A 72,089-nucleotide genomic window follows, 5' to 3' on the forward strand; every position below is an offset into this window, starting at 1 on the left:
ATTCAAATTACCGCATTTTAATCTAGTATATATATATTCTACATCATTACATATACATATACATGTATATATTCTCGAATATATATGTATACTTACTTTGGTCCAACACCAACAAATCAAAAATTTAAATATTTATGACAAATTTTCGGCAATATCCCTTCTGCTTAATAAAGCAGCAAGTCAGATTGTATATAACAAAATAAGCAAAGGCAAACATTAAAATTATAATACAAAAAGCGACAAAAAAAAAGATAAAACAACAAAACTGACATACCTATGCATATTTACCGAGTGCAGGTATATTACATGTACTTATATATAATAGTGCATACGGAAAACTTCTGTTTTACCGAATCCATTTTCCCCGCTCTCTTTTCGTTGTGCAAATCTATTGCCAAACAAAAAAAGCAAAATTACACAAGCATTACAACATATTGTTTGCTCATACATTAGCACAAACAATTTGTGCATATTAATCAAAAAAAAAGCGAATTGATCTCTCTAAAGAGCTCTCAATTGCTTAAGAATACAAGAAAAAACATAATTGTAAACACATACAAACAAATACTAATGTAAAAAGCGCATTGATCTCTTCAACGAGCTCTCAATTGCACAAAACATAAGTATCTACAAAAGCAAAAATTCAAGCGCTTCATTCAGAAAATGAAAGCAAAATTCTTTTACCCACTGCGGTCATCACCATAGCACATAAGGGTGATTTATTTAAACTAAGAGCTCTAATAGATCAAGGATCTCAAAGATCCTTTATATCATCAAAAGCTCAAAATCGGCTCAAATTGCCAATAAAACATTCAAATTTCCAAATCTCGGGAATGGGCGGAAGAATTATCCAAAATTCGAACAAAATATGCCCAATTACGATAGTATCTCCAAATGCGGATATTAGAATAGATGCGCAAGCCATCGTTCTACCGCAACTTACAAATTTGCTTCCAAGCTATGAAGTAAATAAAATCCACTGGGAAAAATGCTCACATCTTAAATTAGCAGATCCCAATTGTCATACCCCATCACAAATCGACATATTATTAGGCAGTGACTTAATACCTCAAATAATTCTTGAAGGTATTGAGAAAATCTCTAATAAATTGTTAGCCCAAAATACAATCTTTGGGTGGATTATAAGTGGCCAAGTCCCTGAAAAAATCAATTCTTTCACCATACAAGTGGAAAACATTTCAAACGAATTTTTAAATAATCAACTTAAAAAATTTTGGGAAATAGAAGAATTACCCCAAATTACCCAGCTTTCAGAAGAAGACCAGGCATGGGAAGCCTATTACAAATCCACAACAACAAGAAACGAACATGGTCGTTATGTTGTGCGATTACCATTCAAACCAACTTTCCCTGATACCATAGCTCTAGGCCACTCCAGAATATCAGCAGTCCAGCAATTTCTAAGCCTGGAAAAAAGCCTGATAAAGAAAAGTGAGCTTAAATCGGCATACGATAATGTGATGGACGAATATCTTGGCCTCAATCATATGGAAGAAGCTGTACCATATGAAAAAGTATCTAAAGGTAGATATTTATCATTTTATCTGCCACATCATGGGGTAATAAGACCTGATAAAATTATAACAAAAGTACGAGTGGTTTTCAATGCCTCAAAGTGTACGAGCTCAGGCAAATCACTCAATGATGTACTATACACAGGGCCAACATTACAACCTGATCTCATGTTGCTAATTCTAAATTGGCGCATGTTTAAATACGTTTTCAATGGGGATGTAGAGAAAATGTACAGACAAATTCTAGTACATGAAGATGACCAAGATTTCCAGCGTATAGTCTTCCGCAAATCAAGTAATAGTCCAATCAGCGACTATAAACTTAAAACCGTCACCTTTGGCATCAATTGCCCACCCTATTTGGCGATCAGGACACTACATGAAGTGGCAAAAACAAATGCAACAAATTTGCCTTTAGCATCTTCTGTGTTGCAAACACAAACATACGTGGACGACATACTATCAGGTAGCCACAGTCTGTCCTTAGCGTGCGAATCACTATCTCAAGTGATCAAAGCACTAAATTCAGCAGGATTCCCCTTAAAGAAAATTACTTCAAATCACCCTGATATAATAAAAGACATTAAAAAGGAAGACTTATTAGATACAGATTTCCTTAAATTTGAAAAGGCTAGTACAACTAAAACTCTAGGGATTCAGTGGAATGCGATAACAGATCAATTCTCATATACAATTGAGTCAATATCTGCAATGTCCGCCATTACAAAACGCCAAATACTTTCCTCGGTGGCAAAACTTTTCGACCCCGCAGGATGGCTTTCGCCAATAATGATTCAAGCAAAAATCCTCATTCAAGAATTGTGGCAAGATGGCACTGAATGGGATGAACAGGTAAAACCTTTACGTTTAGCGAAATGGGTTCAATTTGCTAACAATTTACATACTATATCTGAAATTCGAATCCCTCGATGGGTAAATTTCACTCCTAACATTAACGCAGAATTACACGGTTTCTGTGATGCCTCTGAAAAGGCGTATTGCGCAACAGTGTACGTACGCACTCAGTACGATAATAAAATATCATCACACCTCTTGGTAGCCAAAGCCAAACTTGCACCTTTAAAGACTCTCAGTCTGCCACGGCTTGAATTGAATGGTGCTCTTCTGTTAGCAAAATTAATTTCCATAGTCCAAGCCCATCTCAAATTAAACGACCATAAAATGTATCTTTGGTCAGACTCAGAGATAGTTTTAGCATGGTTAGAAAAACCACCCTATTGCTGGAAGACTTATGTGTCTAACCGAATATCCCAAATTTTAGACCTGGTTGGCCCAGCAAAATGGCAACATGTTGCAAGTGCAGATAACCCAGCGGATCTTGGGACAAGAGGTTGCAAGCCACTGCACCTCACCAGCACTACACTCTGGTGGAATGGTCCAACATGGCTAACAGAATCACAAGAATTCTGGCCAAAGTCTCCCGCTCGTAATATAATACCGCCGGAAGGTCGGAAAATTGAAAATTTTCATATCACTCCCGAAGAGGATGATATTCTCCACCGATTTTCTTCATTTGCTAGAGCACTAAGAGTAGTCGCTTACATGCACAAATTCATTCAAAGACTTAAACTAAAAATGAAAGGAGCACCAAATGATCCTTGCAAACAACTAACGCATACCGATTTGCAACATGCCAAAGTTAGTCTCATTACCTACACCCAAACTCGCTATTTCAGTCGAGAGAAAGCAAAGTTGGTCGAAAGACGACCACTTGAAAAGAGAAGCTCTCTTCTCGTTTTAAATCCATTCTTGGACGCTAAGGGATTAATAAGGGCAAATGGAAGATTGGCAAACTCCAGCCTTAGTTATAACGAACGACATCCCATCATTATTCCAGAGAAATCCCGTTTTACTTACCTATTTCTAGCATATCTGCACCATCTTACACAGCATGGTGAGCATCGATTAATGCAACAAATGGTCCGTCAAGAATTTTATATTCCGCGACTAAAGCCACAAATCAAAAGGACGATTTTCATGTGTAAACCATGTACCATGTACAAACACAAAATGCGTACGCAGATCATGGCAGCTTTACCACCTGAACGCTGCAATTATGCTCTACCCTTTACCATCACTGGGGTTGATTTTGCTGGACCTTTCCAGATAAAGGCCTCCATGTTAAGGTCTTCTTCATTTAGGAAAGGGTATGTGGCTGTCTTTGTATGTTTTACGACAAAGGCAGTACACCTCGAGCTTTGTTCAGATCTGACTACTGCGGCTTTTCTCGCAGCATTTGCACGCTTTGTCGGACGACGCGGATTTCCTTCAAAAATAATGAGCGATAATGGGAAAAACTTTATCAGAGCCCAAAGAGCAACCGAGAAGGAGTTTATAAACTTCATGAAAGAAGTCTCCCCTGAAATAGTTAACAAATATGCACCCCAAGGGATCGAATGGCAGTTTATACCTCCATGTTCTCCACACATGGGCGGACTTTGGGAATCAGCAGTAAAAAGCTTTAAGTCCCATTTAAAGAAAACGGCTGGTAATCATAAATTCAATTATGAGGAGTTTACTACACTACTCACTCGTATCGAAGCCGTATTAAATTCAAGACCCATATCACCCCTCTCGCAAGATCCCTCCGATTTCACAGCTCTTACACTAGGTCATTTCCTCAGAGGAGCTCCTCTTCTCGCCATACCTGAGACAGAAGGAGACTCACTCACTTTAATAAATCGATGGGAAAGAATCAAGATTCTCCATCACGAATTCAGCCACAGATGGAAGGAAGACTATCTCAAAGATCTCCATAAGAGATATCGGTGGAAAACGGCCCAGAAGGAAGCCAAGGCAGGAGAATGCGTAATCATACAGGACGAATGCCTTCCTCCAACAGAATGGCGACTAGGCCGCATTGAAAAGGTTCATCGAGGATCAGATGGTCACATAAGAGTAGTCGATGTGCGAACACAAACCGGCATATTAACTCGACCAGTCACCAAACTGTGTTTTCTTCCAAACGGCGAAGAACAACTTCAACCAAAACCGCAAAATAACTCGCAAAATTAATCGAAAAATAATAAAACAATTCCGCTAAGTCGAAAATAACCCGCTTTATAATCCGTACATAAAAATAAATTCAAACAAGCGCGTTGAAGATCAACTTATTATACATATACATATGTATAGATATGTAGCTACAACAACTACATCATAACATTATAAATAAAATCAATTTAATGCAATCTTATATTCCCATAGAAATGGATGTAGAGGAGACCCAAACCACCTCCAACACCGTAAGGTCCGAAAGCAATGCACCCAAAGCGTCGGCTGCACCCGTTGCCGCTCCAAGGGCCAATGTTATGCGCCCCCCGCCATCCGCCGCAGCCGTCAGAGAAGTAGGAGAAGAGCAGCTAGTAGAGCCACAGGGGCCTCCCTGTTGCAGCCTGTGCCATCGCCCACACGCTCTAAAACGATGCACCATCTTCCAAAGTATGAAGCCCGCTCAACGACAACAGGTTGCAAGGGCTCACGGACATTGCATGACCTGCCTGGCAGATGACCACGCCACCATAGAGTGCTGGGCTGACGGTGCCTGTCAATATTGCCACAGGCCGCACCACACTCTGTTTCATCGATTTCCCACACGAGCCAATCACACCAACTCCCGTACTAGACCACGCAGCGATCCTCTCCGGCGACGACGACGCACCCAACCAACCACAAGACGTACGCGGCCATCTCCGCCACGCCACGCTCATCGCCAGCAACAACGACGCTCAACAGGGTTGAGCGCGGTACTCAGTACACTCCAACAGCTACAAAGGCTCCTAGCCGATTAATTCGCCTAGGGGGGCCGGGATGTTCACATGAGCAAGAGCATTCTGCAACATCACAACACCTCATCACACGTCACGTCACACACCTCATCACACAACAGTTCAGCACACACCACTACACACACACGCATCCAACACAGTACCTGACACCGCTCACTATTACAACACAACAACCACACGATCATTAGCGAGACGACTCGGATTAATTTAATATTCACCACCCAAACTATCAAAAGGGATAGATCCGAACGGGATCACGCTCTTTTTCGTTTGATCCGCGAAGTAAGACGGTCGCCCCGCAATTATTCATTCCGCAGTTCCGCAACCTCCGCATTTTGTCCTAGTTTGTCACTTCCCGCCAGAGTGACGTTGACGTGAGTTCCGGATTTCGCCGCAGTGTCAGTGTGTGACAACCAATACAAAATAATTAAATTGTTATACAATAGAAAGAAAAAAATACAGAATTGAAGTGAAAAATTAAATACAGTGTGCGCTAGTGTGTTTTTATTTGGCATAAGTATACTACAAGTGTATCAAGTAAGTATACTAGTGTTACACGTCAACAATATGGATTCCGTTGCATTGTGGATGGAGGACGAGGAAATTATTGAGGAAAGAATTACGAGAAGATATATAAGAAATGAATTTAATATTATGGAATTATCGAAAAAAAGTTAATTTAATTTTACATATGTATGTGTTATAATCGGTTATAAACTGTTTTTACATTTGGGATTATAGCTTCATACCAAACTTTAGACTTTCTAAGGAAGCCTTTGATTATGTCTTAAGAGGCATAAGTGAAGAACTAACGGTACATATAAGATCCACGGCAATAAATCCAGCTATAAAACTTGCTGCTACTCTAAAATTCCTTGGTCAAGGGGGCTATCAACATCAAATAGGGCAAGACCGGTTTGCAGGGTTAGCACAGCCCACTACATCTAAATGTGTTGCATAAGTTTTGAACGCTATTGAAAAAACAATGTGTCCGAAACACTTAAAATTTGAAATGAGCTCATAGCGTCAATGCTATGATGGTAAGTTTATATTACGACGTTTTATTCAGACTTATACTTATACTTTATAATTAGATTTGTGACCATAACATGTATATAAGAGCTGTAAATGGAGTTTATGGTGGAGCAGCGCATGATGCCCACGTATGGAGCCTTTCAAACGAATGACAATACATGCTTACCAAAATGGAGATAAATCTTCATGGTTAATTGGTCGGTGATTTTATTCAAACCGCTTGTACTTGCATTTATATACAGTCCAAGGCTTACTAATTATTTATTATCTATCCATTTTAAGGTGATTCTGGATATCCATTAGAGCCATGGCTCCTTATGCCTTACCGCAATGCAGAAGAAAATTCACGAGAAAGTTTGTACAATGAAAAATTTACAAAAGCAAGATCAATAATCGAGCGTGTATTTGGAATTTTAAAAAGTCGTTTTCGATGCCTGCTTGCTGGAAGAGAGCTTCACTATGCACCAAAAAAAGTTGTTAAAATTTTGAATGTTTGTTGTGCCCGTTTCTTTCAAATATCCATTATAAATATTATAAGTAAAATTAACGGGTATTAACATTTAACATTTGTTCCTTGATTTTAAGTTTTGCAAGTCTTATATTGTTCCTTTCCTTGTCGCTTTTAATTTTGTATTCATGCTTTAACTTTGCAAACTTTAGTTTTTGCGTTTCTAGTTCTATTTTTTCTTCATTTTGTTAAACAAGTTTTTTATTATATTTAACTAAAGATTTTAAATTGTAATTCACGTCTTTTAAAATCTTTGTACAATCATTGTGAAACTTTATTTGCCCGTCTACTTGCATTTTCAATAGATTTTTTTTACTTGCGGTACGTGAGCGCGCAGTGCTACATTTTGGTGACGTTTGGGGGCGATAAGGTGGTGTAAAAGGTGGCAGTTCCTCTAAATTTTGTAAATCACTTCTGTTATTATGAGTGCTTGGATCCGTCGTTTCACAATGGTAGCTTTGTGTGAGTTCACTTGTTCCCGCACCGAACTTGAGAATCTACCATCCCATCTACCGCTTGGTTTATCTCCAGTAAATCAAATGCTCTTAATTCAACTGCATTGAATGAATAAACTTTTGCAGGCCCACCACCTGTCCCCGTCATATGCAATTTATTTTTTCGAGCTTTGGCCTTAATGCCCAAACCTTAAATGCAAAAAAAAAATAAATAGAAATCAAAGCACAGGTAACGTATAATAGCAAAATAATTTTGTTCACACAGAAATTTACCTTTTTCCACGAAAGCATGTCCCGTATGGGTGGTCCATCTCCATTTAATTTTTCACTCAACCGCTCCCACAAATGTTTACTTGTTTGTTTAGCGTCGGCACATTTTACGTAGCCTTTGGCCAAGTTTGGATGACTTTCCATAAACTCCACCATTATTTCAAATTGGCTTTGTTTAGTATGCTGACTTTTGCTAACCGAGTTTCTATTAAAAATAATATTTTTTTAAACTTATCTATAGTATAATATGCAATAAAACTTATTAAAATACTTACATTTTTTAAAACGTCTTTATTCTACAACTTATAAGCTAACGAATATTTTATACGAAACTCGAATACCTTTGACAATCAAATTCGAATTATACAGTTGCAAATTTTCTTAATTCGGATTCACTTTTCGAAATACGGATTGAAAATCCGAAAATAGAGGTACCGAATACAAAAAATTCGAATTCGAGAAAATTAATTTTCGAATCGAGATACAGAATAGGCCCCCAGTATACCACAACAACCGGAAGCCAGCGTATTGGTGGAATGAAGAAATAGCTGGACTTAGAAAACTCTGCCATTCAGCTAGACGCCGCCTGCAACGTAATCAACGGGAAGAAAAAGAAAGCAGTTTCAGACAAATATTTAAAAGTCAGAAAAGCTTCTAATACATATCAGCCATTGGCCGGAGTAAAAAGAAGTGTTTTGAAAAACTCTGTGAGGAAGCAAACGAAGACCCCTTGGGAACAGCATACCAAATCTGTATGTCTAAATTCCAAAATAAGGCACAACAACCTAAAAGCGCATCCTTTATGAGAAATATCGTTAAAACTTTGTTCCCAAAACACCACACTATTTCTTATGCTAAGCCCCGAACCGAAGTCGTAGAGCCATCACTGCTAGTTAGTGAAGAAGAAATATTGGCCATAATACGGCTTTATGAAAAAGAGGTCCACCATTGACGCATTATACGATGTTGTTGACACCGCGAAATGCGCAGTAAGTGGCAAGCGATTGAAAGGCGGAACAAAAAAATATTGTGCTCTGGTCACCCTGGATGTGCAACTCAACAAAGTGTGCAAACATAATCAAGGCTCTGTATGACATGCGCGCTCCTCAATATCTTATTGAAATTGTCATAAGTTATTTTGAAAACAGGCCACTTTTATTCGATACAGATGAAGGTACCAAGAGCTACTCTATCTCGAGTGGAGTACTGCAAGGCTCGGTACTAGGCCCCCTTTTGTGGAACATAATGTATGATGGAGTACTAAAGAGACACTAACCGAAAGCTATTATATTAGTTGCACACGCACAACGACGTTATTGTGGTAGCAGTTGCTAAACACCTCGATGACCTCCGGAGCAAATGCAACGAGTGCATAAACGGTCTGCGCCAATGGTTCTCCTCAATGAGTTTAGAACTGGCTGACCAAAAGACAGAAGTCTTGCTCATAAGTACAAGAAAAGTAGAGGAAAGTATATCTCTCACCATAGGGGAGTGCGAGATTCATTCACAGCCACGCCTAAAATATCTGGGAGTAATAGTAGACTCAAGGCTCAAATTTAAGGATCACCTAGAGTACACTGCAGGTAAAGCGAATAAAATCCTGAATGCCTTATCAAGAATGATGGCAAATAAAGGCTGCGTGCGTTCCAACCGGCGTTTTTTACTCGCAAAGGTAATGAGATCGGTTATGTTATATGCGGCTCCAATATGGATCCAGGCGATACGCATCAAAGCATATGCCAGACAAATAAACACAGTGCACAAGCTGTCAGCACTAAGAGTTATCAGTGCTTTCCGAACAATTTCAAGCGATGCTACTGGATCTTGGCTGTCGGGTGATTGCCTATGCAGACGATGAAGCACTTATGGTGAAAGGAAAGTTTCTTAGCACTGTTTATGAGTTGACGCAGGGAATCTCAGCGTGGTAACAAAATGGGCGGTCGGAAGTGGACTCACCATCAATCCAAATAAAACAGAAATTTTTTTTATTTAGTAGAAGATATAAGATCCCTGTGGCACCTTTGCCGCAAATGGGAGGTGTTTGCCTGCAACCGGCGGATACAGTGAAGTATTTAGGGCTCATCCTGGATAAGAAGCTTTCATGGAAGCCGAATTAGATTTAGAATAGTTATTTGAGGTAATGCACTTCGACCTAGGGTCTATTGTGCCCTCTACTTTATCACATGACCTCCCGGAGCCCCAGCAGCCTGAACAGATTCAGGAGTTTGCCGGGCTCAAGCGAGGTGATGTGATCCCTGCTGATATAGACAGAATCCAGGGCCTTAAGCCTTCTCCCACAGATTGCTGTGCAATCCAGGATCAGGTGTACTGGTGTCTCCTGTTCCAGGTCGCAGAACCGGCAGTTGGCACAGGAGACCATGCCCATGTTGGACAGGTGCTTCCTGAGCTTGCAGTAGGTTAATTATTTCTTTAAACCTCGAGAGATTGTACCCTCCCAGAAGTAGCTTAGCGTGGCGCATGCTTGCCGCCTGCCGCCAGTGTCGCTCTCTTTCCTCTCTCTCCTCCATGCGGTGCAGCTCCTTAAGAGTGCTGGGTCCTACCGCTATGTATGGCTCTGGTCCCAACATCTTGGACGCTGCTGCTGAGCGGGCCAGCTCGTCGGCTTTCTCATTCCCTTCTACTCCCTTGTGCCCTGGTACCCAGATTAGGTGCACCCGATTGCACACGGATAGGCGGTTTAGCCTTTCTATGCATTCCTCGACTAAAAGCGATTTGGTCTCGTATGATAGGATCGCTTTTAGTGCCGCTTGACTATCACTAAGAATAGCTATGCGCTGGTTGCGATAGTTGCGGCCGAGGTTGACTTCCGCGCACTGACTGATGGCAAAAACTTCAGCCTGGAAGATGCTTGGGAAGCAGCCCATAGGTATGGACAGCTTAGTACGCGGTCCCGCAATACCTGCCCCAATACCTTCCGGTGTTTTTGAGCCATCAGTGTACCACTGAATGGTACTATCTTCCAGCAGCTTTCCCAGCGTGGAATCGTTCCACTCCGTCTTGCTGCCTAGAGTTACTTTAAAATTCTTTTTGAGATTAATTTTCTTTGTTGTGCCATCTCGTGGGAGGGCCAGCGGTGTGCTTTCCGCTAGGGCGTCCATCTGTTTAGAGGACATGATCTTCCCTCTTCCATAGCCTTCTGCTGACATTAGCAGCATGGTGTGCTTTGCTGCTAGCTTGATCGCCTGATGAAGCGGTGTGAGCTCTAGTAAGACTTCCAGTGCCACCGTGGGGCATGTGCGCACTGCCCCCGAAGCACAGACACATGCAAGTCTTTACAGCTTTGACAGTCTTCCTATCACCGAGGACTGCGCCGCTTTGGTGGCCCATGCAACCGCTCCATAGGTGACGATAGGTCTTATTATCATGGTATACAGCCATCTAATGATGCTTGGCTTGCATCCCCATGATCTGCCGGCCAGGCGTCTACAAATCATAAGTGCTCTGGTTGCCTTGGATAGCGTTAGGTCCAAATGCCTACTCCATCTTAGCTGTGAGTCTAAGGTGAGGCCAAGGAATTTGATCTCCTTAGACATTTCCACCTCTGTGCCTCCGATTGTAAGGGATCTCAGGCCCGGAAGAGATCTCCGCTTTGTGAATGGGATCACGGTGGTCTTTGCTGGGTTGATGTTTAGCCCTACCGTGTTGCACCATCCTTTCGCCAAGTTTAGGCCCCTTTGAACAATGTCACAGAGTGTGTTCACAAAAAGCCGAATATCGAGGAAAGAGCCAGGAAGGCATCGATTGCCCTATACTGCTGTAGAGGAGCTATTGGCAAGAGGTGGGACCTCTGGCTCTATGATACCATAGTCAAGCCCATAATGTTCTATGGAGTCTTTATGTGGTGGAGGGCTTTACAGAAGACCACACTTGCAAAGAAACTTGAGAGCGTTCAACGGGCTGCGCTCATCAGCATGTCCGGTGCATTAAGGTCCACCCCAACCATTGCACTGAATGCAATTCTGAACATAACGCCGGTGGACATTGCCGGAAGGTGTATGGCCGCAAAAGTGGCTATCAGGCTCAAGGAATCTGGGTTCCTAATGGAGCGTGTATCTGAACACTCGGATATCCTCACAAGCTTTGACTGCATACCGGATCATCTGGATCATGGAGTAGCCATATCGAACTCTGGGGGCTCCTTCTCTGCCCATAATATAATAATTTGTGGCCTCAACCAGAAACTACCCTATGAGAGAACGATCCTCGTAGCGTTGGACTTGTCAAAAGCTTTTGACACAGTCAACACCACAACGCTACTGCAGGATATTGAAAAAACTACCCTTGCTCCAGGGCTAAAGAGGTGGACCATCTGAACGGTCGTCAGTCATCCGTACTATTTCGAGGTGAAACATCTAAACTGAGAAGAATTAAACAAGGGGGTTCCGCAGGGTGGTGTCCTCTCCCTGCTACTGTTTAACTTCTACATCTCGAAACTCCCGCAACCACCAAAGGGGGGTTTCCATAACCTCGTATGCAGATGACTGCATGATATTGACTTCGGGCAATGGAATCGATGGCATGTGTTCGAAGGTAAACAACTACCTCTCCTACCTTTCTCTTTTCCTCACTGCACGAAACCTCGCACTTTCCCTCTCCAAATCCACAGCGACCATATTTACGAAGTGGACTAAGGAGTACAGACTTAAACTTAATATTGCAGTCGAAACTTCAGACCTGTAAAAATACTGCACTCCGGACCACGACAGGATGCCTTTTGATGTCTCCCATAGAACACCTCCGCAGTGAGACGCTTATTCTCCCTGTAAAGGAGCATAATGAACTCCTCACCAAGCAGTTCCTGCTAGGATGTTTCCGTAGGAATCACCCTTGCAGCCATCTGCTTGGAGCGGAACCGTCTCCTAGGAGAATCAAACGATCGTCGTACAGCACGCCGACCGGACTTCGGACGGAACTGACTTTCGACAGGTACTGACCGTCATTCACAGTGGAGCCATTAACACCTTCACCGACTGCCTTCCCGTGAATGGCATTCTTGGAGTCAAATCACCACCTATCGCAGACGAAGAGCACCAGTTGCCGCGAGAAACCCGAGTGACCCTAGCGCAACTTCGTTCTGGATATTGTAGCAGGTTAAACTCCTACTTATCCAGAATTGACCCTGACATACCCAACGTATGTCCTGCATGCAACGAGTCTCCGCATGATCCTGGCCTCCCGTTTATCTAACACCCTCCTCCCTATGGTCCGACCCCGTCGAAACAGCACGTTTCTTGGGCCTCCCGTTAGATGACCTCGACGACAACGCAAATGACTCTTACCATCCTAACGGGGATTAGATAACCCTTAAAACAACAATACGAGCGAGTGTACAAATTATCACAGCTAACTACAGGAGCCAAAAGAAGAGAGAAAGTGAAAAACTTAACTATATGGCAGCAGCGATGGCAAACCTCACTCAAGGGACGGTGGACCTACAGACTCATACCGGATATCCATTCCTGGATCGACGGACGACATGGGGACCTGGATTTCCACCTAACCACTAAGCCGACATGGATGCTTTAGGAGCTATCTGTACAGATTTGACGACACTCATGTGTTAGTCCACTGAGAACTGGAGAGCTGTCAGCGGAAGCGGCATGACAACCTGAGGGATACTCGTATAGAGTAAAGTAGGCGTCCGTCAGTCCGTGCCATAGAAGAGACTTACATGTCTTATCACTCCCACGAATACTTAATCAGGTGGTTCCGTGGAAGAGTCTGGAGTTGGAAAAAAAACATATGTAAATAAAATGTTGTTGTTTTTATCTTAAATAGTTCAACTCACTTATGGTCATTCATTTCCAACACGTCTTTGAAATATTCCTCAAATTTCTGTGCTCACGGCGAATGTTTATTTTCATCATCACTATCACTTAAATATAATGCAATTGAATCCATTTTAAATATTTGTAAAAACGAACCAAAAAGCTAAGACATATATTTAATTTTTCAAACTTGTTAAATTTGTTGATAACGCAGTTTACTTAAGGTATGGGTAAAGCAGGTATCAATGATCGCATGAACATTTTCGAACGAAAATTTTTTCCGCAACGAATTCGATACGTCAATAATTAAACCCAATAGTTTTAAACGCGTTTATTTCAATCAATTTAACGGAAGTGAGTGGTATTAGTTACAGATATTACATGACAGCTTAACTTAAGTTACAGTGCTATGGATTCTTCGCAGGTTCCAATTAAATTGCTTCGTTCTCTCCAACACCTCTGCTCGAAGAATTTTGATTGCATTACAAATTTTTGAACATTTTTTCGTCATGCCCATATTTTCGTTGCAATTGTAGTGTCTTTCCACAGACAATCCTTTGGTAAGGACATCAGCTGGCATATCTTCTGTTGGCATATAATTCAAGTTGATATCGCCGCTTTGATGCTTCTCGCGTATCAAGTGATGACGTTACCATCTCAATCAGAATCGACGAATGCATACAATTCTTTATCTGTCTGCTCATAAAGTAAGCCATAATTTAAAGGTCCTTTTAAATATCTCAGTACTCTTTTGACCGCTTTCCAATGCTCCAAACTATAATTAGAATTGAATTGGCTTAGAAAATTAACTGCGAATGCTAAATCAGGTCGTGTTGTTACAGCCAAATACAATAGAGCACCAATTAAACTTTGATATGGAATATTCTGTGTTCCTTTGTTGCCTGACTTAACTGGTTGTTCAACTTTGCAATTGTATTCGAGAGGTGTCTTGACTGGTTTACAGTCTTCCATTTTAAAACGTTTTAAAGTATTAATAGCGTAATCTCGTTGATTTAAAAATAATGTATGATTCTTCAAATCTTGTTTAAATTCAATACCCAGACATATTTTAACTAGTCTTAAATCTTTCATTTCAAAACTTTCCGAAAGAGATTTCTTGACTTCATTTAACCACTCATGATCATTCGTAGCAATGAATAAAGCATCTATGTACATACACTACATACACCTCCTAATCCAGGGTGTTATGCGACCCGTGCCCATTGGATGATTTGCAGCCAGGAGGTAAATTCGGCTGTATTCGCACGGAGCCTTCCCAACACCGGGCCGCCTTGGGAAGTAACGGTGGCCTTACTGCGTCAAGGGGCTCTGGCGCAGCGGACTTCTGGATTCCCCTTTCAAAGACTAGACCGGGAGGCCCACAACACGGGCCAAACGGTCGTAAGAACAAGATGGAGCAACAAAACAATAGAACAAAAAACAACAAACAGACAACGGCAACAACAATGGCAACAACAACAACGGCAACCGAAACAACGACAACAACAACAACCGGAGCAACGGGTAGAAGCAGTAGCAGCAGCAGTACCGCAAGCAAGAGTGGCCCAGGAGCTAGAAGAAAGGCTAGCTTCATGGATGCCCTGTCGCCTGAAGAGCGAGCACTCTTCGAGGAGCACGCTCGCGATGACGACGATGTACCCTCTGGCAGCGGTACACAGCGTAGTGAGTCAGGAAAGACCACGGTAAATCGCGCAAATGCTGCCCCCTCAACCCCCTTGAGCAGGATCGACTGCAGAGAGGAGGGTGGTTTCACGAAAGTGGAATCTAAGGGTGAACGAAAGCGGAGAAGGCAACGAGGGAACATCCCACGTACCCCGGAGCCAGGACAGCCAGGAGGTCATGGCGATCCTCGTAGAGCAGGAATGAGCGGAGCCACTCTTAAGTGGTACCTAAGATTCCTGGAGGACGGCATGACACCAGAGTCAGCTGAAAAGCGGGCTCTGAGTAGGAGCAGCGGGAATAACCCCTCTCCCAACAATGCGCAGCGCACTGGTGCCAACGGTGGATCGGCGGCAACAAGGCGGAGGAATCGAAGGCGTCGCCGGGCTCACGCTGCTTCGTTAGAAGGACGGAGCGAAGCAAGGACCGCGCCTCAAGAGGCACCCAAAATGGAAAAGAGAAAGAGTGGCCAGATAACACCTCAGGAGCCACCTAGAGCTAAGAGGGTAAGAGAGGACATACCACAGGAAACCAGGGGAAGGCGCTCCAACCCCAACCAGCAGCCAACCACAAGCCGCAAATACGCAGAGGCTGTGAGCAGCATTCGGATGGCTGTGTTGCCCCGCAACTACCCGGCGGAGGCCCTAGGATCCGAACAACTGACGGCGCTCCAGGACTGCATAGTGGACGCTCTGTCTGTCGGCATAGGCTTCACCGGCGCCTTCAATGGCATATTCTTCAAGGGAGGAATGCTGCTGGTTGACTGCCAAAATGAAAAGTCGGCCACTTGGATACAAGGGATCGTACCAAGACTGGAGGGTTGGAGTGGTCCGGCCCTGTGTGTAAGAAGGGGAGACGAGATCCCACAGCTACACAACATGGTGGCGTTCTTCCCAAGAAGCGCAGATAAAGGCTACGACATCGCGCTCAATCTGGTAAGGAACCAGAACGAAGGTTTAAGTACCTCGGCGTGGAAGGTCGTAGCGAGCAAAGTTGAAGGTTCCGGGTGGAACCTCAACATAACGATGGACGATGAGTCATACAAGTATATCCGCCAGAAGGGATTCAGACTAAATTTCCGCTTCGGCAAGATCGTCGTGAGGCCATGGAGGCCCAAGACCACGTCTACAAGCCAGGAACCTCCGAAGGAGACGACCGCGGCTCCAGCTCCACCCGTAGCCCGCCAAGCAGCGCATGAAGCGACTGCCGCTGTGGTTTCGTGTGAGAGAGAGGAGCCCACCAACGACACAATTTCGGCTGGGCAGGTTGCGACCTCCAATGAAGAAGTGAACAGCAGCAACGAGGTCCCTAAGGAGCAGGAAGGCAGGTTGCCATCCACCCAAGAGCTCCTGGAAGGGCTGGAGATGCAGGTCGATGGAGGGATTGAGGACGAGGACCCGTCTCTCGTCGAACCTGAACTATAATCTCCAGTACCGGCATAGAGGTGGCTCAGGTGAACCTCCATCACGCATCGGCAGCCTCGGCGGTCATCGTGAAGAGGTTCATCTCGGATAACCTGGGCATCATCTTAATCCAGGAACCTTGGGTGTTCAGAGGAGAGGTAAGAGGCCTCAACACAAGAAAGAGCAAGGTAATCTGGGATCTCTCTAGCGAGAGACCCCGTTCCTGTGTAGTCGTTAGAGCCGATATAGACTTTTTCTGTATTTCAGAGTTTCTAACGCAAGATCTGGTGGCAGTACAGATAAAGGACAAGGAAGGATCGGACTTCGTCCTCGCATCCGCATATTTTCCGGGAGAGACGGCCACGGCACCCCCCCCATTGATACTAAAACTAGTGGAGCACTGCAAGGCCAACAATCTGCCCCTAACCATAGGTTGCGATGCCAATGCGCACCACACGGAATGGGGCAGCACGGACTGTAACGTGAGGGGTGAGTCACTTCTAGAATTTATACTTAGTAATAATATTAACATAGAGAATGTAGGTTGTGAACCAACCTTCGTAACCAGCGTTCGGAAAGAGGTCCTAGACATTACCCTGAGCAACGACAGCATGATCGGGCTGATCTCGCAGTGGCGGGTTTCAAAAGAACCCTCACTGTCAGATCACATGATCATTCGCTTTGTTCTGAGGGTGACAATCGGTGACCGACCTCCGACCCGTACCCCGAGAAATACAAACTGGGGTCTCTTTAAAGAAAATCTAAACAGGAACTTAAGTGCAGTGGAGCAGGCGGATGGTAGGTCCACCACAGTTGGGCTGGAGAGTAGGCTAAACGCCATAAACCAATCCATGTCCACTGAAAACGACCACCAGTAAACAAAGCTGTCCCTGGTGGTCCAGTAAACTCTCCGCCCTTAGACTTAGGGTGCGCAAGCTGTTTAACAAAGCCAAGCGCACGGGCAGCTGGGAAGAATATAAGCGGCAGCTAACAATCTACAATAAGGAGATTAGGCTTGCCAAGACAAACAGTTTCAGGAAATTCTGTGAGAGCGTCTCCTCGACCCCGGAGGCAGCAAGACTGCACAAGGCGATGTCGAAGGGTAAGACGGACACAGTGTTATCCCTAAAAAGACAGGACGGGACCTATACGACAAGCGCGGAGGAGAGGGCGGAAACACTCCTACAAACGCACTTCCCGGAGACAGTTCAAGTTGACCCAACCCCAGCTTCGGTCACGCGTAGGCCAGATCGCTCAGACTGGCTGACTGCAAGGAATCTGTTCACTGCAGACTCAGTCAGATGGGCACTGGCCTCCTTTTCGAGCTACAAGTCACCGGGAGTGGACGGCGTCTTCCCGGCCCTTCTGCAGCAAGGTATGGACATTCTCCTAACGCACCTGCTAGGGCTGATGAGAGACAGTCTGGCGATGTCGTATATCCCCGAGCCATGGAGAATTGCTAGAGTAATTTTCATCCCCAAGATAGGAAGAAGAGACTATTCGGTAGCCAAATCATTCCGGCCCATAAGTCTGACCTCCTTCTTTCTGAAGGGGATGGAAAAGGTTATTGACAACCACATAAGATCGAAGGTGCTGAAGGTCGCACCCCTGCATGACAGACAACACGCGTACAGAGCGGGAAGATCCACAAATACTGCTCTGTACCAACTCACGTCTGAACTGCAGGATTCACTAGTCAATGGCGAGGTAGCGCTTTGCGCCTTCCTAGACATTGAGGGTGCCTTTGATAATGCATCTCACACAAGCGTGATCAAGGCACTCGAGAGAAGGAATGTAACCCTCCCGATACGCAGATGGATTGAAGCCCTTCTGCGCACTAGGGTAGCAGAAACAACAGTGGGAGAAAGTAAGATTCGTCTTGGCACCACGAGGGGATGCCCACAGGGCGGAGTACTATCCCCTCTGCTATGGAGCCTGATAGTAGACGAGCTACTCGAGCTACTCACAAGCAATGGAATCCGCTGCCAAGGGTATGCGGACGACATCGTCATAATGGCGAGAGGCAGATTTGTGAACACTCTCTGTGACATTGTTCAAAGGGGCCTAAACTTGGCGAAAGGATGGTGCACCACGGTAGGGCTAAACATCAACCCAGCAAAGACCACCGTGATCCCATTCACAAAGCGGAGATCTCTTCCGGGCCTGAGATCCCTTACAATCGGAGGCACAGAGGTGGAAATGTCTAAAGAGGTCAAATTCCTTGGCCTCACCTTAGACTCACAGCTAAGATGGAGCAGGCATTTGGACCTAACGCTATCCAAGGCAACAAGAGCACTTATGATTTGTAGACGCCTGGCCGGCAGATCATGGGGATGCAAGCCAAGCATCATTAGATGGCTGTATACCATGATAGTAAGACCTATCGTCACCTATGGAGCGGTTATATGGGCCACCAAAGCGGCGCAGTCCTCGGTGATAGGAAGACTGTCAAAGCTGCAAAGACTTGCATGTGTCTGTGCTTCGGGGGCAATGCGCACATGCCCCACGGTGGCACTGGAAGTCTTACTAGAGCTCACACCGCTTCATCAGGTGATCAAGCTAGCAGCAAAGCACACCATGCTGCTAATGTCAGCAGAAGGCTATGGAAGAGGGAAGATCATGTCCTCTAAACAGATGGACGCCCTAGCGGAAAGCACACCGCTGGCCCTCCTCCCACGAGATGGCACAACAAAGAAAATTAATCTCATAAAGAAATTTAAAGTAACTCTAGGCAGCAAGATGGAGTGGAATGATTCCACTCTGGAGAAGCTACTGGAAGACAGTACCATTCAGTGGTACACTGATGGCTCAAAAACACCGGAAGGTATTGGGGCAGGTATTGCGGGACCGCGTACTAAGCTGTCCATACCTATGGGCAGCTTCCCAAGTATCTTCCAGGCTGAAGTTTTTGCCATCAGTCAGTGCGCGGAAGTCAACCTCAGCCGCAACTATCGCAACCAGCGCATAGCTATTCTCAGTGATAGTCAAGCGGCACTAAAAGCGATTCTATCATACGAGACCAAATCGCTTTTAGTCGAGGAATGTATAGAAAGGCTAAACCGCCTGTCCCTGTGCAATCGGGTACATCTAATCTGGGTACCAGGGCACAAGGGAGTAGAAGGTAATGAGAAGGCCGACGAGCTGGCCCGCACGGCAGCAGCATCCAAGATGTTGGGACCAGAGCCATATATAGCGGTAGGACCCCACACTCTCAAGGAGCTGCTCCGCACGGAGGAAAGAGAGGATAGAGAGCGGCACTGGCGGCAGGCAGCAGGTATGCGCCACGCTAAGCTGCTCATGGGAGGGTATAACCTCTCCAGGTTTAAAGCATTAATTAACCTACCTCGTGAGAAATTCCGTCTCCTCGTCGCAATATACACCGGCCACTGTAAACTCAAGAAGCACCTGTCCAACATGGGCATGGTCTCCGGTGCCAACTGCCGGTTCTGCGACCTGGAACAGGAGACACCAGCACACCTTATCCAGGATTGCACAGCAATCTGTGGGAAAAGGCTTAAGGCCCTGGATTCAGTGTATATCAGCAGGGATCACATAACCTCGCTTGAGCCCAGCAAACTCCTGGAACTATTCAGGCTGCTTGGGCTCTGTGAGGTCATGTGATATAGGAGAGGGCACAATAGACCCTAGGTCGCGGTGCATTACCTCATTTAATAATTCTAATTCTAATTCTACATACACTATAATTAATATCTTTGATTTTTGTTTCAATATAAATAAACATGGATAGCATTTAGATGCATTAAATCCTATTTGTCTTAGTTTATTCGTTAATTTTTGAAACCATTGAAAACCAGACTGTCGTAATCCATATAAAGATTTGTTTAGTCTACATACCGGATCTTTGGTTTTCGATATTAACTTCTGCCAATTTTCTGCTGCACGTCGTATTTCTTCAGCTTTAGCCTTTTTTATGTGTCGGATATCCTGCTGCTACCTTTTTAACCCTTGTGTTGCTACCCAAAAAAAATCACACTGTCTGCCGCCCAGGGTACCCGGGTACCCGTACACAAATTTGTGCGTATAAGGGCGTTATACGTAAAAATAATTGAGTGCATTCTATCAGGATCTCTTTATTGACATCTGAGAAAGGTATTTCTACTTGAATGTACCGTATAAATTGTGTACAGACACCTTCATAGTCCTAAATCACGAATAAAACGCGCGCTGCTCTAACGTAAATTTCTCGTTTTTGCGAAGACCAGTTGCGTGGAATTCGAGTGATGGGGAAACAGGTCGCTCTCTTAATTGCTTTGGACCTCAGGAACGTTCCAGAATTCCGTGAAACGAATATAAGCGGTATAGTTAAGTTTCCGTCGTTGACTCACTGGAGTCACTCCAGTCAGTGTGGATAGTTCGTTAACGTGTGTGCATATGGAGGAGTTACCGAAAGCACAGTTTTTGAGGTAATGTAAATAAAATAAATACACGATTTATTTACCACGATGGGTTTTTAATTTTATCGAAGATTTAATGCGAAAAATATGAATAAAAAAATATAAAATATGAATAAAATAAAATAAAATAAAAAGAAAAGCAATCCTGTAATACTTATTAGTACGATGCACTATGATTATGAAATTTCTGATGGAGAAATTATTTTGTTTTATAATCAAACAAAAGCTGGCGTTGACACCATGGATCAAATGTGTACGAGGTACTCCACCCGACAGCGAACGTGTAGATGTCCGCTGGCTTTCTTTTTCAACATCCTCGACATTGCAGGCGCACCTGCTTATGTCATCTACTATGAGAATAACAGCATGCTTTGCAAGAAAACAAACAGACGAAGACTTTTCCTTCGACAATTGTGAGAAGAATGAGCAATGCCGATGATCGAAGAGCGTGTCCCGAATCAGCAAATAATGCAAAACCACTCTACCAAAATCCCAGTCGAAAGTTTCTTTGAAGGGCCAATAGTAGAGGTGGTACCCAGAAATGACAAATGTCGAGGCGCCACTGGGAGGGGAGCTGTTGATGGATTTTGTTACATTTATAACGAGCAGCCTATTCGCAAACGCCGAAAGACCCTGAAATCCTGCGTTGAGTGCGATAAGCCCGTATGCGATCAGCTTTCGATGAACATTTCTAAATGTTTACATTGCAATGAGTAATTTTTCATTTTTCTTACATTTTTAATTAATTCTTAAAATTTAGTTATTCAAATTTCCTTGTTTAAATTATTACTTATATTTCACTGTGCAGAAAGCAAAAAATTCATTAATTTTTTTGTAACTTCATGTCGCAAAATAAAATTATTATTATTATTATATACACCATTTTTTATCAATAAATAATTAAAAATGAACATAATTTGTTGTAGTTATCTTATAGATATAAAATAAAATTATAATCATAATGTATTATACGAACTGCGCCGAACTTCTGTCCGGGTACCCGGGTACCCGGGTGGCTGGGACGTGTTTTTATTTTCAAATGTAACATTTCTGAAGTTAGAAAAAAATTTAAACTATGTATAATGCACAATTCGTTAGATAATCGGTTAAACCATGGGGATCCAAGAGGATTTTTATTCAACAAAATACACTCCGGTGGGTACCCGGGTGGCAACACAAGGGTTAAGGATTACATCTAAGTATTCAGGTATTTCCATAAATACTGCTTCATCTAGGTCACCGTTCAAATAAGCAGTCATAACATCCATTTGATGTACATATTTAAAAATTCTTTTGGGTTGCAATTGCAGCCATTATTCTGATTGATGTCAATCTCGTAACTGGGGAATAAGTGATATTGAAATCCTCCCCTGGACGTTGCGAGCACCCTTTTGCTACCAGGCGTGTTTTTTTAACATTGCCTTCTTTTGTACGAAACACAAAACAATTCCCAATAACTTTTCGTCTTACAGGTCGATCTACTTATCACATGTTTTGTTTGAAATTTGGGCCATATATTCATTTTCAACGACACGCAGCCACATATTACAATCTTCACTGTTTATAGCTTCTTGAAAAGTAGTTGGATCATTTACTAGAGACATTCACATTCTTCTAAATCTACACTACATTCAGATTCATTATCAGTTCTCTTAGTTGTGACTTCTTGAAATAACTTCTTGGGCCGTCCACGGGCTCCACTTCGAATTAGCTTTGGTCTACCTTTAACCCTTTTCGGAACGATTGATTCAGTATTTAAGTTTTTTAAGATTTTTCTACACTTTCATCTTTTCGTGTATCGAAATCTATCTCCATCATCCATCCATCCATCTTCACATTCATCATTTCTATCAAATGTTTCATCTAAAAATTTCACATCTCGACTGACTATAACCCTCTTCTTTTGAAGAGACCACAATTGATAAGCTTTAGTGTCATTCGAATAGCCTACTAGTATACATTCTTCAGACCTGGAATCAAATTTTCCATTGGACTTATCTTTGATTAAAACGTAACATTTGAAACCAAATGGTCTGAAGTGAATGACTGTGGGAGTTTTACCTGACCACATCTTGATAGGCACTTCATCTTCTAGCACTTTTGTGGGACACCTATTTCGAATAAAGTTAGCTGTGTTCACAGCCTCTCCCCAAAATATTGTTTTAAACCTTGCTTGTTTTAACATGCATCTAGAAATTTCTAAAATAGTTCTATTTTTTCTTTCAGATATGCCATTCTGCTGTGGTGTATAAGGAGCGGTCAAACGCCGCTTAATTCCACATTTATTGAAATAGTTTTGAAATTCGTTACTCATATACTCCAACCCGTTGTCTGTCTGTAGTGTTTTAACTTTCTTCTCTGTATACCTTTCCGCCATATTCTTAAATATTTAAAATTTTTCTAAAACTTCTGACTTATTTTTCATGAAATAAACATCGGAATATCTCGAGAAGTCGTCAGTGAATGTCACGAAGTACTTTGCACCTTAATGTGAGTAAATCTTCATTGGACCGCAAACGTCGCTGTGTACAATCTCCAGTAACTCGGTTGTATGTTGGTCCTTCTGCTTTGAAAATCTTTTTCGTTTGGAATTGGGGGTTGGGTCCAATCTTTATGGCAACGACACTCGCTTCTACCAGCTGGCTACCGCAGAACATAGCACTGCGCAGCGATAAAGGCATTATCGACATGGAGGTTTGTAAACTCCAAGTATGAAGAACAACGAATTGCTCTGCAAGACGGAGTCTGCGTCAGTATTAGGCGCATTATTCCTGGCTAAAAATGTATTCAATTGCTGTAAATAAGAATATTACGTTATGAAGGAATTGATATTACGAGGTGTGACAATTAAGTAGTGAGACTGATTCCATAAATTCCGTATATTTGAAAATTATTCTACAACTCTGCCATCCTCTTCAAAGTAGTCCTCTTGGGCAGCTATACAGCGATTCCAGCGCGTTTTTCATGCTTCGTAACATTTCTGGAACGCTTCGACTGGGATGTCATCGAGTACCCTCGTCACGGCCGTCTGGATGTCCGTAATCGACTCAAAATGGGTTCCTTTGACCACCCATTTTGTTTTAGGAAACAAAAAAGTCACAGAGTGACATGTTGGGCGAATAAGGCGGCTCTTGCAACGCGGCGATACCTTTAGAGGCCAAATACTGGGACACGCTGAAGGCGGTGTGGCACGGCGCGTTGTCGTGGTGAAAGATCCAGTTACGAGCGATGTCTGGGCGCACCCTGTTGACTCGTTTTCGAAATCTCTCGAGTACTTGGCAATAGTAGACTTGATTCACAGTTTTCCCCGGTGGAACGAATTCTTTGTGGACGATTCCACGACTATCAAAAAAGGCAATAATCATCGTTTTCACCTTCGACTTGCTCATGCGGGTTTTTTTCGGGCGGGGGGCGCGCAGAGACAACCATTGTGAGCTTTGGGCACGACTAAGAGCACTGCCACCATACACTCTTACAATTTTAACGTACGTTTCCGAAGTTGCTTCGTCCAATCTGGCGCAAAATTTTGTCGCGACGCGTTGCTTTTGATTTCGTTTTCCCATTTTCGTGACGAGCACTACAAACACACGTCTACCCAACTTGACGCCCAAAAAATAAGGTGACATTGTATTTATTTTGAAAATTCTTTATTTATTCTTCCAAATCAATTTCATCCCCTTCAAATCCTCTCCCGATGCAATGCGCTTATGCCAACGGATTTTCCAATCTTCGAAACACTGGTTGTAGTCACTTTCCGGGATGGCCTTCATCGTATAAAAACGGTGTCCCCGGAGCGGTCTTTTGAGCTTGGTGAACAGCCAGAAGTTGCACGGCGCCAGATCAGGTGAATACGGTGGTTGCGGAAGGATATGGGTTGAGTTTTTGGCGAAATGAACGAGGGCAGTATGGGATGGTACATTGTCGTGGTGTAAAAACCAAGAATTGTCTTTCCACAATTCCGGCCTTTTTAGGCGGATAGCGTTACGCTAACGACGCACAACGTTCAAATAATATTCCTTGTTGACTGTTTGACCGGTTGGAAGGAATTCATAACGCACAACACCACGATGATCGAAGAAAACAGTCAACATGACCTTGATTTTTGAGCGACTTTGGCGCGATTTTTTTGGTCTCGGCTCTCTTTTGGTACGATATTCGCTCGATTGATCGGTTGTTTCTGGATCGTAAGCATAGATCCAAGTCTTATCGCCAGTTATAATGCGTTTCATGACACCTTGGTAGTCGGAAAGCATCGTTTCACACACTTCAACGCGACGCCTTTTTCCAAAAAATTCAATGTTTTCGGTACCAGTCGAGATTTGACGCGCTTCTGTGACACCATTGAAAATCAGAATTGGTTTGCAATTCTGACAGCTAAGGAATTCTGTCTTGGATTCCACAACACCCCTGAATATCTAATTGTTTCATGGTTTTCAGAAGAAATTATTTTAATGAAATTCTCTACCAAAGTACAACACATTATTTTTAAATCCATTATATTAGAATTACATTGTATTGCATTATAACATTTTATTACAATAAATATGTGGAAATATATACAATATTTCATGTATATCCAATTATTTTGAAATTGCCTTCATTCATATGTGGTATAACTTATATTAAATTTTAAGTTCCGTAACGAAGTGTGAATTTAAATCCGAATAATAAATTAATGGAATTATAAAACACCACATACGTGTACCATAAAATAAAGTTGCTTTTTCTCTAAATAAAAATTATATTTAATTGGGAGCTTTTGCATTTCTTATATGCAATCCTAGAAGTACTGGCACGCCAAGTAATCTACTGTGAAACTATTGGACTTTTTTTATCTATTTCAGATATATTTGAATTGTTTTGTTGTACAGAAGCATTACTAGGACTAGAAGGGATGTTTCCTGTTCGATCCATATTCCATGGATTTGATCCTGATATTGGAGAGTCTGCATGACCAAAACCTGAATGATTTTCATGTTCCACAGCATTATTTCCATCATATTGAGTATTTTCTAGTCTTGTAATTAATCTTTCATCTTCTTCTCCAAACTCACCCCCCATCAAGGTGGGTTCACCTACAACCATTACATCTTGTGAAGACAACGAGAAATTTGGACCCGACGGAGATCTCTTTTGATTGGTAACCGGAGGCGTGCCTGTATTTGTCGCTCCTCCAGAGTTAGATCCTTTCCGTTTACGTCTCTTATTCGCTGGTCTTTGTGGATCCTTTTTTCCAGGAGGAGCCACCATTCGTTGCCATTTTTGAAACAAAGTAGTTTTTAAGCAATCACGGGGACTTAATGCATATGCTTTATGCCTAGACATTAATTCTTGCATTGGTTCCAATATAACACATAATCGGAGATAATTCAAAGTGGAATTTGTTATTCCTGCCCTTGTAATATTCTTTGTTATTTGATCTAACAACATTGGGTCAGGTGGTATCGATGTTCCTATTACAGATCGAGGAATAAGTTCCCTATGGCCTTTAATTGTCATGTGCCATGATCTTATTCGCATATAGTCGTCATACACAAATTCTAGTATAAGTCTTGCGTCAGCACATACTTTGGTAAAAAATGGCTTACCATGTTGGGTTATTACTGTGCATTGATCACAATCTAGCGTAATAGTTGTATTATGAAATGACTCTTTTGCATGTTTAAGTTGGAAGTACAAGTCAGATACTCCTCCTTCATAGATGCTGCGAAAGAATCGTGGTATTAATGTCCGTCCAATAGTATATCTTTTCGGTCCGTCTTCTAAACAAAACAATATTGTTAATCGTGCATCATCTTCGAAAAACTCAGTGGTGAATGAATCCCACCAACAGTTATCGCTTTCATCTGTACGTTGCTGAAGTCGCTTATTCAATTCAAAAACACGATGTTCAGTGTGACTAAAATAAGAATTATGCCTTCTAAAGCCTTGCTCCATACGATCTATTTGTTGAGAACTTCCCATCATTGGGTGGCTACCTGTATGACTAAATGGAGAAGTAGTTGATAATGTGCCGAATTGGCTTCCAAAGACTGCTTGCGAAGAAAAGTGACTGCCCTGTCCAGAATTAAAAGGAGTTCCTGCATTTGATGGTCTATTAAATTGATTTAAATTCGAAGAGGGAGAACCAAACGGACCTCCTACAGGACCATTAAATGATCCCGAACTAGCAGACTGAGTATAGGAACCGCCAATGCCTTGTTGTACAACTGGCCCTGGAGTCGAAGAACCAGATGGGGCAGGTGAAGACGTATACTGAGGAGTATTAGAACCAGGTGGATTCGTATTTTGAAATATTATCGACTGATTACCGGCAGGAGAAGACTGACCTCCTTGTGAATATTGACTGTTACTTGAATTATACGCAATACTGTTTTGTGGAAATCCACTTTGATTTGATCCATCGGTGTTTAAATTAGTGTTGTTAGAATTGTTTAAAAGTGTCGAATTTTCCGCTACGTTTATGTTTTTCCAATTGCTGTCATCCATTCCTGATTGAGACGCCATTGTTGTAACTGTATTAATACCCCGGCGATTCATTCCCAACATTATTCCTTTTTCATAGAATTCATTGATATCTAAATTTGAAAGTAAGCAAAAATTATATAATTTGTTATAAAAGCGATTACTAATAGGAAACAAGTGAATAATTACGGTACGCAACTAAAAATATAAAAGATAGATTCTAACGCAAACTGCACTAACTCTAAAACATCTAGTTCTTTTTCTAAACAAAAACTAGCGGCACGATTACGATTTTTCCGGCGCCGCGATTTGATGGTACTAATGGATAGAGGAGGTCCTCAGGATTAAAAAATGTATACACATATACCGTCCTCAGACTCATAGTTTCCGAGATATTTCACTCTGCCTGCGGCGCTTGTTTCAATGTAATATATGTATTATATTGAAAATATAATGAAAATTTGGAATAAAAAAAATAAATTTTCGCCTGCGGCGCTTGTTTCGATGTAATATATTATACTGAAAATATAATGAAAATTTGGAATAAAAAATCGCGCGATTTTTTATTCCCAATTTTCGCCTGCGGCGCTTGTTTCAATGTAGTATATTATGCTGAAAATATATTCAAAATTTGAAAAAAAAAAGATCGCGCGATGAAACCCCAATTTTATTATTTAGGGGGTCTTGTATAAATGGTTGGTTGGGTTATCTTGGTACTTCAACTACTTGTATGCATTATTACCGATGCATATACAATTTTTAATTTTCAGTGTTTTTATTATTTAAATAAAGTGGATTTCCACTTGAATTCATTGAAATAATAAAAATAATAAACATAGTCACTCTATGCGTAAAAATACACAAATTTTATAATAATTAGTGAAAATTGTATGGAAAAACTACGATTTTTCACCATTTTCAGGAGGCTGCCCTAGAGCCCCCCGTGGTCCTAGGGGGGGAAGGGTGCTATTATTCAAAAGCTCCATTCATTACCTTTCAAATGTGGGGGGTAGCAAGCCCCTGCCCCCTCCCCCTTTGCGCAAAACCTCTTCAAAATGAGATACTAAACTAAACATTCCCCGTTTTTAAAATATTCGCTTTTAAAAATTCAAAAGTTTGTATAAATAACACATGATATTTCACAACATTTTTTCATATTCCTCACTTTATATATTGAAATATACACATTAAACATTGATATAAGTTCACATTTCACTCTTATTTTATTCTCTTTTAGCTAAATTTATTGATTTACAAATCTTTTAGTACATTCCTAGTTGAAGATTAGATTATACTTAAAAACCAAATATGAAGGATTTTTCAACGATTTTCTTTATCTGTACTTTCACGTAATTTTTTTGGGGTTGAGTTTAGTATCGCGCCGGTTAATTTTGGCTCACTGTACCTAAACGAGAGAACCAAATTGAAAATTTTAAACACACATGTATGCTTAAATTATCGAACTTTATTCTAAAACATATTTTATAAAAATCGGTTCACAAATTTTTCCACAAATTCACTTTAGAAAATGCTATTTTTTTGCAAATTTCTAAATATATGCTAGTGTATTTTCATCTGTTGTGCATTGTACCAAACCAATTATGGATACATTTTCACGCACATCTTCTTCTTCTTCTTAATTGGCGTAGACACCGCTTATGCGATTATAGCCGAGTTAATAACCGCGCGCCAGTCGTTTCTTCTTTTCGCAACGTGGCGCCAATTGGATATTCCAAGCGAGGCCAGGTCCTTCTCCACTTGGTCCTTCCAACGGAGTGGAGGTCTTCCTCTTCCTCTGCTTCCCGCGGCGGGTACTGCGTCGAATACTTTCAGAGCTGGAGTGTTTTCGTCCATCCGGACAACATGACCTAGCCAGCGTAGCCGCTGTCTTTTAATTCGCTGAACTATGTCAATGTCGTCGTATATCTCGTACAGCTCATCGTTCCATCGTATGCGATATTCGCCGTGGCCAACGCGCAAAGGACCATAAATCTTTCGCAGAACTTTTCTCTCGAAAACTCGCAACGTCGACTCATCTGTTGTTGACATCGTCCAGGCCTCTGCACCATAAAGCAGGACGGGAATTATGAGTGACTTATAGAGTTTGGTTTTTGTTTGTCGGGAGAGGACTTTGCTTCTCAATTGCCTACTTAGTCCGAAGTAGCACCTGTTGGCAAGAGTTATCCTGCGTTGGATTTCTAGGCTGACATTGTTGGTGGTGTTTACGCTGGTTCCAAGATAGACGAAATTATCTACAACTTCAAAGTTATGACTGTCAACAGTGACGTGAGTGCCAAGTCGCGAGTGCGACGACTGTTTGTTTGATGACAGGAGATATTTCGTCTTGTCCTCGTTCACTGCCAGACCCATTTCTTTTGCTTCCTTGTCCAGTCTGGAGAAAGCAGAACTAACGGCGCGGGTGTTAAGGCCGATGATATCAATATCATCCGCATACGCCAGCAGTTGTACACTCTTATAGAAGATGGTACCTTCTCTGTTGAGTTCTGCAGCTTGAACTATTTTCTCCAGAAGCAGGTTGAAAAAGTCGCACGATAGGGAATCACCTTGTCTGAAACCTCGTTTGGTATCGAACGGCTCGGAGAGGTCCTTCCCGATCCTGACGGAGCTTTTCGTGTTGCTCAACGTCAGTTTACACAGCCGTATTAGTTTTGCGGGGATACCAAATTCAGACATCGCGGCATAAAGGCAGCTCCTTTTCGTGTTGTCGAAAGCAGCTATGAAATCGACGAATAGGTGGTGAGTGTCGATTCTCTTTTCACGGGTCTTTTCCAAGATTTGGCGCATGGTGAATATCTGGTCGGTTGTTGATTTACCAGGTCTGAAGCCACACTGATAAGGTCCAATCAGTTTGTTGACGGTGGGCTTTAATCTCTCACACAGTACGCTCGACAGAACCTTATATGCGATGTTGAGGAGGCTTATCCCACGGTAGTTGGCGCAGATTGTGGGGTCTCCTTTTTTATGGATTGGGCAGAGCACACTTAGATTCCAATCGTTGGGCATGCTTTCGTCCGACCATATTTTACAAAGAAGTTGATGCATGCTCCTTATCAGTTCTTCGCCGCCGTGTTTGAATAGCTCGGCCGGCAATCCATCGGCCTCTGCCGCTTTGTTGTTTTTCAGACGGGCAATTGCTATTCGAACTTCTTCATGATCGGGCAATGGAACGCCTGCTCCATCGTCATCGATTGGGGTATCGGGTTCGCCTTCTCCTGGTGTTGTGCGTTCACTGCCATTCAGCAGGCTGGAGAAGTGTTCCCTCCATAATTTAAGTATGCTCTGGGCATCGGTGGCTAGATCACCTTGGGGGGTTCTACAGGAGTATGCTCCGGTCTTGAAACCTTCTGTAAGCCGCCGCATTTTTTCGTAGAATTTTCGAGCATTACCCCTGTCGGCCAGCTTGTCAAGCTGCTCGTACTCACGCATTTCGGCCTCTTTCTTCTTCTGTCTGAAAATGCGTCTCGCTTCCCTCTTCAACTCTCGGTATCTATCCCATCCCGCACGTGTTGTGGTCGATCGTAACGTTGCGAGGTAGGCAGCCTGTTTTCTCTCCGCTGCGACACGGCACTCTTCGTCGTACCAGCTGTTCTTTTGCACTTTCCGAAAACCAATGGTTTCGGTTGCAGCTGTACGTAAGGAGTTTGAAATGCCGTCCCACAGTTCCCTTATACCGAGTTGTTGACGAGTGCTCTCAGAGAGCAGGAGTGCAAGCCGAGTAGAGAATCGTTCGGCTGTCTGTTGTGATTGCAGCTTCTCGACGTCGAACCTTCCTTGTGTTTGTTGGCGTGCGTTTTTTGCTGCACAGAGGCGGGTGCGAATCTTAGCTGCAACAAGATAGTGGTCCGAGTCGATGTTAGGACCTCGGAGCGCACGCACATCTAAAACACTGGAGACGTGTCTTCCGTCTATCACAACATGATCGATCTGGTTGGTAGTTTTTCGATCCGGAGACAGCCAGGTAGCTTGATGGATCTTCTTATGCTGGAATCTAGTACTACAGATAACCATATTTCGGGCCCCGGCGAAGTCGATCAGCCTCAACCCATTTGGGGAAGTTTCCTCGTGGAGGCTGAATTTACCGACCGTAGTACCAAAGATAGCTTCTTTGCCCACCCTGGCGTTGAAGTCGCCAAGCACGATTTTTACATCGTGACGGGGGCATCCCACATAAGTGCGCTCCAAGCACTCATAAAAAGCATCTTTGGTCACATCGTCCTTCTCTTCCGTCGGGGCGTGGGCGCAAATCAGCGATATGTTGAAGAACCTCGCTTTGATGCGGATTGTGGCTAGACGTTCATTCACCGCAGTGAATGATAGTACTCGGCGACGGAGTCTCTCTCCCACCACGAATCCCACACCAAACTTGCGCTCCTTTATATGGCCACTGTAGTAAATGTCACAAGGACCTACACGTCTCTGTCCTTGTCCCGTCCATCGCATTTCTTGGACGGCGGTGATGTCAGCCTTTGTTTTCACGAGGACATCAACCAGCTGGGCAGTGGCACCTTCCCAGTTAAGGGACCGGACATTCCAGGTGCATGCCCTCAATTCGTAGTCCTTATTTCGTTTGCCATGGTCGTCATCAAAAGGGTGGTCTCTCATCCGAGGCTGGTTATGACTATTCACTGGAGTGTTTTTTTTACGTGGCGGGTCCCAAACCCAGCGCACAACCCTATGCAGGGGATGTTTCGCCTTCTCACGTTAGCTCGCCTTCAAACGGATGTTCTTAGGCTACCCAGAGGATACTTGGTCAAAGACCGGAAGTCGTGAGCTGCTTGAGTCACATGTAAAGGAATCGTTTCTGGCCACTCCCAAGTGAATGGCAATCAGAGAACTTTCCTCACTTGCGTGAACTTCTACACATGACTCCATCCTCCCTTTCACGCACATACATACATATATTACTTATGAATTATAAAAACCACTAGTAATGCTTTTAATTACGTTTGATTGTTAATTTCTTTGTAAATCTTTAAATAAAATACACCTTTTTCTGCATTGAGTTCAATAATGCGGAAAACCAAAATGACTGCCTAATTTGAACTGTCAAATTACCGAGAAAGCACGAACAAAAGGGAATAAATTAAACCCACTTAGCAATAAATGTATGAAGTGAACGCGAAAGGGTGTTCAATGCTAAAATACTGTGGATGGCGTAGCCGGTGTTGGACCGGCCAATGTTATTTTTTCTGAAGGGCGGCCGAAGGCCGCCCACCTAAAAAGGAGTTCTATGCGAAAAAAATCTAACTAACTCCTAAAAAGGAGTTCTATGCGAAAAAGATCTGATACACCCCGGTGTTGGACCGACCAGGGTTATTTTTTTAAAGCGCGGCCGAAGGAGGAAATCCCGGTGAAGCAAATTTAAGTATAAAACAAATTAAGGCTTTATATTTCTTAACGATTTCAATATACCATCTAATATGTGTGCTGGGAAGCATAACGGTACTTTTCATATGTTTACCCATATTTAAAAATTTGGCAAAATACGTTTTGCTGCGTTATTGAAAATAAAAATATTATAAAACAATGTGCGAAATTTCAAATGGTGAGTAATAATAATAAATAATAAGATATTCTAATATTGGCGCACGCATGAACAAGGAGTCCATTTTGCCTACGGCCTAATACCGAGGGAGCAATTGTGCCCTGTACACAAGGTTCCAAAGACTATTCGGAAAGGGGGCAAATTTGGGTATTTTGTGTGCTACAGGGGCACGTGTACAAAAAAACCACTTGTTGCAGTAACCATCGGGACATGGTTTGAAAATGTCCGCATCGGGTGTACTTTTTGATGTACTGCTTTGCGTGTCGTATGTCCCGCGAAGAAATATTGTACGAGGACTATACAAACGAGGAGAAAGCTTTGTCATCTGCAACGATATCAGACTGCTATAGTTATTGCCGAGAGGCCGTGGTAATATACAAGTTGGACCACCAATATGAAAAAGGAAAAATTGGTGGTCCGGGAAAAGCTGTTCAGATCGACGAGAGTAAATTTGGGCGGCGAAAGTACAACAAAGGTAATACTATTTCCTTATACAATGAATTTAACTCTAATTAGGTTTTTTTTTTACATTTTAGGCAAACGCGTAGAGGGACACTGGGTGCTTGGGATGATTAAAGATGGTAGCGAGGACATACGCCTCGAAGTATGTCCTGACAATCTTCGAACGGCGGACATTTTAATTCCATTAATCCAGAAGCACGTGGCTGAAGGAAGCATAATTCGGACGGACTGCTGGCGGGCATATGACGCATTACCAAATTTTGGGTACGTCCACCAAAAAGTGAATCATAGCGACGATATCAACCCTTTTGTTTCCGAAGATGGTGTCCATACGCAGAGAATTGAATCGCAATGGCGCGTAGTGAAACGTTTTTTTTTTAAAAAGCAAATTATAATCACACCGCCAACGTCATCGTCGAATATATGTGGTGGCGATCTATTCAAAAGCAAGAAAAATATCCTTTTGTAGCATTAATAGATGCAATTAAATATGTATATACATTGCACTGAAACATTTTGGTTTTCTTTATTTTGATTACTTGTCCATACAAAAATGTTGGCTGGGTTGCATTGGTTTCAGTTTGTATGGAAAAATGAGCAAAAACACTGATTTTTGGTCATTTTCATAGGGCTCCCTACAGGTCTATAGGGGCTCGAGGGGGGCTTATTAAAAAGTTCGACCCTTCCTCTTTCCAATAAGGGGGCCTTTCTCTCCATAAACGATACTTAACCTGCGCGATACTAAACATTCCCCTTTTTTTCTTTATTAACTATAAAAAAATCTTTCCAAAAATTTTCAAGCTATAATTGAGTATGTGAACACTTTTTTCTATATATATGAATAATATTTAATTTATATTTGTTATACAATAATTTAGAATTGCGTTCAGAATACTGCGAAACTGAAGTACTTTCGCGTAGTACTCCTTTCTGTGTTGGCGGCTTTCGCCCTCGCCCAAAAAGAACAACCCTGGTCAAGCCAATACCCGGGCTGACTAAAGTACTTTCGCGTAGCACTCCCTTCTCTATACTTTACACTTTATTACATAATATTATTATATAATATTACTTATTACTAAGATTGGTAATAAAGAGAAATTTTAGCTAAAACGAGGAATTTCACCGAATTGACATATTATTGTTAGCACACACAGACATACCACTATAAGGGTTATCAATTAATTTCAGTTATATATGTATGTATATCACACATTGACTGACATTTTCGATCAAAAATCAACTGTACTTAGCGGAGTTTAAATATACAGTACGTAGGGGTTTGAACAGTTTTTATTGGATTTCAACTATTTTTAGTTATAAGATGGCACATACTAAAGACATTATTCGTGGAAAGATTTATCCCGTTATATTAATTGCTTCTTGTCGTCGCAGGATTTCGGGAATAAAATGGGGGATACTTTGGTATACCATCCCACGATTTCGGGGTTAAAAGTGGTATGGTTGGATAGCGGAAATGCTCCAGATTAAGAATATATATAATTATAGCCACCGCAAACTTATAGTTTTCGAGATATCCAACCATACTATAATTTAAACTTGAAAATTACCATTATTCGAAGTACGTATTTTTTTTTTATTATAAATTAATATTACTTTAATATTTTTATATTTACTAGCACTTCTTTTATCCGTTTGTACACAATTCTTTTATATTATATAGTGCAAAAATAGTTGTAATTCAGTATTTAACTTATTGTTCAATTCTATTTATTTAACAACGAAAGACCTACAAACTGTCAAATAATCAGTGTTACCATGCTATTATATTTAAACAACTAAAATTAAATAAATACAAAAGAAAAATTAACAAAACGGTGTTTTATGAGAAAAAAAACTTGAAACACCGCGGTGTTGGACCGATCAGGGTTATTTTTTTGAAGCGCGGACGAAGGCAGACAAAAAGTTTTACGCGAAAAAAACTTGAAACACTCCATAGCCGGGTAATAAAAAGGTTTTTTACAAAAGACAAATGCAGAAATCCTTGTTTTGGGGTATAAACTATTTTCGTTATTTCTTTTAGTTAATTTCCAAAGATGGCGATAAAATAACAGTGATTTTTTCACAGACTGCAACTCTTTTGTTGTTAAATAAATTGATTTCACCAATACATTTAATATTGATAAAAAACTATTTTTGCACTACATAATGAAAAAATAAAATGTGTACAAACGAATTAGTTAACATAAAAGTTAAAAATATATGTAAGTGTAAAATTATTTTTAAATCGAAAAAATACGTAATTCAAATAGTGGTAATTTTCAACTTAAACGCAATTATCTCGAAAACTATAAGCTTCCTGGGGCTATAACTATGTACATACATATATTATTGATCTGAAGTCACAATTCCGATTTCTTTGGCGCCGCGATCTGAAGGTACTCTGTTGAAAAGAGGAAGTCCTCCTGATTAAAAAATATATGGGGTTATAGGTACCGCATACGCTTAGTTTACCAGATATTCGACCTTAAAGTTCAAAAATTTCCAAAATTCGAAAATTTCAAGAAGCTATTTCACCATATTAAACGCACATTTTTCCCTTCAAATTAATTAAATTAAATAATAAACATTTAAATAAATCCATATTTTACCTTTTTGCACGTTTTTTATATAAGAAATCTATAAAAATTACATTTTACACTCGTAGTAAACATCATTTTGTGCTAACAATTACGATGAAATGGAGCGCCGCCATATGATAACAAGGCAATTCGCTGAAATTCCTCTTTTTCGTGTAAATTCCTGTATTCATGCATATGGATATTTTCTTTTTTAAATTTAATAAACAAATAAGTAATATTATATAGTAATATTTCGTAATAAAGTGTAAAGTATACAATATAAACACTATTTCCATGCATATGCATATTTTCTTTAATAAATTTAATAGACAACTAAGTAATATTATATAGTAAAATTACATAATATTATGCATATATATTGTCACACAAAATACAAAACAACGTATCATAAAAAAAAAATGGAAATCACTGTCAGACATAACTATGTATTTTATAACGGAAAACCAAAATATAACCACTTTATAACCAAAACTCAATTTTTTTTTAACTTGAGTGGTTTCTATTTATCGTTTCCCATTCTTTTGTAAACTATTTTTCATTTTATGTGACGATATGTATAAGTAATATTATATTATAAACAGCATTTCCATGCAGATGGATTTTTTCTTAATTAAATTTAATAGAAGAGAACTACGCGAAAGTACTTCAGTCACCCCGGGTATTCGCTCGACCATGGTTATTTTTTAGACCGCAGCCGAAGGCCACCAACGCAGAAGCGATTAATAAACGACAGTACTTCAGTACCCCGGGTATTCGGTGTTGTTGTTGTTTTAACGGATATGCTAATCCCCGTTAGGATGGTAAGGGTTATCTGTGTTGTCGTCGAGGTCATCTAACGGTAGGCCCAGGAAACGCGCTGTTTCGACGGGGTCGGACCAAAGGGAGGAAGGTGTTAGATGGGTTGGGTTTGTGGGGCATGCAAAGAGGTGGCCAGTGTCATGCGGAGACTCGTTGCACGCTGGACATATATTGGATATGTCGGGGTCAATTCTGGATAAGTAGGAGTTTAACCTGCTACAGTACCCAGAACGAAGTTGCGCTAGGGTCACTCGCGTTTCTCGCGGCAACTGGAGCTCTTCATCTGCAATAGGTGGTGCTTTGACTCCAAGAACGCCATTCACGGGAAGGGAGTCGGTGAAGGTGTTAAAGGCTCCACTGTGAATGGCGGTCGGTGCCTGTCTGAAGTTCGGTCGGCGTACTGTACGATGTCGTCGACGGAGTGCTGTGTTCTGGCAGGTCTGTAGTTTCCTCAGCGGCGTGCCACTGCATCCAGGCGACCATATCGGTGCTGCGTAGTTGAGGACCGGCCGGCCGATTGCCTTGTAAGTTGCCAACAACGTTTCTTTGTCTTTTCCCCATGTGCTGCCGGCTAGCGACTTGAGGATCTTGTTGCGGCTCTGTACTTTGGCGATAATCGCGGTCGTATGGGGAGAGAAGGAGCATAGACTATCAAGGGTTACGCCTAAAATTTTAGGGTTATTGACAGTCGGAATTTTGACGCCATCGACTGCAATGTCAAGCTCAAGTCTATACTCCTTCGTCCAGTTTGTGAATATGGCCGCTGTGGATTTGGTGGGGAAAAGTTGGAGATTCCGTGCAGTGAGGAAACGAGAAAGGTCGGAGAGGTAGCTGTTCACTTTCGAACACATGCCATCGATTCCATTGGCCGAAGTCAATATCGTGCAGTCATCAGCGTACGAGGTTATGGAAACCCCCTCTGGTGGTTGTGGGAGTTTCGAGATATAGAAATTAAACAGTAACGGGGATAGGACACCACCCTGCGGAACCCCCTGTTTAATTCTTCTAAGTTTAGATGTTTCACCTCGAAATAGTACGGATGACTGACGACCGTTCAGATCGTTCATGGTCCACCTCTTAAGCCCTGGAGGGAGAGTGGTTTTTTCAATGTCCTGCAGTAGCGTTGTGTGGTTGACCGTGTCAAAAGCTTTTGACAGGTCCAACGCTACCAGGATCGTTCTTTCGCAGGGTGGTTTCTGGTTGAGGCCACGAACTATCTGGGCGTTTATGACGCTAAGTGCTGTGGTGGTGCTGTGCACTTTGCGGAAACCATGCTGGTGGCTGGCTAGGCTCAGGTGGTGAGTGAAGGTCGGGAGTAACAAGGCCTCTAGTGTCTTCACTACTGGGGAGAGGAGAGTTATCGGTCGATAAGATTCCCCTTTGTTGGCGGGTTGCCCAGGTTTCAGTAGTGGGACCACTCTTCCGACTTTCCACACATCGGGTATTTGAAGAGTGGTGAGCGACAGGTTGAGGACCTTGGTGAGATATTTTACTCCCGTCGAGCCTAGATGCTTTAACATTAGCATGTTGATTCCGTCTGGGCCGATGGATCTGGAGGATTTTGCCTTGTTGATGACACCCTGAACCTCCTCATCGGTGAAAGTAAGTGGCGCGCAGTTGTTTGGCATTTTGCGCAGCCGTCGGTTAACACATCTCTTGGCCTTGTCTACCGAATGGTGCAGTGTAAACTGCCGGCTAAAATAGCTCGCGCACTTCTTCGGGTCCGAAGAGGCATGACCATTGAATTGAACTTCAACTCGGTCGTCGTATCTCTTCGGATTAGACAAAGCTTTGACAGTAGCCCAAAGCTTACTCACACCGGTGGAGAGGTTGCAGGACTTCAGGTGCTCTATCCATTTCGTCCGCTTATGTTGATTTACCATTCGCCGAATCTCCAAATTGAGATCCCTTATTCGGGGATCCCCGGGATCGGCATGGCGTAAGGTGTCGCGCTCATTAGCTAAGACAGCTGCTTCGGCTGGGAAATTTGGGGCGGATTTCCGCTATTCTTCCAGCCGGGATGAAGCGGGCAGTAGCTGCTGCGATCACCTTGCGGAATTGACGTTCGCCAACGCATACGTCCGTAGGAATGGGTAGAGCGTTGAAGGTGCTCTCAGTGAATTCTGTGAAGCCGACCCAATTAGCTTTTTTGAAGTTAATGAAGGTACGGTTGTCCACAGAAACGAAATCGGGAGGCTTCTCGATCGAGATAATTATGGGCAGATGGTCTGATGCAAGAGTTAGCATAGGTCGCCAGGTTATGCTGTTTATCAGGCCACCGCTAGCAATGGTAATATCCGGCGAGCTATTACAGGTGCCCATAACTCTGGTGGGGGCTTCGTCATTCATTGTGCAGAATGTCGAATCGTCAATCTGTTCCGCCAGCTCCATTACCCTACGATCGTTTGACAGGCATATCCTGTAGGGCAACATGTAACTGGAGGAATGTATATATTAAATATTTCGAGCTCGACATCGCCTGATCGGATAGCTATGCCCTGACATTCTAGGGTATTCGGTCGATCAGGGCGGCCAAAGGCCGCCAACGCACAAATGAGTACTACGCGAAAGTTGTAAGAGTGCACATTTAAATATACCAAGTGAAAAATACCATGTGTTTTTAGTGCAAATGAATTTTTAATACGGAATATTTTAAAGAATATAGGTTATTTTTCACTATTTTTGTGAAGATTCTTCTCTCGAGAAGCTCCCCTATCCGCACATACCCTACTAATAGGAAAATTCGTTTTTTTACCCCTCCGCGAAAGTAATCGGAATCTTGCCGATCTGGAGAACATTCTCTATCCGATCATACCCATTTTATTCCCGAAAGCAGGATCCTATATAGCCTTATTACATGTTTATGTTTCTGCGCATTTAGGTATTGATTTGTCGCGTTTTTAGTCGTTTTGAATACTACCGTTGTGTGGGAGGGATGAGTATTTAGTTTACTCATCACACGATAAATAAATTTTGTATTGACGGCATAGTCTTCCGTTTTTACTAAATTTTAATTTTTTGTTTGCTTACAACCATTTTCTTATTGCATGAATAAATGGATTTAAACCAAAGTTAAATATAGAATTAAAATTATTTTTGCATTATTTAATACAAAACATATGTGGATATATAAAGTTAAACATGTAAGAGTAAAATTCAATATAAATGGGAGAAACACGCATTTTAAATATAATATTCCAATTTTTGAAGTTTAAATGCAAATATCGCAAAAACCATAAGTATATATGTATATATTATATTCTTTATCTGGAGGACCTTTTCTATACGAACATACATATATACCCATTTTAACACTGAAATGCGGGGATGCTATTTAAATCCCAGCCATCGTAATTTAGGGGGTTTGTTTCTAAGAATATCCTAAGAACAATCCCTTGCAGAGAATATACTGAAAAAATCAATACATTTGGTACACTACAATAGAGGGCTCTCTATGGTTAATTACATAGATGCTGTTGTCAGGGAAAAATTACTCAGTTATCCTTAATGTTATATTAGAATTATAATGTTTAAATAATAATCATATGCAATAAAAAATTTGTGTTCCACAAACAATTTTCTTACGTACATATTACTGAAAAATAAATCTGATAAATAAAAAATTCATAAAAAAAATATTATGGTAACTAACTTGATAGTAACTATCTATGCTACTTTACATCTTTATTAACGAGATCGTTTAAAATACTATTTTTCTATCAACGCTCAATTCGAAATTTCTGCAAAGCTTATATTAATTTTGACTTTATTTAACGAGAAGTTCTATAGATTGCAAGATGCTATTAGAAAACTTTGATCCGCATAATTATTAAGCATGAGAAAAAATAAATTATAAATACATACGTTTAATAAATCAAATGACGATCGCCAGGCTGTTCTTCACTGGTACAATATCTCCTGTAGAAAAAGCTTTGCAAAATATAAATATGCATATACTTCCGTTTTAATTTTAGAAACAAATATGTACTCGCAAATATTACAATCCTACTTTTCTATATTAATCACAAATCCAATTAATAAACTCTTACTACCAACCTTTAGAATACTAAAATATAAATCGATATACAAACACAATCGATTGAGTAATTCGACTGGTCACCTCTATAACCGGGTGACTACACATATCAAATATAATTCGGAAAACTTAAAGCATTCGTTTTTAAACGCTGTGAATGAATATATTCCGGACCCCACTATTTGGCATGGTTGCTTATTTGCACCTAACATGAAGCATGAATAAAAAATTTAATTACTCCTGTATTTGCTCATAATATCTTTTATTTAAGAATATATATTGTTACGATTTTACTGCTTGCTGGTTCACTTTGTTAGGTTCGTATCTCTGGATTGACAAATAAAACCACAACTGTTTAATTTAATTCAACAACTCTTTATTTCACAACTCGTCTACACTATAGCAGTTTACTTTTAGCACTGGATTGATTACGTTGGCGCTGCCACGGCTTATATAGCCACGCACTTCTCGCTGATGCCGACGTGTCCTTCTAGAATATTGCGTCTGGAAATTACCAGAACATAATGCTATACGGCGCCAAATGCAGACAAGCAGACAGCCGCGACGCCAGACTCTGCAACTGTTCAAGCAGACGGCTGCGGCGCCAGATGTCTATTGTTTCAACAAGCAGACAGTGCGGCGCCAGATGTCTATTGTTTCGACAAGCAGACAGCGGCGGCGCCAGATGTCTACAACAAGACAAATGCTATTCCATATACCTACAACTATTGTTCATAATAAGGGATGCATATAGCAATACAATTACAACTTAATACTACTTTTGTAACAATATTTATTTTTTATTATTCACGCCAATCGTCTATATACAAAGAAGTATAACAAAAACAAAAAAGAACATGACTAGGTTTAATCACACATTAGGGGTATTCTCTTGCTGTTGCAAGATTGCAGATTGCAAAAATACTACACCGACATATACAAGGGCACGAGAGCACCCATTGCAGAATGTAGTGATATATGAGCGACTGATTCAGTCAATTTATTGTAAATGACTATTGTGCATGGCTATTGTGAATTAGCGCACCTTCTGCATACATTTTTAACAAAAAAAAACTGTAACAAAACTTTATAATTTATATAGAAATTATAAAATATAATTCAAATTTACCTTTCTCAAAAATTTAATGACGTAATATGTATTTATGTAAAAAGGCAACTACAACAGGGTTGCAATTTTATTTTTGCGTGACATTGAACGCTAATATACACGGGTTTTGGTCTGACATATTTCACAGCCCTTGCAAATATTTTTCTGCGTGTGTTTGTTGTTGTGCCGTTGTAAATCTGCAATGCTTGCACCGTGCACCGGGTTTTGCAAGAGCAAGAGAATACTCCTATTAATGATACATAATTAACCCCTTAACCTTTGAATCGTAGCACGCATACGTACCGCCAAACATATTAATACCTTCATAATGTCTATTGACTAAGTCTACAACCCTGCTCCTCGGAAGAGTTGACTGTTTTTAACAGTCTGTGCGACCTCAACCCAGGCATACGGCCTACAATGCCGAATTGCTGCAAAATTTCCGGAGAGTCGATTAATCCATTTGTGATTTAAATGCAAACAAGAGATCTGATACTTGACTCCGACTCATCAGGTCACAAATCCCAAATTGACCACGAACCTCCTCCGAACCTCCGACCCATCCTTTACGTCCCAGGAAGTACGCGACATATTTCCAGAGTTTCTTCTGCACTCTCTCCACTTTGTCAATGAGACAGTCGGTATGAGGAGACCAAACCAATGAACAATACTCCAACATCGGATGCACCAAGATCGAGTACAGTCTTACGAACGTATCAGCATTCCTAAAGTCAGCCCCACATCTGAATATGAACCCAAGTGTCCTGTATGCCTCTGATGTAATTTTGCCAATGTGCCTGGCGAAATTTAGTGCATTGTCAATCATGACACCAAGATCTTTTACTACTGTAACTACTTCTAGCTGATGAATAGCGATACGGTAAACGGCTGGACGACGACTAAAGGACTGTGACAAGAACATCAACATGCACTTTTTTAAATTTAAACTCTATTTATTTTCGTCGCACCACACCTCAAGTCTATCAAGGCCTCGCTGTAATGCACTAATATCATCCACAGTGCTTATCTTCCTGAAAATATTGAGGTCATCAGCATATCGTAAAAACTTCGACGATATTTTGCCCCTAATGTCGTTGACAATTATGCTAAATAACACTGGCCCCAGATGCGAACCCTGTGGGACCACGGACGACACTTTAAACTCGGCTGACACATAGCCATTGACTCGCACCTGCAGGAATCTCCCAGTCAAGTACAAGTTGAACCAACTCAATACATTTCCCGCCACTCCGTAGCGATCCATCTTCTCTATTAATCCTTTCAAGCCTAGCTTAATCAATTGTGATATCTGCTGTTTTTTGACTTCAATGACTATAAAATATTATTTTATAGCTTTGTTACCGATATGTAATGATTGTGCGTTCTCTTGTGGTCTCACTCTAAACCAAAGAAAACTAAAAAACTGCACAAAATAAACAAAAGAGTGAGCTGTTTGAGAACGTCATCCGATAAGTGTAAACATGCGGCCACATAGTAAGTATTTATTTATTTGTTTTACATACATTTAAATCATAAGTAGTGAATTTTGTTGATAAATAGTAAGTGTGTTCGATCTTGTCACAATATAATGTTGAATTGTTTAACATTTTCAGGCAGCTAGGTGTTAGTAAAGTTGACATATCACAATTGTGCTATATAGGCACAGCATGTTTTTTTGATGTAAACTCACGTTTGTGCTATCTTACATTTTTTTTACAGGAAAATACTTTGATTTGAATAATGATAACGACGTTCAAGCTGCATTAGACCTCTTAGACGATTCTGATGCAGATTTCAGTGACGATAATGATATTGATGAGGAAATTTGGGTACCATTCAACATTTTCCCAGAATCTCCAGCAAGTGATGAAGATGATAATGAGAATGCAACTGCATCTGCGACTGCATCAGCAATTTCTCAGGATGATTCAAGTGTAGTAGCTCCGCAAACATCACGGCCAATCATTATTTCTAATATTTTGTTAAATGCAGCACAGCCATCATCTATCAGAAATGTTTCACTAAATACGACTCAGTCATGCACTTCCACAAGTAATACAGCGAAAAGACGTCAACTATGGAAAAGTGCTCCATTTGATTGCAACGATCTACCCATTGCATCTGGTTGTCAAAACATAGCATTAGTGAAAACACCATTGGAGTACTTCAAGAATTACTTCCCAGAATCGCATTACGACGATGCCATAAAATTTACAAAAATGTACGTTATGAGCACACGTGGGCAGGAAGTCCGATATCAACAAGCCGATTTTAAACGATTTTATGGATGCGCAATGATAATGGGGTGTCTTGGATTTCCGAAAATAAGAATGTACTGGTCACATGAATTCCAAATTCCTGCAATTTACAATTCAATGTCACGTGACAAATTTTTGCAAATGCGATCGGACATTCACTTTGCAGATGTTTCTGTGCCAGACCCCTGTAACAAATTATGGCGCGTACAACCTGTGATCGATTTAGTAAGAAACCGTTGCAATAATTTAGCAACTGAAATAACACAGCATTTAATAGATGAACAAGTTGTTCCATTTACTGGAAGATGCCCTGCGCGTCAAACAATTCGATCAAAACCAAGACCTACTGGTCTAAAAAATTTGGTATGTGCAACTGTAAGTGGGATGATAGTGGACATTGAAGTTTTTCAAGGCGCTGGCACTTTTCAAGATTGTGGTTTAGGGCATGGCGCGTCTATTATAATGAGGCTAACAAAACACCTCCCAAAAGGCAGCCATATATATTTCGATCGCTTTTTCACAACAATACCCCTCATTCAGTCGGTGCACCAAATCGGTTTCCATGGAACAGGAATTATAATGGCAAATCGATTGGACAAAAATTTGAAATTTCCCCAGGACAAGGAAATGAATAGGGGTGATATTATCCAGTTCACGAACGGTGACAATGTAGCCGTTGTCAAATGGAAAGATAGCAAAGGTGTCGTAGTCGTTTCCAGCCAGTGCGGCAAAGATCCCATCGGCGAGACAGATAGGTGGAACAAAAATATGAAACGCCGTTGCCCTGTGCATATCGCAAAAGTTATAGAAAATTATAATGAACTTATGGGGGGTGTCGATATAGCTGACCAGATGCTTGAATACTACAGGATAAAAATGAAAACCAGGAAATGGACTGTAAAAGTATTTTTTCATTTTCTTGATCTGGCTGTATTCAACTCATGGATGGAGTCTAAAAGAGATGCCAAATTAGCTGGTCTGCATAGGTCCAAAGTTAAGACCTTTTTAACGTTCGAAATGAAGATTTGATCGCTACGATCATTGGCCCTCATTCGCAGATGAGACACCTAGAGCTTGCCGCAATAATTGCGGTAGTCGGTCAAGAGGACGATGCCAAAAATGCCACGTCAGCCTTCGTCTAGCAAAAAAACAAGGATTGTTTGGAACAGTACCACACAAAAGACTAAATATGTTCCTTATTAATTAGCTATTTTATTCCTAAGGCAATGACGTACCTAACAGTTTTTTCTATTAATGCACTGAATTTTCGGCATGACTTTTTGTTCATTTTTTTTTTCAATAAAAGAGAAAACCAAATATTATTTTTGTGTCTTATTTCTTGGAGCAATTTTTCAGCCTAAGACCTAGGTATCACAATTGTGCGATGTCCTTTTTCCAAAAAAAATCATTACAGTCATGTTCATCATGTAATTTGTGATCAAAAAATGCAAAACTTTCTTTCAGATAGTTGATTTCAGTGGAATTAGAAGGAATCAAAAGCATAGGTCTGAAAGGGTTAAGAGCTCATGATCCACCATGTTGAAGGCTTTGGTGAAGTCCGTGTAGATAGTGTGAACTGTTTCACCCTTGTTCAACGTTCTCAGTACGTAATCGACATACAGGTAAAGGTTTGTAGCCGTAGACCTGCCGCCAAAGAACCCATTTTGCTTGGTCGAGATCGTATTCTTGAAGGCGAAATTTACCTGCTGCAAAACAAGTTTCTCAAACAACTTTGGCATTGCCGGCTGTGTGCAGATTGGCCTGTAGTTGGACACCTCAAATCCATCTGGACAAATTGGACAAATATACGAACGTTTCCATGCCCAAGGAAAAATACCCATCTCCAGTGATTTACTAAAGATGTGGGTTATAGGTTCGGCAAGTTCGACTGCACAGCTCTTCAGTAATATGTTCGGTACTCCATCTGGTCCGGCTCCCTTCTTTCCATCTAGTTTGCACATTTGCTCCTACACTTCATCAAAGCGGATGGTGAGTTCCGATAATTTCACATCGTAGCTAGGCGATGAACTGATAAGGAGCATGCATCAACTTCTTTGTAAAATATGGTCGGACAAAAGTATGCCCAACGATTGGAATCTAAGTGTGCTCTGCCCAATCCATAAAAAAGGAGACCCCACAATCTGCGCCAACTACCGTGGGATAAGCCTCCTCAACATCGCATATAAGGTTCTGTCGAGCATATTGTGTGAAAGATTAAAGCCCACCGTTAACAAACTGATTGGACCTTATCAGTGTGGCTTCAGACCTGGTAAATCAACAACCGACCAAATATTCACCATGCTATTCGTGGATTTCAAAGCTGCTTTCGACAGCACGAAAAGGAGCTGCCTTTATGCCGCGATGTCTGAATTTGGTATCCCCGCAAAACTAATACGGCTGTGTAAACTGACGTTGAGCAACACGAAAAGCTCCGTCAGGATCGGGAAGGACCTCTCCGAGCCGTTCGATACCAATCGAGGTTTCAGACAAGGTGATTCCCTATCGTGCGACTTTTTCAACCTGCTTCTGGAGAAAATAGTTCGAGCTGCAGAACTCAACAGAGAAGGTACCATCTTCTATAAGAGTGTACAACTGCTGGCGTATGCCGATGATATTGATATCATCGCCCTCAACACCCGCGCCGTTAGTTCTGCTTTCTCCAGACTGGACAAGGAAGCAAAAGAAATGGGTCTGGCAGTGAACGAGGGCAAGACGAAATATCTCCTGTCATCAAACAAACAGTCGTCGCACTCGCGACTTGGCACTCACGTCACTGTTGACAGTCATAACTTTGAAGTTGTAGATAATTTCGTCTATCTTGGAACCAGCGTAAACACCACCAACAATGTCAGCCTAGAAATCCAACGCAGGATAACTCTTGCCAACAGGTGCTACTTCGGACTAAGTAGGCAATTGAGAAGCAAAGTTCTCTCTCGACAAACAAAAACCAAACTCTATAAGTTACTCAGAATTCCCGTCCTGCTATATGGCGCAGAGGCCTGGACGATGTCAACAACAGATGAGTCGACGTTGCGAGTTTTCGAGAGAAAAGTTCTGCGAAAGATTTATGGTCCTTTGCGCGTTGGCCACGGCGAATATCGCATTCGATGGAACGATGAGCTGTACGAGATATACGACGACATTGACATAGTTCAGCGAATTAAAAGACAGCGGCTACGCTGGCTAGGTCATGTTGTCCGAATGGACGAAAACACTCCAGCTCTGAAAGTAGTCGACGCAGTACCCGCCGCGGGAAGGAAGACCTCCACTCCGTTGGAAGGACCAAGTGGAGAAGGACCTGGCCACGCTTGGAATATCCAATTGGCGCCACGTTGCGAAAAGAAGAAACGACTGGCGTGCGCTTGTTAACTCGGCTATAATCGCATAAGCGGTGTCTACGTCAATTAAGAAGAAGAAGAAGAAGCTAGGCGATGTTTCCACAGCTTGAGCTGTGGGTATTGGTTCCCGATTGTCCTTAATCTTTTCCGCATAGATGCTACCAAAGAACGACGCAAAAAGATTGCTCACTTCTCATACTATCTTTCTACGACACGGAGGATGGAATATCCATATTGTTCCGTCTCCTGCTTTTGACAAATTTCCAAAATTGACTCGAATCCACCCGTACAAGCTCCTCCATCTTGGTCGTGTATGCCCTGTAAAACCCTTTGCCGATTCTTTTGCATGCCGCAACCGACGAAAAACATTGTAGGCGTAACTGGTTTTTAATCTCTTGTATGTTGCATGCGCATCCTTTTTCTGCTGTATTTTCCCTATCAGCTCCCTAGAAAACAAGCATGGATAATTGCTTTTCTTGTGAGTATGGACAGGAACAAATTGCACAATTCCATCGTTAATTCTCTCGTATAGCCAGTTTACCTTGTCATCCAAATTAAAACAAAACAATTTTTTTTTGCAAATATATTAAAATTTTATATATAACCAATATTTTTTAAAAAAAATTTTCCATAAATTTTAAGAATAAAACACAATACAACCATTTTCCGGTTAAAAGTCGGCCAACTTTGATGTCAATAGAAAGTCAACCCCGGACTTAGAATTATGTACATGTATGTATATGATTACCGAATTCAGGGTAGCACATAGAAATCTGTTGAATTTTAATTTCGTGAAGTCTGTTAAGACATTTCAGTAAATTATTTATATAAAAGTAAAATGTTTAACCCTTATTTCATTTATTAAAATAAATAATCAAATATTATTTAATTAATAATACATTTTTGATTATGAATAATAAATAAAAATCATTTCACAAAATTTTGTAATACTTCATTTTTTTATTAAGTGTGACATCTCTTTTGGACCTAAAACTAAATCCTTCCGAGCAAGTTTATGAGGCATAGCGTGAAAATCAAATCAAAATACATTGAAGCTGTGTGCCTCTGTAAATGGCAGGCAACTTGTCGTAGTGCAGGGGTTTAAGCGGAAAGGCCCCTCGCTCGACACCACTCATCCGGCATGATGATGTATGGCACCACACCTGTGGGTTATCAGAAGCCTAAAGAGTGCGGCAAGAAAAAGCTGTCTCTTCCTAATTCAGGGTGTTATGGGACTCCCGTTCCCATTGTATGATTTGCACGGAGGAGGTAAAATCGGATATATTCTTCATACCGCGTTGAGCCAGGCTTAGTACGAACAAGATGACCAACGAAACATATAAAACTGCAGCAACAACTACCACAACAGGGCAACCAACACGGCTAAGGGAAATAACAACCGAAACGACACCGGTGCAACTAAGGGGTGTGCAGGGGATAAACGAAAGTTTAGCGAAATCGACTACGACCGCTGTAACAAGAGAGACCACAACCACACCTCCCGAAGTAAGCTGAGCTGCTCAGATTCGGGGGAGTCGCTTCAGGCTTGCACCGATACTCGTCAATGAAGAAAGAGAGGGTGGGCCATTTAGCTGTAACACAAGCCGGCAAATCTCGGCTAACATTATGACCCTTGTAGACCATGAACAGTGCTAGCTTAAATCGATACCAAGCAAGACCAAAAGGCACGGCCTTCGACCACCCAAACTGTAAATTATTGCCATACTCAGCGATAGTCAATCGGCGCTAAAAGCGATCTACGCTAACGAAGTTAAATCATTACTAGTGCACTTTATTTGGATACCTGGTCACAAGGATATAGCCGGAAATGAAGTAATTGACTAGCTCGCCTTAGGAGGGGCGCAGTAGACCTTAGGTCGCGGTGCGTATAATACGATCAGTAGGATGAACGTTATCACTTTGAAAAGATTGGAAAATAATAGAAATATGTCTCATTGTTAGATCGTAAAAAGACGAGAGTCTCAAAACAATTGCTCCGCTTGCTTTACTACGCTTTGATATGTACGTAATCTGTGCTCTATTTTTCTATATTAAAATTCAAAGTATGGAAAATACCCGAAATAAGCCTAAATTCTAATTTTTTAGCCTACGATTACCATCTTGCACGGTACTTTAATTTGGCATTTACTTTTCCTGCATATTGTGCAGCATTAGCTGCAACAATGCATACTATTTATATAAGTATATACAGATTGTATACATGTATGTATTTAATCCAAGAAAATATGGAAAAAACTTTCTAACTTATCCCTCTTTATAAACATTTTTTATCCAAGGACTTGTCAAAACATGCTTAATTACAAAGTACATGAACACATCAAAGTAACTCATTGGGTCGATGGTCAGTTTTTAGATGTAAACGCAAGTAACCCTTTAAATAGTAATAGTAAATAACAAAATGAATAAGGATACAAATTAGGTAATAAAAACAATATTGTCCTGAAGCGAACAAAAATTTGAGAATAATATGTAAAGTATAACAGAATCATTTCGGACTCTTGTCGGTAGCTCTGAATAAAATAGAAAAAACGAAAATAAATTTTCCCGATATTGTGTTGCATGGGAAGTAGGAGTGGCTCAAGTCCGATGTTGCCCATTTTCACACTGTGTTACAAAAATGTCAGGGGAGAGCCCAAAATCCAACTTTAATTCGTCGAGCGGGTTTTGAGGTAAGTATTTTCACCTAAAAGTAGGCGGTACCACGCCATTTAATTACCACTTAATGTCTCTGTCGCATATAGTTATTGATTTGTTGCCCTTTAAGTAGTTTTTCACAGTAACGTTATATGGGGAGTAAACGGGTTTATAATTCGATTTCATCCATTTTTACAGTGTCGGTAGGAGTACTTAAAATATTTGCGATAGATGAATTTGGATGTTGTACTGAATATTTTGCCCACAGGTGGCCCTTGCTACTGTTTCATCAAGGCATCTTAGTTTTTATTCAAGCTGCAGCTTGTGCGGACAGACAGATAGTCACTAGGATTCCACCTCGTTTCGTATATATGTACAATGTCGGACAAAACTAAAGCAAGGAATCTACCTGAGCAAAATCATTAAGTAGAAATTAAATAATATTTTATTTATTTGTATTATTAGATCATTTATTCCTCTTTTTAAATTAGTAAAAACAAAAAAAACAAATTAACTTATTAAAAAAAATTAAAATTCCATATACATGAATGAATAACTGCAAAAATCTGGTATGACAAAACTGAAGCACATAACTAAGAATTCATATTAATTGTTTGTCTATTACGTTACTATGTTCGGACCGACAAAGAAAACATGTTTTCGTGGAAAAAACTGGTTTTGGCCCTAAAACTTGCGTTTTCGTCTATGTAAAATCTGTCAAACGAAAAAGCTGAAAACTACTTGCAAACATACCACTCATTATAATCGGTGCCTGCTCTAGTTTAATCGATTTAATTAGAAGATATGTTTTGCCGGCCCTAATTGTCACTTGATATTTGTTTACATTTCATATATAAATACAGCTGTCACTTGATATTCATATTAGGGGGATTCTCTTGCTCTTGCAAAATCCTTGCACGGTGCACGAATTGCAGAATTTTCCTCTTGCTGCAACGGCACAACAACAAACATACGCAGAAAGTTATTTGCAATGGCTGTAAAATATGTCAGACCAAATCTCGTTTATTTTCGTGCAGTCATATATCACTAGATTCTGCAATGGGAGCTTTCCTGGTCTTGCATTTTTCGGTATAGGATTTTTGCATTTTGTGTTATCGTTCAATTTTGCAAGAGCAAGAGAATCCCCCTATTGATAGTTGTCAGTGAAAACTCATCAGGGTTATTCAGACCGAACCTGTTAATTTGGTAATTCGTTAGTTGATACTTCTTTAAAAGGCTTAACTGTGAACATACTTTTTGCTCTACCTTGGTAGTATGGTAAATTTTATTCCGAAACAGCTGATCCAATTTTATTAAAGAGTAAAAATTCCTCAATAAAGTGTAAATTTATTACTGGTAAGTACTTTAAATTGAAGTACAGATGAGCAGGAGAAGAGTTGATGTCATATTACTGAGTAACGAAACAATTATCAAGCTTGCCAGATGGATAGTTCCTTGGTAGAACGATAGTCTGTTAATTTTACAAAAACAAAATACAAGTAAAAAATTACTTAATAACGACTAACGAATTAACAAGGCTGGTCTGAATACCCCTATCGAAAACACACATTGTCGGTCCGAACGACTTAGATTCCACAACCTACAAATGCGCTTTCAAAATGCTTTCAATGTCGGTCCGAACATAGTACTATACGTATATAACGGTTTTTAATGATAAGCGAATTTTGGATATGTATAGATAGTGGCAAAATCGGAAACTATTTGAGAATATTCAGTTGCAGTTCATTATTCAATGAGGTTTGCTGTACATTAAAATGAAACATATATCAACGGCTCAAAATAAGTATTCTGAGAAAAAATTGTTAACGATTTTAAGAAAGGAGAATCTGTAATGACAGAGAACCTATGGGGAATTGTAGATCGAGACTTAAGACTTGATAGTTGTAAAAATAAGGACGCTTTATTCATACAATTAAAGGAAGCATAGAAAAGCATTTCCCGCGAGAGAATTACACACAAGTACACCATCCAACCACAATCACACCACCCAAATCACACCATCTAATCCCACACACCAAAGGGAATAAAAGGGCCGACAAAGAGATCCCGCTCACTTCTGTTTCGACATCAGCAGCGATCGGTTTTCGATTTCGCGAATATATCACGTCCCCATTCTCTGCGCTCTACCAAATTTATAGTTTTCAATTATTGCAAATTTTTAATAAAACCCTATTGGGTACATACCCCATCACTATACACGCGAATTACACATAAATTCGTTTTTCTTTTCTTTCTGAAAATTTGTTGTGGAGAACTAAAAGGTGAGTGCGTTAAAAGTACATGGTCCTTCGAGCCATAAAGAACGGCACATTGGGGAAATAATAAAAAGAATAAGGTAAAAACATAAAATCAATATGATCTACAGTGAAAAAAACGAAATTTCCAAAAACAGAAATACATATGAAGCAACAATTCGTACCATAAGGAAAAACGAAACAACGATAAGAAAAGTGGTTTTAGCCGCCAGTGCTGGGTGCCTATTGATACAAGATCTATAAAAAAGCAAAGATGCAACAATTTTATGTAACAATTAAAAATGAAGAGCCTTCCACTTCAATAAATAGCGAACGATCCCATTTTAATCCCAGTAATGGCTGGTTACGAAACTTCATGAAAAGAAATTCACTACACTATGTAAAAGTTACAGGAAAAGGAGCCTCAGCTGATGAACATGCGGCAAGAGCATTTCCTAAAGAGTTCTTAGAAGCAAAAACGTTGGGAGGTTATGAGGCTAACCAAGTATTCAATGCGGATGAGACGGCACTCTTTTTGTAAAAAATGCCTAGTCGGACTTATTTGGCAAAGCAAGAAAAGTCTGTGAAAGGTTTTAAAGTAGCAAAGGAGCGTTTCACGTTGTTGTTGTGTAGCAATGCATCACGAGACAAAATGTTGAAACCTCTTCTTGCTAACAAAAATCTTAACCCTAGGGCCTTAAAAGGTCAGTTAGAATGTTTTGTTTTAAACCCTGATATGTATTTTAATTCGCTAATTCGCTCCTCAGGTATCAACAAAACCAAGCATCCGGTCCATTGGACGGCAAATAAAAAGACTTGGGTCACAGCTTCACTTTTCAAGGACTGGTTCTTACAAAATTTTGTACCTGAAGTCCGAGAGTATCTTCGTTTAAAACAACTTGATTTCAAAGTTTTACTAGTCATAGACAACGCTCCTGGTCATCCAAACATTTCTCATAAAAACGTGAAGATAATGTTTATTCCTCCTAATACGACGTCGCTAATACAACAACTCGATCAGGGCATTATTGCTACTTTGCTACTTGAAACAAATAATGAAATGAATGTAATATCTACGTGGAAAGCGGAGGAGGAGGGGATTACTGTGAAGGGGATGAAATTGATTTGGAAGAATAAATAAAGAATTTTGAAAATAAATACAATGTTCCTTTTTAAGGCACAGTGTTATGTATGTTACTTTGCGCCAACGGATCATGGATTCGATATCCATTAAATCCATTCAAGTACCGATATAACCCAATATTATAAATAATATATATACCAGTATATACTAGCGGACCCGACAGACGTTATCCTGTACACACGTCTTTAATCCGAAAATTTCAAACTTCTTGCAATAAGCTGTAAGAATTTGAAATTGATATTTGATTCGATGATACACTTGACCTTGAATGTTGAATGTAGATTCTAAATTCCGAACTTCTTCATGATGAAGAATTTTTATTGCTTCAAATAACGTCATTTGGAAGCATAATTGAATTTACGAATTTTCCGCAAAAACAATTTCGATTGAGATGTGGTTCCAGCTAAAAGTGTTTTTAAAGTTTGCGGTGGTATATTGAGCGGTGGCATGGAAATTTTCTCAGAAGTGCAACATAAACCAGCTGATTAAATTTTGTACTTGAAAGCATGACAATGTTGGCACTCTTTGCCCATACTATCAATCGTGATTAATGGATGTGACGAATAGTTTATTTCAGGATCATATTCAAATCGCAAAAGCTATGAGCTCAGCTATACTATATGCAGCTCCAGTATGGATACAGACACTAAACATAAAAGCGTATGCCAAACCAATAAATGCGATGCATAGACTCACAGCAATAAGAGTAACAAGCGCTTTCCGAACTATTTCCAACGAAGCATTTGAAGTACTAGCTAGTTTGCCGCCATAGACATCCAGGGGGTGACGAGCTCACGAGATTATATGAGTTATCAGCACCAATTACAGAAATCTAAAAGTGAGAAGAGAGAAAGAAGAGCATAACTATACGGCAGCAACGGTGGCAAACCTCAACTAAAGGACGGCGGACCCACAGACTTATACCCGACATCCATACGTAAATAAGTAGACAACATGAGGACCTGGATTTCCACCTGACCCAAACATTAAGCGGCCATGAGCGCTTCAAAGGCTACCTAAACAAATTTAAAAATGGCGTCAGTCCGTATTGTTCGATGTGTGCGGAGTCCATAGAAGACTCTGAACACGTGTTTTTCTATTGTCGTCGGTTTCGAAACGTAAGGGAAAAGTTATAAACTGCACTAAGTGGTAGCCTAACGGTAGAAAATTTTACTACATTTATGTGTCAGTCCTTTGACAAATGAATAGCTGTTCGCGAAACGACAACTTCCATCATCACTACATTACGACAGTTACAACAAAGTAGGCGTCAGTCCGTACGTGCTATAGTATAGACGTAAAATGTCTTGTCACTCCCATGAAGTAATACCTTATCAGGTGGTTCCTACTATAAAGAAAGGATCATATTTAAACACGAGGCGATTATCCTGCGTTCGCCGTTGGTTATGTTCTCTATGTGCGTTGGTCGCTTTTTGACGTGCCCCTCGTTGTCTTAAGGTATTAGCACGAAGGCATTGATTGCTTTGTCTTGAATTTTCATTTCTACGTGTACGTGCAACTTCATTTCTTAAATTTATTTTATCCGGCTATTGTTCGTCAATTGATCTATTAAATCGACGATCATGGACCAATTGCACGTTCCGAGTACGTCGACCAATATTTCTTGCTCTTAAACGAAAACGTGGCATTTTCTGTACAAATAAGAAACTGTTAAATAATACACAACAAATATTAGTTACTAACTAATTAACTAAAAAGATTTATTGTAACAAATTTTGGGTAAAAACATGTGATGTTATTTCTTTGCTATTTTTATTTAATATTTCCAAAAATGAATAATTTTTAATAAAAGCAATAATAAAAAAAAATATTATGAAATTATGTAAGAAATATACTCACGTCGTTTCTGCACTAAATTTGCAAAATGTATAGTTTTTCTGCACTTCAAAACTTTTCAAAAACTAATTATATTTTAATTAGCACACGTTTTAAAATCACACAATAATAACACAAATCTACGAAATATATTTCTCAATTTGATAGCAGCCCCAACTGTCAGGATAAATTAAAATTAAAATAGAACAATTTTGAATATTCGATAATAGCGAAGTCTGCCAGATTACTGTTTCCAACGTTACCTTCAGATCGCGGCGCCATAGAAATCGGAATTGTGCCATTTCGGTAAAAGTCTTCTTTTCCGTTGTACTTTACCAGAAACGCGTAAATTATTTTGATGCTTACCCCGTTATTACAATACTGTGCAGCAACAATAACCAAATAAAATTTCTGCTCTCCAATATTTCAACGCTTATCTTTCCTATATTTTTTAAATATATACGGATATTTAGTATACAATGAAAGTACACTTGTCGCAACAAAACTATTTAAAGAGAACAGAACTTATTTGCTTTGCGGCTCACGCTATAATGAAGCTAAAACTTTTTCTACATCAGCGATCGTCATGCCGTTGCTCTCTTAATAGGCCAGCCAGTCAAAAACGCAAAATCGTGGCCCGAGACAGCTGGCACGACCTATCTTATGGGCGCGCAATGTAACTGAACAGTGAAAAACGCTACTCTCTTCTTTCTTTGACGTGGGATGACGTGAGAATCCGCGACATTTAGATTTTTGCCGCAGCAAACGTGGCAGCTGATTGCTCTCTCAACGCAGAGTTGCCAATATCGATATACTGCAGTAATTATCAACTTTTAAATTTATAGTTATAGTTATAATTCAATATGTTCAATATGTTTGAAATTTTCTTAAAATAACTCAAAATCAGAGACGAATGCTATTATTTCTAAATATATAAACTATTTTTAATAGTTTGTTTTCAGTTTTGATATTTTATGTTGTAAAAAATTGTAATTGAAAACAAAGATGTGCTCAAAACTATATATGCGTATTGGGCAATGGCAACATTGTTCAAATGAAAACAAAGCAAAGATGGCTGATTTCTGCGTTTTTACCATGTTTTTCACTGTGCACACATTTTGCCGATAAGGAAGGAAAAGGAAGGAAGGGAGTAGCGTTTTTGACTGGCTAGCCTTTAAGTCACTTTGGCTCTCAGCAACTCACTTAGAGCAAACAGCGTTTTTAATGACAGTACCAAAAATGATCACAGCCGGCAAGCTAACTTGCGTTGTCGTCGTCTGGCTAGCAGGGGCTCGCACGAAAATAACGGTGCCCTAAGTTATTGCTCGATTTGTCGACATGTACATACACTCGCCGTCAATAGGTTAGACGCAACCGTACTTGCATTAGTATTTAGCAAAAAACTTCTATTTTGAATTCAATTAAATAATAGTTGATAAGCATAGGATTGGGTTAAACCTGCTACTTCGAGGATAATTTTCAAAAGATTTACACATAAATTCCAAAAATGAATAATTTTTTATAAAAACATTAATAAAAAATTCGTTATGAAATCAATGAGCTACACAATTTATTTTGTAAGATTTAAGAATTTATAAGAAATATATGTACTCTCTTCTATTCGGAACTAAATTCACAAAATGTGTAGGTTTTTCTGCACACTTCAAAACTCTTCGAACACTAACTATATTTTGGTATAATATTTTAATTAGCAGACGACTTAACATCACACAATAATAAAACAAAACTACGAATGTCGTGAATTATAATTAAATCATAATTAAATTTGTAGTTGCCAGCTATCTTTTTAAAATAAGATTTGAAGCTTTTTGCAGCTGATTCCCATAAACCCCCTATGTGAGGAGCGTATGGAGGGATAAACTGCCAGTTGATACCTTAGTAACCGTATTTTTGGACAATGTTATGTGAGACTTTTTAAAGTCCACAAACTGTCTTTCGGTAGCTATTTGAGCTTCGATAAATGTGTTGCCATTATCACTCATGATTTTTGATGGAAAGCCTCCCCGTCCGACCAAGCGAGCAAATGCCGCGAGAAAAGCCTCCTTTGTCAGATTCATACACAGCTCAAGATGCACTGCTTTTGTAGTAACACAGACAAAGACAACCACAAAGCCTCTCATTAGGGGGGGGGACCTTAAATGGTTGCCTTTATCTGAAAAAGCTCATCAAAATCGAAACCTGTAATTGTGAAAGGCAAAGCGAAGTTGCAGCGTTCCGGTGGAAGTGCTAATCTGTGTTCGCAACTTCTGCTTGTGCACAGTGCAGATCTTGCACATAAAAATGCACTTCTTTATTTGGGGCTTAAGTCGGGGTATGTACAACTCTTGGCGGACCATATGTTGCATGAGGCAATGTTCAGCGTAGAGCATTAGTATGTGGATATGTCTGATAAATAAAGAGGCAAATAGAACCCTCTCTGGTATAATTATAGGGTGGCGTTCATTATATTGTTACAAAAAGTAGTATTAAGTTTTATTTGTATTGCTATATGCATCCCTGATTATGAACAATAGCTGTAGGTATATGGAATAGCATTTGTCTTGTTGTAGACATCTGGCGCCACGGCTGTCTGCTTGTCGAAACAATAGACATCTGGCGCCGCACTGTCTGCTTGTCTAGTTAAACAATTGCTGAGTCTGGCGCCGCGACTGTCTGCTTGCGTCTGGCGCCGTATAGCCGTATGTTCTGGTAATTTCCAGACGCGATATTCTAGAAGGACACGTCGGCATCAGCGAGAAGTGCGTGGCTATATAAGCCGTGGCAGCGCCAACGTAATCAATCAGTGCTAAGAGTAAACTGCTATAGTGTAGACGAGTTGTGAAATAAAGAGTTGTTGAATTAAATTAAACAGTGTTGATTTTATTTGTCAATCCAGAGATACGAACCTAACAAAGTAAACTAGCAAGAGTAAATTCGTAACAATTGGTGTCAGAAGTGGGATTGTCAAATAATCCAAATTCAAGATGGTTAAATTCGGAGAATTGAGAATTCAGCAATTGAAAAAGGAACTGGAGGAACGTAAATTGCCGATAAGCGGGCAAAAGGCGGATCTGCAGGCACGATTACGTGAAGCAATGGAAGCGGATGGAATTAATGTGGACGAGTTCGAATTTGATGGGCCAGAAACTTCTACAAAGGTAGAAGAAAAAGTAGAAGAACAACGAACATCATCAAGTGCAGACATGAACATGCTGTTAGTGGCTTTTAAGCAAATAATAGCTGAAAATATATCACAAATAACAGAAAATGCAGTGCAAACAGAAAATCGTCTGGCACAGCAAATAACGCAAATAGCTGAAAATACATCACAGTTAGAGTCTCGCCTTACACAACAAATGGCTGAAAATAATACGCAGTTAGAAAAGCGTTTGGCACAACAGATTACAGAAAATAATACACAAGTGCAAGAGAAATTTTCAAAATTTGAAGACGAATTAAGCACTTTAAAAAATGACGAAGAAAATTTAAAATCAGAAGTTCTTCAGTTAAGTAATCGTGTGCGAGAACTGCAACTACATGGCCCTGCACCATCAACAAATAATCAAAGATTGAAGGCACCCACATTCGATGGAAGTATTCCATTTCAAATTTTCAAACTTCAGTTTGAAAAGACAGCAATGGCCAATAACTGGAATGCAGCGGACAAAGTGGCGTCCTTGTTTGTATCATTGAAAGGGCCTGCGGCAGAAATCCTTCAGACTATTCCAGACTGTGAACGGGACAACTATGAGGCATTGATGAGTGCGATAGAAAGACGATATGGTAGTGAGCACCGGAAACAAATATACCAGATCGAACTGCAAAATAGGGGTCAGAAAATGAACGAGTCATTGCAAGAGTTCGCAACTGAAATAGAACGACTGGCTCATTTGGCAAATGCAGATGCGCCTGTGGATAACATTGAGAGGGTAAAAATTCAATGTTTCATAAATGGAATTCGTGATGTGGACACCAAACGCGCCACATATGCATTGCCAAAAAGAACGTTTGCTGAAACGGTTTCGCACGCCCTCACACAGGAAACAGCTTCCCTACTAAGTAAACCAGCACACAAAGTACAAAGAGTCGAAATGGAACAACCGGCGCTGATGGAAGAAATATTGAAGACTCTGAAGACAATTGCTGCACAGCGAGTAAATACAACAGGCAGATGTTTCAACTGTAGAAAAGCGGGTCACTTTGCCCGAAATTGCAAGATAAAAGTAAACCCATCAAAATGGAAACAACCAACAGAACACCGAAAGAGGATTCACCACAAAAATGCGGATGCATTATCACATCGCCCTTGTCCACTGGAATTTAAACATTGCTCCAAATCAGAAGGAAAAGAAGGTATAATCGACGTGCGATCACTGAATATAGAACCTGAAGATGATTGGACTCCTCATCGCATCAGAATCAATCAGCTGGAGGATCCTGATCTTGCAAAGCTGGTAATGGCCAAAGAAAATGGTGTACGACCACTAAAGGAACAAATAAGTAACGAAAGTCCAACGGCAAAAGCATATTGGGCCCAATGGAACAGCATAAACCTCGTTAATGGATACCTTCATCGTACCTGGGAAAGCGAAGATGGCAAACATTCTCGTCTGCTGATCATAGTACCGAAGTCCATGATCCCGAAAGTATTGAAAGAATATCACAATGGACCTAGTGGAGGGCACCTTGGAATTACAAAAACTATAGAGAAGATTAAACAACGGTTCTACTGGATCGGTTGTCGAGATTCCATAGCAGAATGGATAAGTAATTGCGTAGAGTGCATGGCAGCTAAAGGTCCTAAAGCCAAAAGTCGCGGTAGGCTACAACAGTACAACGTGGGATCACCATTTGAACGAGTCGCAATGGATGTTGCAGGTCCGTTTCCAACCAGTACGGCCGGAAACAAATATCTACTGGTTGTCATGGACTATTTCAGTAAATGGCCAGAAGTATATGCCTTACCAAACCAAGAAGCGAAGACAGTAGCCGAAGCGTTTGTAGAAAATTGGATAACAAGGTTCGGAGTGCCCGTCGAATTACACTCAGATCAAGGCAGGAATTTCGAATCTTCCATTTTCCAAGAAGTATGTACATTATTGGGCATCCACAAGACACGGACAACAGCGTTACATCCACAATCAGATGGAATGGTGGAGAGATTCAACCGAACGCTCGAAGAACATCTGCGGAAAATCGTTGATAAAGATCAACGGAATTGGGACAAGTGCATCCAGATGTTCCTGCTGGCGTATCGTTCAGCGAAGCACGAGACAACTGGTTACACGCCGGCAAAGATTATTTTCGGATCTGATCTGCGACTCCCTGCTGATCTTAAGTTTGGAACGAATCCTACAGCTATAAGAAATGATGGAGATTATTGTTCTGCCTTAAAGGAAGAAATGAATGAATTGCATCTAATGGTAAGACAGCATACGCATCTGATGAGCAATAAGATGAAGGACCGGTTCGATCAAGCGGCAAATTCAAAAGGTTTTGAAGAAGGTGATCTGGTCCTGTTGTACAATCCACTTCGAAAGAAAGGCTTGTCCCCGAAACTGCAGACAGCCTGGGAAGGACCCTATATGGTGATGAAACGACTTAATGACGTGGTATACCGCATACAAAGAAATGGAAAAGCACGATGTAAAATGAAAGTAGTACATTTGGAGAGGCTCGCCCCATTTGGTTCAAGAGGATTTGTGCCTAATCGGGACGATTAGGCTTTAGTGGAGGGCAGTGTTACAAAAAGTAGTATTAAGTTTTATTTGTATTGCTATATGCATCCCTGATTATGAACAATAGCTGTAGGTATATGGAATAGCATTTGTCTTGTTGTAGACATCTGGCGCCACGGCTGTCTGCTTGTCGAAACAATAGACATCTGGCGCCGCACTGTCTGCTTGTCTAGTTAAACAATTGCTGAGTCTGGCGCCGCGACTGTCTGCTTGCGTCTGGCGCCGTATAGCCGTATGTTCTGGTAATTTCCAGACGCGATATTCTAGAAGGACACGTCGGCATCAGCGAGAAGTGCGTGGCTATATAAGCCGTGGCAGCGCCAACGTAATCAATCAGTGCTAAGAGTAAACTGCTATAGTGTAGACGAGTTGTGAAATAAAAAGTTGTTGAATTAAATTAAACATTGTTGATTTTATTTGTCAATCCAGAGATACGAACCTAACAAAGTAAACTAGCAAGAGTAAATTCGTAACAATATGTTAGGCTTAAGTTAGCAAGGCGACCATTCACACGAAGCAGACCCTTCGTGTCTAGAAATGGGTTTAGAACTAAGAGTAAGCTGTTATCAATCGTCGTGTTTATCAATCGTCTTCGATTCTCTTAGTAATGATATATCGCGGCTTAAGAAAGACGTTGGGGTTGATGCGATAAGAGCGACCTTTGCTTTTTGTAAGTCTTGGAGCGTCAATGCATCGCACTATGGGTAAGATACTCCTAAGTTTAAGCCGCTATAGGCGACTACCCGGAGGGCTTAGGGAACAATAAAAATCGTTCAAGGATGTCAGTGTCATCCAGTGTTGTATGATAAGTGTCGACTTTTCGACTTTCTGGGGAAAGTATGTTGCGCATGGGCGATTGTGGCCAAGAATCGGGAGGCTATGTTCCACCAAAGGGTGGCGAGAAGCAATGGTTTGCACGCTCTTGTACCTAGATCAGCAGAATTGCCAGCACTGGCTACGTTTCGCCAAGTGGCTGATCCTACTAGGTCTCGGAATCGGACCATAGATATTATTTGTATTTCGCTATGTTTAAGTGGGTCTGCACAATGGAAGCTAGTTTTGCTAGAAGCAGAGCGCCACAGAGTTCAAGTCGTGGGAGACTTAGCGTATTTAGAGGTAAAACTTTTGCTTTTGTAACTAGTAGGTGGCTTGTAGTCGCGGTATCAATTTGAGTGCGCACATATATAGTGACGCAATATGCCTTTTCAGAGACGTCGCAGAAACCATGTAGTTCCACTTTGTATTCGGGGGAATAGTTTACCAATCGTGGAATTTGTATCTGCGAGATGTGGTTCAAATTATTAGCGAACTGGGACCATTTTTCATACCTGTGATAAAGACTCGTTTGCTTGTGGAAGACACGGGTGTGAACGATTCCTATATATGCGGAAAATGAGAGAGAGCTGCATGGTTTTTTCAATAATTTATTCATCTATATAAAAAACAATGATGATGAACAAAAGGCTACTCGGATGAAAGTGGATCAATTTAAGCTTCTTCTAAGCTTAATTAAAAGGCGTATAGCAAAACAGTTTCATATACGTCGTCCAATACCAGCAGAATGTCGCCTGGCAATAACATTAGTGTAAGTACATTTTGTTTGTAAATTTTATAATAAATAAATACAAATGTTCAATAACTCTTACAATAGATATTTGGCCCATGGAGTTTGCCGCCAGATGTTGGCTTGGGCTTTTCGAGTAGGAGTATCAACAATTGGCAAAATTTTATTGGAAACATCCGCAGCCATTTGGGATGAACTTTCAGGAATATACTTGGCGCAACCAAATGAACATGAGTGGAGGGAAATAGCCCATTCATTTTACATCAAGACAGGAATGCCTCATGTTGTAGGAGCTGTTGACGGCAAACATGTCCAAATCAAGTGTCCGCGAAAATCCGGATCACTGTATTTTAATTATAAGCAATATTTTAGTCTTGTGTTGTTAGCCGTTTGTGATAGCAAATATACATTCACCGCAGTAGACATTGGAACTTACGGAAGCCAAAGTGATGGCGGAGTGTTAAAAATCAGTGGTTTTGGAAATAGAATATTAAACGGAACAATGAACCTACCAGAAGCAGAAAATCTTCCACTTAGTGCGATAATGCCATTTGGGATGAATTTTATTATGTGGGAGATGTTGCTTTTCCGTTGACAAAACATTTGATGAGGCCATATCCGGGAAAATGTTTGGAAGCAAACAAAGACCACTTCAATAAATGTTTATCCAGAGCGCGGGTTACAATTGAAAATACATTTGGCATTTTAGTGGCTAGATGGCGAGTTCTCAATAATTCTTTGGATATGTTTCCCGAAAATGCCAATACCATATTTAGAGCTACATTAATTTTACATAATTTTGTAAAGTTCCATAACGCCGAATTCTACTGTCCCAACGACTTCGTTGGCCACGTAAATGAAAGTGGCATTCTAATGGAAGGGCAGTGGAGACAATTTTTAGCGCCATTACATCAGAGTACGATATTATCAAGCGCTAACGCAAGACGAAGTGCTTCTTAAAAATTATCTCTTCCTTAATAAATAAATAGGTAAATAACTCAATAAATGTATTATAAAATAAATATGTCGGTTCTACGTAACCTGTATGGATTTGTATTCCTTAAAATTGTTTGCGCTGAAATAACAAAAACAACAACTACAAAATAAATAAATACCTTTGTACTTTTTTATATATTTGAAATGAATGGGCTTTTCTTTAAAATGATAAATATTATAAAAGATGTTAATGAAAAACTTATTTTCTACGATTCACAAAAAATTGGTGGAAAGTTTGAGAAATTTGGAGTTGTAACTCCGACATTTCCAGACTATTTAAATTAGCTCCCTCCGCCTGCTTGGCAAGGCTTTCAAAAAATAATTGAGTTGCGGATCACTCCGTGCCACCGACCAATATTTCCTCGGCTAACGACGTCACTCTTTGAAAGTCTCTATTCGAGCTTTCAAGTAATTCCTCAAATTCCTCGTTTCCGTCCAGTCTGTGTCTGTGTCTGCGTCTGTGTCTGCGGTGATTGAGAAAATATATTTAAATTGACACTGCTACAGGCGGATTCACCAAAGTCGCTGAGGAAGGAGTCGTCACCTTCTGTCGTTACGGTGCCATAATTGCCTTGTGTGCTGAAAATGCATATATAATAAATAATACAATCATACAAATAAAACAAGATTATACAAAACCTACTTCAAGTTGTCCATTTCAACGTCCTTTAAAAACTTTAGGCTCTCCATCTACTTCCACTTTTTGTGTGGCGAATACACGCCGCTTCCTGATGGTCTCTTTTTTAAGTCCTTGTAAAATTTATCTCGTAGGGTCCGCCAACGGGCCTTTAGCTTCTCACCTAAAAACATTCAAAACATGAATAAATATAAATTTTCTGTTAGGTTATAAAATTAAAGATTTACCTGGAATATTCAATTTCTCCGATAGCTCCTGAAATTTGGCGTCCCTCAGGTGGCTATTTTTATAATTCCTATGACTTTTGTCATATAGGAAACGGTTTTCGCTAACAAATTCAACCAATTTTTCTTCCATTTTTTTATATCTTTTGTTTATTTTCACTGAACAGCTGAGCGCAATTTAAAATGTTGCCGGACTTTGCTCAAAAATTAATTATTTGAATGTTGTCAGCACTGCCTCTGCGCAGAGAAATTCAAATTTCACATGCCGTGCAGATCTGCATTGAGGTGCAGAATTTGAACTGTCAAATCAGTACAAATTTTTTTTCTACACGCAGAATTCTGCACATGTAATTCCGGCAAATATCGAAAACCCTCAATATGTTAATATTGCATAATAAACGTTCAATAAATATTGCCATTCGTGATCGCGGGTTATATAAAAATATTGAACTTGTAACCAGCGTTATAGAATCTGATGATTGCTTATTGTTTCTTTTCGTTTTTGATATGGCATCTCTAGGAGTTGAATTTAGCATCAGAAGCCAAAATTACTTTTTTATAAAAACACGTTCTCAAAATACTCGCGGTTTAACGATTGCAAAACATTGCTGTATGGAAAACCTATAATGTACAATATTTCTGAACAATTTTTAAATAAATAAATAAATAAATAGTTTTAGTGGATACGCATGTTAATATCATTCACCAACACCCACAAGTAGAATAAGTAGTATTTGCCTTTAATGATTTTTTCGCATGGACTTCCTTCATGTGATCTATGTATACAACATAGCGACATAACAATGGCCGGTATGTACACATAATAACAAAGCTGCCTATGTTGTATGTACAAAATTTCGTTGTTACCATACTAATACCTTTCATTTCAAAGAAATATTAATAAATATTATGTTCAAAGTGATCATTTTTCAGCCAAAAACTAAGTAATAGGTAAATTTACTTGTTTTAAATTATCAATTGTTATTACAAATGATATAAGAGAGCTATTTTATGCTATGTCTAAATAACTCATACGAACGTGTGTTAATATTTGAGAGATGTCGCTTGAAGTCTAAGTTGTTGGAAGCCAAATTGACTAAAGAGAGCAACGGCATGACGATTGCTGGTGTATAAAAATGTTGTAGCTTCATTATAGCGTGAGCCGCAAAGCGATTAAGTTCTGTTCTCTTGAAATAGTATTGTTGAGACAAGTGTCCTTACTCACATTGACTCGCCTAGACCAAGCCCATTAATGAAGTCCAGTAGACTTCCTGGCAGTAGCGAGGCAATGCGATCCCTATCCGGAAATAACACTCCAAGGGTCTTAGATCTGCGTCTACAGACTGCTGTGCAGTCAATCACCAGATGCTCCGGGGTTTCAGGCTCCATGTCGCAGAAACGGCAATTGGCACAAGCTGATAGGCCCATGCTATACAGATGCCTGTTTAGCTTGCAGTGACCAGTGTACCATGCGACTAGCAGCCTAAGTTTGTTTATTACAATTTTGAACCTTTCCAAGTTGTATCCTCCCATTAGCACCTTGGCGTGTCTCATACTATGAGCTTGTAGCCAATGCTTCTCCCTGCCTTCTCTTTCCTTTTCATGGAGCAGCTCCTTTATGGTGTGGGGATCCACCCCCGTAAAGAGTTCGGGTCCTACCATCTTGGTGGAGCCTGTGGAGCAGGCGAGCTCGTCCGCCCGTTAGTTGCCGGCTATACCTTTGTGACCAGGCACCCAGATCAGGTCTCACCAGTTTTTTCCGCAAGGCTATTCAGCCTATCCCTACACTCCTGCACTAGAAGCGATGTGATCTCGTAAGAGGAGATCGCCTTTAGCGCCGCTTGACTATCGCTGAGAATGACTGTTCGCTCATTGCAATAGTTGCGATGGAGGTTTATTTCTATACACCGGCTTATGGCATATACTTCTGCCTGGAAAATGCTCGGGAACTCACCCATGGGTATGGAGAGCCACAATCCCTGCGCCGATTCCCTCCGGCATTTTCGACCCATCGGTGTACCACCTCATAGTACTGTTCCTCAACAACATCTCGAGGTTGGAGTCGTTCCAATCATCTTTGTTGCCGAGGGTAACCTTAAACTTTTTCCTGAGGTTAACCTTTTTGGTAGCACTAGCACCTTTTTGATAGGGCCAATGGTAAGTTGCCATTTATCTTTTCCATCTTCTGGGATGAGACTACCTTACCTTTTCCCCACTCCTCTGCCGCTATTTGCAGAAGGGTGTGTTTGGTTACCTGATCGATGACCAAATGAAGCGGAGTAAGTTCAAGAAGAACCTCCAGTGCTGCCGTTGGACAGGTGCGCATTGCGCCCGTCATGCAGAGACAGGCCAGCCGGTGTAGTTTCTGTAGCTTAGTCCTAACCGATGTTTGCGACGCTGCTGAGGCCCAGGATACCGCTCCATATGTGATTATCGGTCTCAATATCATGGTATACAACCACCTGACTATCCTTGGCTTACAACCCCAGGACCTTCCTGCCAGCCGATTGCACACCATTAAGGCTTTTGTCGCCTTGACCAAGGTCAGGTTTACGTGCTGCTTTCACCTCAAAGTGGAGTCTAGCATCAACCCGAGGTATTTGACACTGTTGGTCATCCCTATCTTATTGCCCTCCAGTGAGAGAATCCTAAGACCGGGTAGGGTCCTGCATCTCGTAAACAGGATTACTGACGTCTTGGAGGGGTTGATATTCAGTTCGACCTCCCTACACCACCCTTTCGCTAGATTGAGACCTTTTTGGATCAAGTCTCAGAGAGTGTCTTCTTATTTGCCTTTTGCCATAATTACAATGTTATCCGCATACCCTTGGCAGCGGATCCTATTGTTTGTTAGAAGTGTTAGCAGGTCGTCTACGACTAGACCCCATAGAAGGGGTGATCCCCTGGTGGGCAGCCTCTTGTTGTGCCGAGAAGAATTCTGCTATCACCTACTGTGGTCTCAGCAACCCTTGTGCGCAGTACGGCTTCTATCCATGGCCTGTGTTCGATCACGGGTGGACAGTGGTCCTCCCGAACTGTTTCCGAGAAGTGCGCCCGCAGAAGCTCCATGGCTCTGCCCCCCGCACTAGTCGTAAATGTCCCGTCGTCACGTTAAATGGCTATCTCTACGTCCTTTGTGCGCCTGGCCAGAGCTTTGTGAAGCCGAGCCGCTTCTGGTGTAGTGGCGACATTCTCGCAGAAACTCATGAAGCTAGCCTGCTTTGCAGACCTAATCTCCTTATTGTACAAGCTGAGATAGCTCCGGTATTCTGCCCAGACTCCCGTACGTTTCGCCCTGTTGAACAGGCTGCGTACCTTCTTCCGGAGGTCTGCTAGTTCCTTTGGCCACCACGGACAGTCTCGTCTGTCTGTGGGCGCTTTTAGGGAGCAGCTGCCACGATAAGCGTTAATTACAGCCCCGTTCAGGTCAGAAAGCCTATTCCCTAGCCCAAGGCCTGAAACGCTATCATCAGTCTACCCCCTCCTGCTTAATTCACTGCTTATTATATCCCTGAAGGCGTTCCAATTCGCCTTCCGAGAGTTGCGTCTAGGGGGGAGTTGTCTAACCTCTACCTTTAGCTTGAACCTTATAATCCTGTGGTCTGACAAGGAGGGCTCCGTCGAAACTCTCCGTTGCGAGACCAGCCCGCTTGCAGGCTCATTGCACAAGGTGGTGTCCAACACCTCCCTCCTGCTTATAGTTATGAAAGTGGGTTCACACCCTACATTCTCTATTCCTAAATTGCTGCCTACAATGTACTCTAATAGACACTCGACTCTTATGTTGCAGTCGGTACTGACCCATTCCGAGTGGTGAGCGTTCGCGTCGCATCTTATGATGAGGGGGAGCCTGTGCCGTCTGCAGTGTTCCACCAGCCTTTCCACCACCTCCGGGGGTGCTGTAGCTGCCTCTCCCGGGAAGTATGCTGAGGCCAGGACGAAGGCCTTGCCTTCAAAGTCCCTGGCGTGCCCCGCCACCAAGTCCTGCGTCAGGAACTCTGAAATACAGAAGAAATCAATGTTATTCCTGACAACTATACAAATTTTAGGTCCCTCGCTAGAGAGATCCCAGATTACCTTGTTTGCCTCCGTCTTGAGTCCTTTGACCTCTACTGTACACCCAAGGCTCTTGGATCAGCAGTATGCACAATTTCTCCGCTGTGAACCTACTTGTTATGACCGCTGCGGCTGCAGTCTCGTGATGCAGGTTCACTTGGACAATCTCCGTATTGACGGCCATTATAAAATGGTTTCGAGGAAGGGCAGATCCTCTACCTCGCCATTAATCATATTGCCATCCATAGGATCTCCTAACCCGTCGAGGAGCTCCTGCGTGGAGGATAGCTCTGCTGTCTGACCGACCTCGGGAACGCCGGTAGTCACCGTTGGCACTGCCTTCTCCATCCTGCTTCCGCAGGGCCACTCCGACACTTCGTCCACCTGCATTTCTGCTACCTCCGGGTCTGCCTCAGACACTGCCTGCTTATCGGAGCCCTTGCTTTGGAGAGTCGCAGGCGTTGCAGCTCCCTTGCACCCTGCTGAACCTGTAGTACAGGCGGAAGCTCGCTGTCCATACGTACCTGTACGACTCGTCGTCGATGTACAGGTACAATCTCCAACCTTTCATTTCTCCGATCTCTTCCATTTTGCGGCTAACAACGCGCCAGGACGAGATGCTGAGTCCCCAGTTATGGCTTTTCACCAGACCCAAGGCGAACTCGTAGGGCTTGTCCCCGCACCAAGGGAGGAACATCGTCATTGGCAAATCTTCCGCCCTCTTCGCGCAAAGGACATGGCCCTTTCAGCCTCCCAGCTTTGGAGCGTACCCCTTCAGCCAGTCGGCGCACGCCTCATCCATGCAATCCACTTGCAGCATTCCTCCTCTAAACTCTACTCCCAGGAAGGACGCCGCGTAGTCCTCCCCTCTAAACACCTCCTCCATGAGGTCCTGGAGCCCGGTGAGCTCCTTCGGTTTCAGCGACTCCGCCGGGTAGTTAAGAGGCAGCACAGCCATGCGAATGCCCTTGACAGCGTCCGCATATCTGCGCCGCCCTTCCCTCACCCGGTGGGGAGCCGGTCCAGATTGTTGGTCTCCAGCTGCCTTTAGATTTGTGCCCCTCAACCTTTTGGAGCTGGGGGGCTCCTGCGGCGTAATTTGGCCGCTTTGCGGCTTGGGCATACGTGTCCGCGGGCGATACCTTGCTATCGCCGCGACTTGCGGTTAGGGTGGTGCTAACCGGGCCTCGGTTGCCGATTCCGCTGCCCTGCGCACGAGCCGACACGTTTTTGTGCTCCTTTGCCGAGGATGCGTTGCTCCCTTTGTATTTATTCCTGGCTAGGGCCTCCGCTTCCTCCGGGGTCTTCCCATCACGGAGGTACCGCAGGTATCACTTCATGATTGAACCGCTTATCCCTTTCCTATGCGAATCGTCGCACCCGCCGGGTTGGCCAGCTTCTGGAAAGTGTTTTCTACAGGTGAGCGTCGCTGCAAGAGGGCACATCGTCATCATCCCCCGTGGCGTGCTCCTCAAACAGCGCCCGCTCCTCTGGCGAAAGAGCGTCAAGGAAGTTAAACTTCCGCCTAGCTCCTTAACCCCTCTTGCCTGCCGCTGCACCGATGTCCTTCCTGTTGTCCGAGTCCGTTTTCCTGAGTTGTTGCCGATGTTCCGAGTTATCCGCCATGCCAGAGCCCCTTGGCGCAGTAAGGCCACAGTTACTCCCCAATTCGGCCCGGTGTTAAGGAGGCTCCGTTAGAATTTAGAATTCGAATTTACCTCCTGACTGTAAACTATCCAATGGGAATGCGAGTCGCATAACGCCCTACTTTAGGAGGTGGTAGCTCTTGGTTAGCGCACGCATGCGGCATCCGACACCCCGCATGGGCAGTGCCTACTAGCACCAGCCACGCAGGTTGGGGGCACGGAGGGTGCCTTGCGCCTAAGCCCCTGCACCGCGGCAAGGTGCCTTCCATTCGCAGAGGTAATTATATATACCTTTCTTATAAATTTACACGTGCGTTCTTTAACAACCACTCTTGCCTACAAATTAATTTGTGTAGCTCATTGATTTCATAACGAAATTTTGTTATTATTGCCCTTATTAAAAATTATTAATTTGGAGGATGGAGTCATGTGTAGAAGTTCACGCAAGTGAGGAAAGTTGTCTGATCGCCATTCACTTGGGAGTGGCCAGAAACGATTCTTTTACATAGGACTCAAGCAGCTCACGACTTCCGGTCTTTGACCAAGTATCTTCTGGGTAGCCTAAAAACATCCGTTTGAAGGCGAGCTAAAGTGAGAAGGCAAAAAATCCCCTGCATAGGGTTGTGCGCTGGGTTTGGGACCCGCCACGTAAAAAACACCCCCCAATGAAAAAACACCAACAGCCTCGGATGAGAGACCCCCCTTTTGATGACGACCATGGCAAACGAAATAAGGACTATGTCCCTTAATTGGGAAGGTGCCGCTGCCCAGCTGGTAGATGTCCTCGTAAAGACAAAGGCTGACATCACCGCCGTCCAAGAAATGCGATGGACGGGACAAGGACAGAGACTAGTAGGTCCTTGTGACATTTACTACAGTAGCCATATAAAGGAGCGCAAGTTTGGTGTAGGATTCGTGGTGGGAGAGAGACTCCGTCGCCGAGTACTATCATTCACTCCGGAGAATGAACGTCTAGCCACAATCCGCATCAAAGCGAGGTTCTTCAACATATCGCTGATTTGCGCCCACGCCCAGGCCCGTAGCCAGCTTTTCATTTCGGGGGGGGCTGAAGTAAAAACATATATAAACTTTAAATTTTCTGTTTATTAAAAAAAAAACAATATAAATTCATATACATATTACTTAAAATTATTTGCTAGTTGTAAGTAAAATAATTAATATTTTTCTTTTCTTCTTGTTTGCCATATCATTAATTTCTTCATCTGGATCTATTTTAATATCCCAGTGCACAGCATTAACCCATTTACAACCATTGTACTCGCTTGTGTACAGAAAATCAGTCAAGTTTAGGCATGTGGCGTAACTCAGGGCTAAGTATTTGCACACAAATTTTTGATCATATGCGTAGTTTTTATTCCTAGAAACAACAAAAAAAATACATTCGCTTCACGCGAATTCATAACAGTACTTTTTGTGGTGTCAACTTCTGTGCGGTTTTTTCATATTGGGTGATTTTGTGTCTTTAGTCATTATTTTGCTGTTGATGAGCTATTATCTCTCAGTTGTTAGTTTTAAAATTGTGTGTTGTATGAGATAAGACTAAAGAGATCAATTTTACAAAAAAAAACCCATTTGAAAAACCTATTCTTATTTGAGGTATGTGCCTTTCAAAAGTTGTGTACCCGCTTAGGTACAATGGCAAAATGTGTAGGTGAAATAAAAAATTGTATCTTTTGGTTAGGATGGCTATTTCCACTTCGTGTTTTTATGGAAAGAGATATAAACAACTTTCACAGGCTTTAGCTGACATCGCGGATGATGATGAGGCAGATGACGTCGATATCGTT

The 72,089-nt window shown here is 41.3% G+C and overlaps 3 protein-coding genes, 1 long non-coding RNA gene and 1 pseudogene across 6 annotated transcripts in view; 3 read left to right on the plus strand and 2 right to left on the minus strand.

Moving 5' to 3' along the window:
- Positions 1-4,741: 4,741 nt before the first annotated feature.
- Positions 4,742-5,532, plus strand: LOC125777597 (uncharacterized; annotated as a pseudogene).
- A 9,868-nt stretch (positions 5,533-15,400) lies between these two features.
- LOC125777144 (piggyBac transposable element-derived protein 3-like) lies at positions 15,401-45,705 on the plus strand. 2 transcript variants are annotated; one of them, XM_049451390.1, is made up of 3 exons: positions 15,401-16,672; positions 16,752-16,973; positions 43,654-45,705. In XM_049451390.1, the coding sequence occupies exon 3, from the start codon at positions 44,154-44,156 to the stop codon at positions 45,219-45,221; it is 1,068 nt and encodes a 355-aa protein (XP_049307347.1). In that variant the 5' UTR covers positions 15,401-16,672; positions 16,752-16,973; positions 43,654-44,153; the 3' UTR covers positions 45,222-45,705. The 2 variants fall into 2 exon arrangements, with proteins under 2 accessions (XP_049307347.1, XP_049307348.1); XM_049451391.1 differs by having other exon boundaries at positions 15,401-16,973; positions 43,654-45,525.
- LOC105224630 (LIM domain-binding protein 2) lies at positions 25,379-40,853 on the minus strand. Its single transcript, XM_049451280.1, has 2 exons — positions 40,655-40,853; positions 25,379-27,477 (listed from the first exon to the last, which is right to left on the minus strand). Exon 2 carries the CDS (start codon positions 27,446-27,448, stop codon positions 25,706-25,708), a length of 1,743 nt encoding a protein of 580 aa, XP_049307237.1. The 5' UTR covers positions 27,449-27,477; positions 40,655-40,853; the 3' UTR covers positions 25,379-25,705.
- An 18,129-nt stretch (positions 45,706-63,834) lies between the features above and the next one.
- LOC125777221 (uncharacterized) lies at positions 63,835-64,994 on the minus strand. Its single transcript, XR_007422179.1, has 3 exons — positions 64,583-64,994; positions 64,362-64,518; positions 63,835-64,297 (listed from the first exon to the last, which is right to left on the minus strand). It is a non-coding gene; the product is annotated as an uncharacterized LOC125777221 (long non-coding RNA).
- A 251-nt stretch (positions 64,995-65,245) lies between these two features.
- Positions 65,246-72,089, plus strand: part of LOC115066185 (synaptic vesicle 2-related protein) — a 795,221-nt gene continuing 788,377 nt past the window's right edge. For both annotated transcript variants that reach the window (XM_049451314.1, XM_049451324.1), the window contains exon 1: positions 65,246-65,389. The gene's annotated coding sequence lies outside the window, so the exon portion shown is untranslated. The remainder of the gene's footprint in view (positions 65,390-72,089) is intronic.

Source organism: Bactrocera dorsalis, chromosome 3 (assembly GCF_023373825.1).
Source record: "Bactrocera dorsalis isolate Fly_Bdor chromosome 3, ASM2337382v1, whole genome shotgun sequence".
NCBI lineage: Eukaryota > Metazoa > Arthropoda > Insecta > Diptera > Tephritidae > Bactrocera > Bactrocera dorsalis.

Bases quoted from the DNA above. Each gene is read 5' to 3' on its own strand.
- LOC105224630 (XM_049451280.1), bottom strand. From the start codon at position 27,448: ATGTTGGGAATGAATCGCCGGGGTATTAATACAGTTACAACAATGGCG.
- LOC125777144 (XM_049451390.1), top strand. From the start codon at position 44,154: ATGTACGTTATGAGCACACGTGGGCAGGAAGTCCGATATCAACAAGCC.